At 38.8% G+C, this 72,089-nt stretch overlaps 1 long non-coding RNA gene and 1 pseudogene across 1 annotated transcript; both read left to right on the top strand.

The window, feature by feature from the left end:
* Nucleotides 1-20,162: 20,162 nt before the first annotated feature.
* On the top strand, nucleotides 20,163-70,866 carry LOC139438035 (uncharacterized). Its single transcript, XR_011647901.1, has 2 exons — nucleotides 20,163-20,297; nucleotides 70,620-70,866. It is a non-coding gene; the product is annotated as an uncharacterized lncRNA (long non-coding RNA).
* Nucleotides 27,423-39,142, top strand: LOC101424069 (vesicle-associated membrane protein-associated protein A pseudogene; annotated as a pseudogene).
* Nucleotides 70,867-72,089: the final 1,223 nt, after the last annotated feature.

Here is a 72,089-nt window from a genome sequence, read left to right as displayed (position 1 = left end):
TTACTTTATTTGCTTTATCTAATAGGTGTTGCAGGGAGCACTTCACACTTGCTGTGTTTCCTCATCCTCCATTTCCTCTTTTCTTTGTATATTGATTTTGGCCACCTACACTATCCCCTCTCCCACACATCTTTCTATCCTCCATCATCTACTGTTTCTCTTTCATTCCACCTCCCTTTCTTTAGCCCCCAAATTGTCTGACATTTAATTTCTAATACCTTTTATCTATTTTCTTTTATCCACTCTTGATGTTATTGTCTTTCTTTTCTCTTTCCCTCTCTCATGAAAACACTGGCTTTTTAATTCATATTATATTCTTCCTCATATTCAGTTGACTGTCTCATTATAGGTACTCACATACTGCTATAACACTACACAACTTACATGAGTCAAATATTCATTCTCCCAGATCTCACATTGTTGCTCTGTTAAAATTTATTGCCAGTACTACTTTATACATTTTCTTTTCTTACTCATTATGTTTTCCCTTGCCCTAATATTTTCCTTCAAAGTGATCTTAGCCAGCAACAAGAAATTAGAGTAAGAACAAAGTGACAAAGACAAGACAAACACTTACACATGAACAAAAACGAATTAATCCCCAAGACTAGACAAAGCTGTTAAAGAACTGATTAAACATGTCAAGATAAAATGAAGACCAGACAGCAACAAAAAACTACAAACCAAACCAGTAATCAGGAAAACATGGCTGAATCCAATGAACAAACTAAAAACCAGGAAGGGGAGTGGAACATCGGACAAGTAAATAAAGATCTCAAAACATATATTAGAGACCAACGTAATGAAGTAAAGGAAGAGATTAACAAAATGAAGAAAATAATTGAAGAGGAAGTTGCAGACATACGCAAAAATATAACAGATATTATGGTGATGAATACCACAGTTCAAGAAATCAAAACTACACTCTCAGCAAATAGCAGCAGATTAGAAGAGGCAGAGGAGAGAATTAGTGACGTAGAAGACAGTACATCTGAAATCAAACAGCCAGTAGAAATGATCAATAAAAGGATAGAAAAAATCCATCTGAGACTTAAGGACCTGATTGACAATTCAAAACACACAAACATATGTATTATAGGCATCCCAGAAGGAGAAGAGAAGGGAAACTGGACAGAAGAGGTTTTGGAGGAAATAATGCCTGAAAACTTCACAAAGCTACTGAGAAAGATGGATGTACATGTCAAGTAAGCACAACACACCCCAAACAACATAAATCCTAACAGGCCCACCCAAGATATATACTTGTCAAATTATCCAATGCTCAAGACAAAGAAAAAATTCTAAAAGCAGCGAGAGAAAAGAGAATCATCACATACAAGGGAGGCTCCATAAGATTAAGTGCTGATTTCTCATCTGAAACCATGGAGGCAAGAAGTCAGTGGTATATATAGTCAAGGTACTAAAAGAAAAAAATTTCCAACCAAGAATATTGTACCCAGCTAAACTAGCATTCAAAAATGATGGAGAGTTCAAAATATTCACAGATAAACAGAAACTAAAAGAATATGTCAACAAGAACCCTGCCCTTCAAGAAATACTAAAGGGAGTTCTGCAGGAAGGAAGAAAAAAACAGGAGAGGCAGAGTTGGAGGAGAGTGTAAGAGCAACAAAAAAGACAAAAAGGGAAGGAAAAAAAAAAGCAAAATATGACAAACAGAAGTCCAAACAAAATATGGCTAACATAAATAATTCCTTGAAAGTAATAACACTGAATGTCAATGGATTAAACTCACCTCTCAAAAGATTGAGACTGGGAGATTGGATAAGAAAATATGACCCATCAATATACTATCTACAAGAAACACATCTTAGACCTAAGGGATTCATGAAGGTTGAAAGTGAATAGCTGGAACACAATCTTACAAGCAAACAATAACCAAAAAGGCAGGTGAAGCTATATTAATATCAGACAAAATAGACTTCAAGTATGAAACAATTCTGAGAGACAAAGAAGGATACTACATATTAGTGAAAGGGACAATCTTTCAAGAAGAATGAACAATCATAAATATTTATGCTCCTAACAAGGGCACCAAAAAATACTTGAGGCAAACACTGGAAAAACTAAGTAAAAGAATAGATGCCTCTACAATTATAGTGGGATACTTTAATACACTAATATTAACTTTGAACAGAACATCACAAAATAGAATCAATAAAGAAACAAAAACTTTTAACAATATATTAGAGGAGCTGGATCTAATAGATATATGCAGATCATTATACCTGAATACAGCAGGATATACATTTTTCTCAAGTGCACATGGAACATTCTCCAAGATAGACCATAAGTTAGGTCACAAAAAAGACACAATGAATTCAGAAAGATCTAAATCATATAAAATAATATCTCTGACAACAGTGGGGTGAAGCTGGAAATCAGCAAGGGCCAGAGACCCAGATTTCACACCAAGATATGGAAATAAAACAGCACATTCTTAGAAAACCAGTGGGTCAAAGAGGAAATCTCAAAAGAAATTAATAAGTACCTTAAAACTAATGAAAATGATAATACAACATGCCAAAACTGATAGGATGCAGCAATAGCAGTGCTGAGAGGGAAATTTATAGCCATACATTCATACATCATAAAAGAAGAAAGAGCAAAAATTGAAGAACTAACTGCACATTTGGAGGAATTAAGGAAAAAACAAAAAAATAACCCCACAGGAAGAAGAAAGAAAGAAATATCAAAGAGCAGAACTAAATGAAATAGAAAATAAGAAAGCACTGGAAAAGATAAACAAAACCAAGAACTGGTTCTTTGAGAAGATAAAATGGACAAACCCTTAGCTAGGATAAGAAAGAAAAAATAGTGAAGATACACACAAAATAAGAAATGAAAAATGAGATATCAACACTGACCCCACAGAAATAAAGACTATCAAAAGAATACTTTGAAACAATATATTCCAACAAAAATGAGAAGTCAAAGGAAATGGACAAATTCCTAGAAACACAAAACCAGACCATATTGATGAAAGAAGAAACTGATGATCTCAACAAACCAATGACAAGTTAAGAGATAGAATCAGTCATTAAAAACCTCCTAACTAAGAAGAGCCCAGGGCCAGACGGCTGCACAGGTGAATTCTAGAAAACATTCCGGAAAGAACTAACGCCAATCCTGCTGAAATTCTTCCAAAAAATCGAAACAGAAGAAACATTACATAACTCATTCTATGATGCCAGCTTTACCCTAGTACCAAAGCCAAACAAAGACACCACAAGAAAGGAAAATGACAGACCAATTTCTGTAATGAACCTAGAGACAAAAAACTTCAACAAAATTCTTGCTAACCGTATTCAACAACACATTAAATGAATTATACACAATGACCAAGTGGGATTTATTCTGGGTATGCAAGGATGGTTCAACATAAGAAAATCAACCAAAGTAATACACCATATAAACATATCGAAGGAAAAAAATCACATGATTATATCTATAGATGCAGAAAAAGCATTTGAAAAAATACAGCACACTTTCTTGATAAAAACACTGCAAAAGATCAGAAACAAGGAAATTTTCTGAAAATGACAAAGAGTATTTATGAAAAACTCACAGCCAACTTTGTTTACAATTGTGAATTCATAAAATCCTTCCCTCTAAGATCAGGAACAAGACAAATATGCCCACTATCACCACTTCTATTTAATATTGCCTTAGAAATACTTGCTCGGGCACTAAGGCAAGAACCATATATAAAAGGTATTCAAATTGGAAAGGAAGGAGTCAAAATGTCATTATTTGCAGATGACATGATCCTATACATAGAAAACCCTGACAGGTCTACAACAAAGCTTCTAGAACTCATAAATGAGTTTAGTAAAGTCGCAGGTTATAAGATCAATGCGCAAAAATCAGTAGCATTTCTGTACACCAATAATGAGCAAGCTCAGGAGGAAATTAAGAAACAAATACCATATACAAAGTTAATTAAAAAATCAAATAATTAGGAATAAATTTAACTACAGATGTAAAAAAGTTATACACAGAGAACTACACAAGACTGTTCAAGGAAATCAAAGAAGACATAAATAAATGGAAGAATATTCCCTCTTCATGAATAGCAAGATTAAATATTATTAAGATGTCTATCCTACCAAAATTGATCTACACATTCAATGCAATCCCAATAAAAATTAACACATCCTTCTTTAAGGAACTAGAAAAACTAGATATGAAATTTATTTGGAAAGGAAAGAGGTTCTGAATAGCCAAAGACATATTGAAAAAGAAAAACGGAATTGGAGGAAACACACTACCGGACTTCAAAACATACTACAAAGTTATAGTGGTGAAAAGTGCATGGTATTGGTGCAAGGAGAGACACATAGACCAATGGAACAGAATTGAGAGTTCTGATATAGATTCTTATACATATAGTCATATAATATTTGATAAAGCCATCAAACCCTCTCAACTGGGAGAGAAAGGCCTATTCAACAAATGGTGCCTGGAGAAATGGATATCCATATATAGAAGAATGAAAGAGGATTACCATCTCACACCTTATACAAAGATCAACTCAAGATGGATCAAAGACCTAAATATAAGAGCAAAGACCATAAAGACTTTGAAATGCAGTGTAGGGAAGCATATATTAGACCTTGTAATAGGAAATGGCTTCATGAACTTCACACCAAAAGCACGAGCAGCAAAAGAACTAATAGATAAATGGGACTTCCTCAAAATTAAAGCCTTCTGCCTCTCAAAGGAGTTTGTGAAGAAAGTGAAAAGAGAGCCTACACATTGGGAGAAAATATTTGGTAACCATATATTAGATAGGAGACTTATAACTTGCATATATAAAGAAGTCCTATATCTTGAAAATAAAAAGACAAACAACCCATTTAAAAAATGGTAAAAAGGTTTAAACACACATTTCTCCAAAGAAGAAATACAAATGGCTAAAAAGCACATGAAAAAATGCTCCAAATCTCTAGCTATTAGGGAAATGCAAATCAAAACTACAATGAGATACCATCTTAGTCCCATAAGATTGGCAGCTATGAAAGAAACGGAAGAGTACAAGTGCTGGAGAGGATGTGGACGAATGGGAACACTAATCCACTGCAGATGGGAATGCAGAAGGATCCAGCCATTCTGGAGGACAGTTTGCAGGTTTCTCAAAAAATTAGCAGTAGATTTACCATATGACCCAGCAATTCCACTGCTGGGTATATACCCAGTAGAACTGAAAACAAGGACACAAACCGATATAAGCACAACAATGTTCATAGCAGCATTGTTCACTATTGCCAAAAGTTGGAATCAACCCAAGTGCTCATCAACAGATGAATGGAAAAATAAAGTGAGGTATATACATACAATGGAGTATTACTCAGCTTTAAGAATGAATACACTACAAACACACGTGATAACATGGATGAATCTTGAGAAACTTATGTTGAGTGAAGCAACACAGGCATTGAAGGACAAATACTACATGACCTGAATGATATGAAATAAATAAACCAAGCTGCCTCAGAGAGCTAGAGACCTGCTGATAGGCTTAAAGGAAATTGGGGTTATAGGAAGGACGTAAGCTGACACCTATATGGATGAAATCTATGATAAGCTGGAGGTAAGTTTTTGTACAAGTAGGGGATAAAATGGGGGCGTAGGGTTACCGTTGAGTGGGGCTTGCGGGCTTGAGGGGTGCTAGGGATGGGAGGATGGGTAATATTGCCCAAGAAATTGGGGGGACGGTGGGGAAACATATGAACAGGTATTTTGTTGAGAGTGTAATGCTGAGAAAATTTTTCAAAAATATCATAAGGAAGGTTACCTGTTTAAAATGCTTAAAGGGGATAATCTGACGCAGGACAGGCTCCTAGGGAACATGTGAATGCTCATTTGGCCATAGTGGGTTATATCACTGGATAGAGACCCATATAATGAGAGTGAAGGTATACACACATCCTGGGGAGGACTGATGCCCTCAAATAGAGGGAATTGTATCTCTCAAGAGAAATAGTGGCTCCCAGTGCATTAGGGTGGTTGAGCATGTCAAGCCCTCAACACTGTTGCAAGTATCTCTGAACATGGTCCTTCAAGCAATGAAGATTGACTGTCACTGTAGGCCCTAAGGGGAGGGAAAAGAGATAATGAATTGATGGAACCAATGTAACTGTGTGGGCAATCGAAATGGTCCACAATATTACACTAGGATGGATATAAGACATGTAAAATTACACCAAAAATATATAGGGGCTGATAGGCTAAAATGTAAATCATAACGTAAAACATAAGGTAACTAAAAATTTAGAAAATTGTATAGTCTAAAATATAAACCACAATGTAAACACAAATGTTACCTTGTTTCCAAGCTATTGTCTTAATATCTGTACATCAGTTTCAGTAAATATAGTATGAATATGTAAAAAGATTATTGCTCTCGAAGTGAACAGGTTTTATGTTGGATATATGGGAGTAATGTATATTGCATATTTGAATTACTGTGATCTAAAACTTTTGTGAAAAAAGCTTAATAATTAGAAAAAAGAAAATAATAAGATAGGACATAGACACTGAGGAAAAGACAGAAGAAGTTGCCTTGCCAATTTGCATGAAGGGCAACTCTTATTGCAGTGATGGAAGGCAAAACATTAAAAACGAAGCATTTGCATTTTTTAAATTTTTTGATACCCCAATTTATTTTTACCTTATTTTTAAAAATTAATATGTATACTATGTCTAACATTTAAACTCATCACTATATTCCATTTTACTATTAATGGATCCTGGCAATATATTGGGCTTCATTTTTCAAGAAGTTTTGGATCATAGAGAGGTTCAACAATGGCAGGGGAGGAATACTGGTCTGAGATGATATTGACAGGGGACACATGTTTGGCAGGGAGTTCTCCAAGGCATATATCCAGAGTACATCAAAATACTTGGATGTTTTCATAGCAGTTATAATTAAAAACAACTGAGGGAGTGCTGAGTTCCTAGCCAGGGGAGCTCTATCACAGTCCCTAAAGGAACAGAAACAATCCCCCAAGTGCAATGGCAAGACCAAAAAAGAATGAAGGTCCAAAAAGGAGCCCTTGATACTAATGACTATGATTGTGAGCCTGAGCACCTGAAATAAGAATAAGGCCTAGAGCTGCAGGGTGCCTAAGAGTTACCTCCTGAGAGCCTCTGTGTTGCTCAAAGGAGGCCAGTCATGAAGCCAAACTCAGCATGTAAATGCGTTGCCTTCCCCCCAGTTTTGGACATGACTCCCAGGGATGAGCCTCCCTGGCACAGAGGGATTACTACCAACTACCCGCTGATGATGTAACTAGAAAATTTACCTTGAATAAAAGGGTCAACTCAGACCAGCAGAATATCTCAGCCTACATATAATACCAGAAGTTAAAAATGCTTTTTGACCTGAATAAAAGGGGGCAATGGAAAGGACAAATGACTTTATATGGCTATGAGTCTCCAAAAAGTGCCGGGAGGTTATCAGAGGGGTTGCCCTTATGCACACTTCAGCAGAGTCCCAGTGACAGATAAAGTAGATACAACCCTGGGTATTGGTTCTTCTGAGGGCTACAGAGACCCACAGTTTCTATGATCATGGGCAAATGGAGTTCAGTGCCACGTCAGTTGGCCCTACTTTGGAGTTTGTGTTTCTGTGTGATGGAGCTGGACTCAGATGTGATCTTTGTTCACAAGTCTCTCCTGTTACTTTTATTTGAACTGTAGTTGGTGCCGGTGTGTAATACATACCGAGGGGACCTGAAACTTGGAGACTCAACAGACTTGTAACTCCTACACTCTGGTTTATTGTACTTACCCCACTCAGCTAACATGGAATTGAAGAAGGTCAACAACCACACCAGGGAGGCAAGAGTGCCTACAACTGAAAGCAAGAGGATTGCATCCAGCATCCATGTGGAATCTAAGCCCCCTCTTGATATAGATGTGGAGTGTTCACAACCATTCCAAAGTCCACAGGATGGAAGAATACAGTATGGATTAGAGTGGACTTACTGATATTCTATTCATGAACTATTGTGATTAGTTATTGAAGAAAATGTGGCCATGGTCGCTGCTGGAGGAAGTGCGGAGGAAGTGGCCATGGTCGCTGCTGGAGGTAGGGAATGGGAGGAACAGATGAGATGTGGGGGCATTTTCGGGACTTGGAATTGTCCTGGGTGGTGCTGCAGGGACAGTTACCAGACATTGTATGTCCTCTCATGGCCTACTCGATGGAATGTGGAGAGTGAGGGCTATGATGTGGACCATTGACTATGAGAGGTGCAGCGGTACTCAGTGATGTATTCACCAAATGCAATGAATGTCTCCTGATTATGGAGGAGGTTTTTGTTATGGAGGGAGGAGTGGGGTAAGGGGTGTGGGGGGTATATGGGGACCTCATTTTTTTAAATGTAATATTAAAATAATAAATAAAGACAAAAATTAATGAAAAATTTTTAAAATTTTTATGGCATTCTGCCTTTCATCACTATAAGATCTGTTTTCCTGTACATATAGTGACATTATTTTCTTCCATTTATTCCCCTATTGTCTTACTTTTTTTCATTTTGTCTTCAAAGAAGTTTTAGGTCAAAGTAAAGGCATGCACAGAATATAGGAGACTCCCATATACCCAATATCTTTCCTTCTTTTCCCTTTCCTGTATTAATAACTTTTTATATGTGGATGATGCATTTGTTACAACCTATGTATAAATATTGAAACATAACTACTAACCAGGGTCAATGGTTTATGTTTTGGTTTACACTTTGGACCATACACTTTTATAACTTTTTGATGAAACTTAAGAAGGCCTGTATCCGTCATTGCAAGTTCATGTAGAACACTTCCAACTCCCCCAAAATGCCCCCTTTTCCTTCTGTTCTATTCTTCCCCTCCCCCTCTCTTGGGGCCCAACAGACTTCACTCCTTGAAGGACAGGATTCATAGTTACTTGCAACAACACTGAGGGTTTGACACGCTGGTTTGTCTTCCCGTATTATGCACCACCCATGCTGTCAAGAGATTCCTGCCCTTTCGTTTGAGAACATAGCAGTTTTCCCCAGGATGGGAGTCCAATAACTTCCTGCTCATTATGTGGTTCTTTACTCACTGATATCTCGTACTATGACAAAATGATCACTCCCACACTCCCTAGAAAACTGCCCCAAGCATGTCCCATATGTTCCCCCATTCCAACACCCTATACCAGTAACCCTTTCTTGTCATGTTGCCAAAAGAACATTGCGAATATTGTAGTTTCATCCACATACCCACCAATCACTAGTGTTCACCTGCTTCTTTCCCCAGTCCTCCTCCCAGTTCCATGAACTTTCCAACCCTCCCTCCCCACTCTATCCTCTGTCAGACCTGCACCACCCAACCCAATAGTATCACTACACCCCTGCCATGTCCCTTCATTTTACAGCTATGCACTTCCACCCATTCACTAGATTTTGCCCATATGAGCATTGGCTCACAATCTACCTCTCCCTTTCTTTTTCTTTTTCCAGGCTCTACCTCTCTGAGTTTGCCCAATCTGCTTTATTTATTTCAGTGAATTCATGTACTATTTGACCTTCAATGCCTGGCTTGCTTTGCTCAACATTAGGTCCTCAAGATTCATCCATATTATTCCATGTGTTAATACTGCATTCCCTCTTATAGCTGAATAATATTCCATTGTATGTATTTATGATATTTTGTTTATCTATTCATCTGTTGATGGCATTTGGGTTGATTCCAACTTTTGGCAATAGTGAATAATACTGTTATGAACATTGGTGTGCATGTACCTGTTCATGTCCTTGCTTTCAATTCTTCTGGGTATATACCCTGTGGTGGAATTGCTGGATCATATGGCAGATCTATAGTTAGTTGTTTGAGGAACCACCAGACTGTCCTCAACAATGGCTAGATCATTCTACATTCCCAACAGCAGTTGATGAGGGTTCCCATTCCTCAACATCCTCTCTAACACTTCTTATCCTCTGTTTTTTAAATACCTGCCAGTATAATTGGTGTAAGAGGATATTTTAATTTTTCTTTCATTGCTAGTGCTTTGGATGTGAAGTTCAAAAAATCATTTCCTAAGATAATGTAGATGCTTCCCTACATTATCTTCCAAGGCCTTTATATTCTTGGCTCTTTTATTTAGATATTTCATCCATCTTGAGTTAATTTTTGTATAAGATGTGAGATGGTATTTCTCTCTCATTCTTTTGGATATGGAAATCCAGTTCTCCAAGCACCATTTATTAAAGAGGCCAATCTCTCCAAGTTGAAAGGGCTTGGTGTTCTTGTCAGATAGCAGATGAGTGTATACGCAAGGATCTATACCAAAACTCTCAATTCTGTTCCTTTGTTCAGTATGTCTATCCTTGTGCCGATACCATCCTTTTTTGACCACTATAACTTCGTAGTATGTTTAAAATTCAGGTAGTACGTTTTCTCCGATTTCATTTTTCTTTTTCAATATACCTTTGGCTGTTTGGGGCTTCTTGCCCTTCCAAATAAATTTCATAGTTAGTTTTTCCAATTCAGTAAAAAATGCTGTGATGACTTTTATTGGGATTGCATTAAATCTGTAGATCAATTTGGGTAGACTAGATATCTTAATGATGTTTAGTCTTCCTATACATGAACAGGGAATATTCTTCCATTTTCTTTAACTTTTCCTTGATTTCCTTTGTTAGTGGCCTCATGGCTATTGGAAAGAGAGTCATTAATAGCCTTGAACTCAATTAGAGTAGAGAGTCAATTGCAGATTCTGTTTTTCAAGAACTACCCCACTTCTGGCACCAAGCTTTGTTTGTCACGATTCTCTAGAGAAACAGAATCAGCAGGAGATATCTGTAAATAGTGCAAAACTTCATAAAATTCTCTCAAAAGACTGTGGGGTTGCACAAGTCCAAATTCTGCAAGCAGGCTCCGATGAAGGTTCTTGATCAGTTCCCAGGAGACATTGGCTGTCCAAAATCGAGCTGGAAAATTCTCTCGGAATTCTGAAATCACTTCCCCTTTTAAGGCATTCAACTGATTGGATAAGACATCACTTATTGTTGATAGCAATCTCTTTGGTTGATTGTAGATCTAATCAGGAATCTATGTAATCAACTCACTGATGATTAAAGTCCATAAATTTTCTAGTATTATAATTAGCCTAATGCTTGCTTGATCATACAACTGGGCACAATTACATGGCCAACTTGACAAATTAGCCTAACCATCACACTAGCAATTTGGGAAATGCAAATCAAAGCTACAATGAGGTATCATTTCACACCTAATAGGCTGGTCACTATTGAAAAGTCAGAAAGCTGCTGATGTTGGAGAGGATGTAGAGAGATAAGAACACTTATTCACTTTTGGTGGGAATGTAGAATGCTATAGCCACTGTGGAGTACTGATTGGCAGTTCCTAACAATACCGTTACTCTGCATATACCCAAAACAACTGAGAATAGGGACACGAATAGACATCTGCACACCAATGTTCACAGAGGTTTTATTCACGATTGCCAATAGTTGGAAACAACCCAGGTGTCTACAAACTAATGAATAGACAAAGAAATTGTGATGTATACGCTTTATGAAATATTATGCAGAGGTAAGAGGAAATGAAGTAATGAAGCATATGACATTATGGATGAACCTGTAGGACATTAAGTTGAGTGAAGCAAGCCAGACACAGAATGACAAATACTGTATGATTGCTTTATTATGAACTAAATTTATTATGTAAACTCATGGAAATAATAATTAAAATATAGGTCACCAGAAAATAGAAGAAGGTTAGAGAATGGAAAGCTAAGAGTTCATTAAAAGCTTCTTTAAATGGCTGTTTGTAAATCTTTGGAAATGAATGGAAATGGTGAGAGCACATCATGATGTTTGTGACTAGCAGTGCTATTATATGGGTATGAAAGGGCAAAGTCTAAGGACATGTACATTACTAGAAGGAAAACTAATAAATGTATCATGGGACTGTATAGCTTAGTGAAACCTAATGTTAAATGTGAATAAGGGTGGCATTGCATTACATGACTGCTTTTACAAAATAAAGGTACAAATAAATTAGAGAGAAGGAAACAGAATAGCAGCTATTATGGCAGGGGAAGCATAGAGAGATTGAGGAGTGATGAGTTTTGTTGGTTTATTTTTGTTATTATTATTACTGGAATAATTAATATTCTCTACAAATGATTGAAGTGATGAATGCACAACTATGTGATTATACCGAACACTATTTATTGTATACTTTGAATGGATTTATGCTTTATTAATTGGTATCAATAAAAAACAATAAATAAAATTCTTTTTTAAAAATCAATTGACTTTAGATGTGAAGGCCTGCTTGTGAACCATCAATTTGGTTGAATTTGGATGAAACAGGAACACTCCTTCCCTGTTGGTGGGTGGGAATATAGAATGGTGCAGCCTCTGTGGAAGACAGTTTGGCAGTTTCTCAGGTAGCTTAATATAAAAACTGCCTTATGATCCAGCAATTCTTCTACTAGGAATATACCCAGAAGAACTGAAAACAGTGATGGGAACAGACATTTGCACACCAATGTCCATCCTGGTATTGTTTACAATTGCCAAAAGTGGAAACAAGCTTATTGTCCATTAACTGATGAGTGCATACTCAAAATGTGGTATGTACATAAGACGGAACACTGTGGTATCATAAAAATAAATGAAATTTGGACACATATAATAACATGGATGAAACTTTATGACATTATGCTGTGTGAAATAAGCCATACCCCAAAGGACAAATATTGTATGGTCTTACTAATATGAACTAAACGTGAAGAATAAACACATGGAGTTAAAACCTAGAGTATAGGTTACTAAGAGATAAGATTAAGGCTGAGAAGAGGTACTCTTGCTTAATGTATGTAGAGTTTTCAATTAGCTTGATTGTAAAAGTGTGGAAATGGATAGAGTTGATGGTGTAACTAAAATGGCTTGTTTTATAAATGGAATTGTGGCTGAAAGGGAGTAGTCGAGGGATGTAAATGTCAATGGAAAGAAAGCTGGTGTATAATCTAGGGACTGAATAATATAGTGATCACAGAGGAGGATGAGGATTGTGGGTAATAGTACAAACACAAGAATGCTCTTCTATAAACTAGAACAAATGCACATCACTATTAAAATGCAGTAAGAATATGGTGATATATGGGAAAAATAAAGTGAATGTAACTTATGGAATATAGTTAACAGCAATATTGCCTCAGTGTCAAAGAAGGTACTATAGCAATGCTAAGGATCAATAATATGGGAGTATGGGATTTTTTTCTTCTGGACTAAGAAAAATGTTCAAAATTCACTGAGGTGATAACTGCATAACTCTGTGATGAAAGTGAAAGGCACTGAGTTTCCACTTTGGTTGGATTGTACAAGGCTTGGGACTATTTAACAGAGTGAACCATGTGGTAGGAAGATGGACTGTGGATAACAGTAAACATGAGAGTGTTCTCTTATAAACTATAAAAAATATACAATACATGGTATTTATAATAGGGGGTAAGGAAAAATATACAAAATGTGTTTTATGGACCACAGTGGTAATAGCCTGATGATGTTCTTTCATAATCGGTAACAAAAGTTCCACAACAATGTAAGGTGTTGGTGGAGGGGTGTTGTATGGGTATTTTGCATATTATGAATTATTGTTTTATAAGTTCACAAGTTGTCTAGGAATACATAAATATACACATAAATAAAAAATTTATATGCAAGGACATGGGACGCTGAATAGCCAAGACCATCTTGACAAAGATGAAAAAAGTTGGAAGATTTATACTTTCCATTTTCAAAACTTATTATGCTACAGTAATCAATACAGTCTGGTATTGCTATGAGTACAGGCATATAGACCAATGCAATAGATTTGAGAGCCCAGGAAAAAAAACACACATTTGTGGCCAATTGATATTTTACAAGGGTGTTAAGTGCACCCAATGGTGAAAAAAATAGTCTCCTCAATATATCTTGTTGGGAATACTGGACATTCACATGCCAGAGAATGAAAGAGGTCCCTACATGATATCGTATTAAAAAAAATTAACTCAAATTGAATCAAAGGCATAAGTCTAGGAACTAAAACTTCAAGATCTTGTGTTAAGCAATGGATTCTTAGGCTTTATACCAAAAGCATGGGGAACAAAAAAAAAAGATTGATTGGAGTTCATTAAAATTAAAAACTTTTGTGCATCAAAAGACCTTATCAAGAAAGTGAAAAGACAACCTACACAATGGAAGAAAATATTTGGAATACATATATCTTATAAGGGTTTAATATCCTAGAATATATAATGAAATCTTACAATTCAACAACAAAAAGACAAGCCAGTTTAAAAATGGGCAAAGGACTTAAATAGATAATTCTCCAAAGAAGATATACAAATGACCAATAAGCATATGAAATGATGCACTTACATTAGAAAACCACAATGAAATACCACTTCACAACCACTGGAAAGGTTGTAATTAAAAAAAAAAAGTTGTTTAGGATGTGAAATAAAGCAACCTTTGTACGTTGTTAGTGGGAATATGAAATGGTGCAGCCACTGTGGAAAAAAAAATTGGGCTGTTTCTCAACGGTTTTGAACTTCCATATGACCTGTTAATCCTATTTCTAGGTATATAATTCCAAAGAATTGAAAGCAGGGACTTGAACAGATATTTGCGCATTGATGTTCATAGCATTATTATTCACAATAGCCTAAAGGTGGAAACAAAGTATCCATCAGTATATGAATGGATAAACAAAACATGATATAATACATGCAATAGAATTTTATCCTTAAAAATGAATGACTTTCTGATACATGCTGCTATTTAGATGAACCTCTCAAACTAAGCGAAATGTCAGATACAGATATTGTATGATTCCACTTATATGAAATATTTAGAATTTGCAAATCTATAGAGACAGAAAGTACAGTCCAGGCTAACAGGGGCAGGGTTGGGGGAGAGATTATGTAGGGTTTCTGCTTGGGGTGATGGGGCAATTCTGGTAATGGATGGTATTGATGCTAGGGCATCATTGTGAGTGTGACTAATCCCATTGAATAGCTTAGTGCGAGTGGTTGAGATTGGACAATTTATGTTGAATATGTTTCCACAATTTAACAAAAAGTGATGAAAAAGACAATGGTAAAAAGCAATACAAAATAAAAATCAACCAACCAAACAAACAAAAAGACAAGAGCTATTAAAATACAGTACATGATCCTGGGCTGGATCTAATACTCGAACGGAAAAGACGCCAAAGGACATTATAGAGATGTATGAAAAAAATTGAAATGTAGACTGTAAGATTTATATCAATGTTAAATTTCTTAAATTTGATAACTACTTTAGTTAGTTACATAAGTGAATATCCTTATACTTAGGAAATTTATGTGGAAGTATTAAGAGTTCAAGGAGCATGATGTGTACAGCCTACTCTCAAATGTTTAGAAAATAAAGAGATAAACCAATAGCTAGATGGATGGAGAGATGGATGGTAGAAAGATATGAAAAATGGGCAAAATGTTATAAGTTGGTGGATTGGGTATCTGGATGGAGGTATGATACAGCTCTTTGTATAGTTTTCATATTATTTTTTCAACTCTCCTGTAATTTTGAAATTAGTTCAAATTAATAAATTTAAAAAAACTTTAAATTATGTAAGAATTTCGGAACTATAGATTTTCAAGTCCGGTTCAACAGTTCTTTAACCTAATAGTGCTCTCTTCTGGTTCCATCATTCACATTCAGCTACTTTAATGATGGTAGGGGAAAAAAAGTTTAACTTGGAGATGATGGGAAAATATCCCTTGGAAAGCTGGAAGAAAAGAGTTTTAGTTGTCCTTTCTAGCATATAAAAATTGAAATAAATGAACAAAAACCAATTTGCTGTATAAATAGTCCAGGTTGATAGAACTTTCTAAGTTGGGACGGTTTTTCACCTCAAGTGAAGTATTTATCATAAATCAAACTCACCTGGGTTTGATATAATTTTTATTTCTCATCATTTTAATTAAATAGACATATTTTTTCTTAATTTGCAAAACCTATTGCTATAAAACTTAATTTAAACTTTTACTTTGTAGTTTTTAGCCTTGAAGATTTAGAAACCCATGTAAAAAGTCTGTAAAAATTCATTTGCTTTGAGAAATAATAAAATATTCTTCAGTTTCAAAACAAATAATGACTCCAAGGTTTGACTTAAACAATTGGGTAGAGGGCATTCTATTCAATGAAATGAAGATGACTAGGACAGGACCAAGTTTGGAGTATCAGGGAGAGACAGGTGTTGATTTTACTCCCCTGGTACATTTAGTGATATCTGGAGACATTTTTGGTTGTCATAACTGGTGGGAGTTGCTACTAGCGTATAATGAGTAAAGGCCTGGCTTGGGATACCGTTACATTTCCTACATTGCACAGGACAGAAATCTCAGTAGAGTCAAGGGTAAGAAAGTTTGGTTTAGAGTCATCTCTTACTTTGTCTTCTCTTTTCTCAGTCTCTGCATCAGACGCTTTTTCTTCTAACTGTTCCTAAATATAGATATTTTTCGAGATTCTGTCTTTAGTCTCAAGTTTCTTTTCTCTACATTTTCCCTTGAGGATTTATATCATCTATGCCAATTACTTCAACTATCTTCTGTATGTTGACTTTCCTATCAGTATGTTTAGACCCAGCTGCTCCCTAGCTCTAAAGCATTTTCTCTCTTGATATTCATTCACATCTTTTCGTGAATAGATCTATCTTTAATAGTAGTGTTTCATACAAAACCACAGGGCTGCTTATTTCCCAAATATTTACTGAATACCTAATTGTGTAACTGGTTGTGTTGGATAATTGGAGGAAAGTGGGGATGACAGACAGTCATGGTAATAGGTATTTTAAATGCCTTGTCTCTGAATACGATATCAATTTTTCATGAAGAAATTATTCTCTCCTGTAAACCAAAGTTCCGTGCAGTTATCTACTTCAAGATCACAGAGCTTCTACATAGCAGATTTTATTAAAAGATAGCTCTATTTTGACTTTAAGGATTGAACACTTTCCATTAAAAAACAAAAACCACCAAGGACAATGCTGGAAGACCACCAAACTTCAAAGTTTGATATAGTTTGTCCTTAGCCAAAGAGGGATGAAAGTGCAGGCTATTTGATCTAGGAGGGTCTGAGAAATTCCAGAAGTCCTTTCTTCTAATCCACACCATACCCAGCTCTGGTTACTTACCATATGTCATAGAATATAATACACTAGCAATAATAAGGTCATCATTTTGTGTACCTCTAAGAAAGAAAGCAAAGAAAATCGTTTTCAAAGTACAGCATACCATCAATAATCAGGTTTTAAAGATTTCCTAAATGTTGAAATGTGAAAAAAACTAGTAAGTTTTCAGAGCTTTCAAATTCTTTAAAATATGAAGGAAAAAAGAGATCTTAGATTTTGTGACCTATGATGAATTTATTTTTCACATTCAGTGTCCATGGTACAGTTCTAATGTGCTCTTTTGCACTCCAGTCAGTCGACATGATTGTATATGGTTGTTGTTGTTTTTAATGGTCATAGATTGCTTTCATGGCTGAGTGATGTGCATCTGCAGCTGGATTGCGAACGCTTTGACTCTCAATAATTTATTTGGTTCCCCCACCGCCACCCTGCATCCCATTCGTTTACGTATTCAAAAGCTATGCGGCTGTTACCATTTAGGAACCAACCTGAATTTCTTTCAATCTTAAAATTGCATCACTTGTGTAAAACTTTCCATATATTTAGTTACTCTTGCGGAGAGGGGATTGTAATGGGGAATCATTATATTAAAACAGACATAGTTTAAAAATCCATCCTTGTAGAAACTCTAAAATGGGGCGAGATTGGGAGCGGAGCGGGGGCGGAGAAGGGATATACGTCTCAGGATACAGGAAATACGGTAAGAACGAAACCCGGAGGAAGTCAGCTCTCTGCCTGGAGGGGACCCGCCGCCATCTCTAGTCTCTCGGCCCTGCGAAGGCCCACCGGGTTCTGTAATCCTTATGGGGGACCAACCTTGTGCCTCCGGGAGATCTGCGCTCCCACCTGGAAACACGCGCGATACTAAACCTCCAAAAAAGCGCTGCCTCCTAGCTCCGCGGTGGGATTATCCGGAAGGAACTCCAAACAGAGGTAATACCCCTCTCTCCTCCGCACCACCCGCCGCATCCCCGGGCCTGAAGTCGTACCCGCCTCCTCCGGAGAAGTAGTGGAATATACTTCTCCCACCCCAAATCAGGTCAGAGTCTTTCTTTCAAATCTGGAATATCCAGTTCTCTGAGATTTCTTTATGCATTTTCCCAGATCTACTTCCTCCGATCCCTGTTCTTCATGATTTCAAAACAGGAGAAAGAACGTGCAGGAACTTATCAGCTCTTTCACAAAATTTTTGGATGAAATGATGGTATTTAAAGATATTAAGGAATTATTTTAAATATTTCAGACGCAATAAAAGTATTGTGGCTATAATATTTAAGATAGGATTTATCACATAAATATTCTGAAATATTTAAGAACAGAATGATGTCTTTTGATTTGATTTAAAGTAATTCAGTGGGGCTGAAGGGCGATGGGTGTTGGCATATAAACAAAGTGGCCATGAATTGATAGTTGTTTAAGCTTGGTGGTGTATACCCGGGGATTCATTATATAATTTTCTCTACTTTTGAGTATGTTTGAAATTTTTCCATTTAAAAAATGTCTGGTTCAAAATCAATGACAAAAATGTGTTGAAGTCCATTTAGCCCACGACTGTGCTAAATGTAAGGTGAGCTTTATGCAATGTGTGTGTCTTTCTTTGTAAGTCAAGGTGAGTTTAACAAGCAAAAAAAGTTACAGTATGGTGCACCAAACCCAAGTGCCCTGTTTGCTTGTTCAAGGTATTCAGGAAGCATGGAGGATGGATCCAGTCACTCTGCCTGGTAGTAATCTTGAGCCACCAAAGGGGAAGAAGGATCTTTGGGTGGGTCTTAAAGAGTGAATGACATTTGCCCTGTGGAGGAGTAAGGAAAGCTTTCCAGGCTTAAGGTTTACAGAACAAAGGCCTCAAGGCAGACCTGTTCTGAACATTGTGATTTTAGTTCTGAATCTTTGAGGACTAGGAGGTTAGGATAGAGAGCCTTGAATATCATGCTAAGGAGTGTGCAGTTTTTTCATGCAAGTAATGTTGTTTGTATAGGAGTCCAGTTTTTACTGTTAGAGAAGCAATCTTCTATTTAGATGAGCTTTACAGATTGCAAAAAATAAACCAAATCTGACCCAAGCCTCACAGATGCTTGCAATGCTAAGGAGAGAGGTCATCCCTTATTTCATTCATGCATTATACCTTATGGAACCCTTGCAATGGCTAGACATCATGCTTCGAGGTCTAGGGGATGGATGGTACATTTTAAGAGTGAAACACATATTTGAATAAATAAGTGAATGAATGATAGGATAACTTGGGCAACTGGACTTGGGGCTTGGGAGTTAGTACTTAGAGAAAGAATGAGCTCTGTTTGATTTGAAAGCATCTATATAGAGTTTGGCTTGCATCTCCCTGTCTTTCCATATAGCCTTAATCCCCTCATCTTTATGTCTGTCCAAAGGGGTAATGGGAGGTGGGGTGGGTGTAGAGACAGCAATGGTCAGATAGAAGACAAAGGAGGACAGTAGGGCAAGAAATGCAGGAACTATATAATCCCCTCCCCCAGTGATTTAAATCATTGAAAATTGTACAGCCAGTATTTAAGGAACACTTTTTATGTGCAGAAACTCTTCTAAAGGACTTCACATGTATTAAATTAATTTAATCATTACAACAGCTCTGCTAGGTAGAGTTTTTTAGCTCAGGGAAGAATCTAAAAAACTAAGGCCAAGGGAAGTTTTAGAAGTTGCCTAAAGTTATATGGCAGTAAGTGGCTGAGCTAAGGCTTTGAACCCAGACAGTCAGGATCAGAGGATCTATGCTCTTAATTGCTTATGCCATGCAGCCCTCTTAATAGTTTGTATACAACTGTTTTACAGGAAATTATCATTTAAATGAGGGCAGGGTAGAACATAAGAACTTAAGGAGGCCAGGGAAAGAGGTGGTCAGTAGCAGAAGAAATGATTTCACCTTACTTTGCTATTTTTCAGTCTTTGAGAGATTGCAGTATGACTTCATTTTCTTGGTGGATTTGTAAAATAATTCACCCAGTGAAGACGATGTATATTAGTGACAATACCACCCTGCTTTTTCTGATTTCCTGCACCTGGAAGTTGTGATTTTTAAGGTAATTTCTTTTCCAAAAATTCAGTAAAGAGGAGGAGGTGTAGGAGTTGATGATAACAATTTAAAAAAATAGCCTAAAAAATTATACATGAACACACAAAACTAACATTAAATGATAAATTTGAAGCCATTTTCTACATTATATGAAACCATATAATATATGATCCATAAGATGTTTTGGTAGATTCAGTTTTCATTGCCTTGTAGCTAATGTTGTTACTGTGAAATGTATCTTTTTAATTACATTCTCTAAATGTTGCTGGGGATATGGGGATATGATTAGTATTTTTGTAAATTTTGTATTGGTTGATGTATTTTGTATTTTAAATTCTGCAGCCTTTCTCAATTCTATTTGCTCTAAATATTTGTACATTCTCTTGGATTATCTATGTTATTTTATATCCATGAATAATTGCAATTTCCTCCTTTCCAATACATATAGCTTTTCTTTTTTTTTTTTTTTAACCTTGTCTTACTGTGCCACTGTGCTTATTAGAATCTTCAGTACAGGGAGAAACAGTAGCAGTGGTAGAGGGTTTCCTTATCTTGCTCCTGAATTTACAAAGGAATTCTACAAAATAAGAATCAGGACTCTAAATTTTCTTAAAAGAAATCCACAAATTTTTATATGTTGTATTATTATTCAATTCTTATAAATTCCTATTTTTTTATGATTGCTTCTTTGACATATGAGTTATATTTTTAATTTCCAAACATTTCAAAATCATATTGTGAAATCATTATTCATCTTATTTTCAATCAAAAACTTCATCTTGTGTTCTGCTTTATGATGCTTAATGCTTTTATACCTTTTTATAATAAGAAGTAGAATTATACACAAGCTGCTCATCCCAATAAATTTTATTACTATATAGGTTTCTCCCACCCCATTTACATAGGAAAAGTGTGATTTTGATGGAGTTTGATGTGAGTTTGATGGAGTTAACATAGATTCAATATTTTTATCTAGGTTATTTTCCAGTTTCACCAATTGTCCCGACAATGTCCTTTATAGCCATTTTCTATTCCTAGACAGAGATAGAATCCAAGAATACACAATTCATTTAATTGTCCTGTCTCTCCAGTTTTCTTTAATCTGGAAGAATTCTTCAGCTTTTCTTTGTCATTCGTGGCTGACAATTTTAAAGAATACAGAATAGTTACTTTGTAGGATGTCCCTTACTTCAGGTTTGTCTAACATTTCCTTCATGATTAGATTTAGATTATGCATTTTGGCAGGAATACATCAGAAGTAATATTGTGTTCTTCTCAGGGTATTATCACAGGGGCACATGATGCAGAACTGATGTTAATTTTGATGACTTTGTTAAGACTGTATTTGCTAGATTAACTGGCTAGATTAACTGACTAAATTACCATTTTGCTCTTTGTAGTTAATAAACAATTTTGAGATGGATACTTTGAGTCTGTTTTTCATCTAGCTATCAATCATCCACTAGTTTTAGCCTCCACTGATGATTCTTGACTAAATGAGTTATCACTATGATGACTGCAAAATGATCATTTTCAAACTCCAATGTAATGTCTACATTTATTAGTTTATATTCCTCTTTAAGGAAGAGCTTTCTTTCAATTGTTTATTTGTATTAGTATGGGCATGTAAGTTTTTATTTTAATAAATATCCCATTGCTTTCTTTTATTTCAATGCTCAAATTGTCCCAGATTTAACCAGTGGCAGCCCATTCAAGCTGGCTCCTGTGTCCCTTATAAATGCCCCCACCATTCTTTAATACTTTGACACTTACTTTGACTTGCTTTGACACTCCCTGGCTTCCTTACTTTCAGGCTTGTCTTGTACTTTTCTTGCCCCATTGAACATTTCTCTATGGAGCCCTAGTACCTTTTAGTGGAGTATGATATTTGGAAACCTAGACATGTGTTTATGGGTCTTTTTTAGCTGAACATTGTGTTATTCTTTCCCATTTAATTGTACTGAGATAGAGAATATGGATTATATGATATTGGTTATTAAGTATTTGTTGAAGATTGCTATATGTCCTAGAGAACACGGTCAGTTTTTAAAAATTGTTATAAGCTTTATTTTTAGAGAAGTTTTAGATTACGGAGAAGTTATATCAAAAGCATAGGGGTGGGTAGCAGATGTAACTCATGGGAAGCCTGCTTCCTATGTATGAGGTCCTGGGTACAATCTCTGGTACCTCCTAAAAAAAGTATAGGGGATTCCCATATTACCCCTATCTACATATACATTTTTCCCTATTATTCATATATTACATTAGTGGGGTACATTTATTAAAGTTGATGAACCAAATTGAAGCATTGCTACTAATCACAGTCTGTAGTTCGTGGTTTACACTTTGTGCTGTATAGTTAGTTATATAGGCTTTGACAAACATATAATGTCATGTATCCTTCACTGCAGTATCATACAGAACAATTCCAATGCCCTAAAATCCCCTGTTTTCTACCTATTCATCCCTCCACCTCCCCTCTGAACCTCTGGTAACCACTATCTTTATGAAAATGTTACAAGTTCTTCTGTTACCACATGATAATACCACATGATAATACATTTGTCCATGATTACCCTCCCCCACCTCATGTTTTTTCATTATTCAGTCTTGAGATATTTGGGATGATATCCATTCTGACTGTTTCAGATTGAGAGGGGTCTTAGATGCGGGGCAGATGGAAGGAACTGTTTTGCTTTCAGTTGTAGGTACTCCCTGTTTTTCTTTGAGAGTGAGCTTATCCATCATCATTTTGTTATTTGTCCTGGGCAATTCTGAAGACCTGGAGAAGAGGTTTTGGCAACAACTCTGCTGAGATTCATGGCTCAACTGGCATATGAACAGTCGAAAGATTTCAGTCTCTGAGACGTATATTTAATAAGTTTAATAATCATTATAGGTTCAAGTAAAAGGCATAGAAGAATCATGAGTAGGGAGTTTATAAATGATTCTATCTCTGTTATATTGGGGAAATAGTTTATAATATATTCCCAAATAGGGCCTGCTGAATGGGGTGTTGGTTTTATGTGGCCGTGTGCCTTTCCTATCGTGTCCAGATGTCCCAAGAACTCTTGGGAGCTCTTTTGCTGAGGTTTTGTTTATTGCGGCAGTTAGTGAAATCTTCCTGAGACCTGCATACAGGTAACCTCCGGAATGACCTCCCTACTCAGTTTGAAATCTCTTAGTTATAAAAACTTTATTTACTGCTTACCCCTTTTGGTCAGGGTCTATTTCCATATACATCACTGGTTGGCACTTGGTAATAATCCCTTGGTGCCAGGGAGACTCATCCCCAGGAGTCATGTCCCACATCTGTGGGGAGGGGGTAGGAAGGTAGTGACTTTATTTGTTGAGTTTGGTTTACAGAGAGGCCACATTTGAGTAACAAGGTGGTTTTCAAAAGGTAACTCTTAGGCATTAACTATAATTAGGCTAAGTTTCACTTTTATAGGAATAAGGTTCCTGATCACGGGCATTAAAATTGAGGGCTTGTCATATTGGCTTGTTTTCTTTTATTAGGCACTGCCTATATGTTCCAGAGATTTTTTGCCATTTTCTTTGAGAAAGTTATCAGGACTCCATAGCATGGGAGTTTAATATTCTGTTATCTATTTTGTGGGCCTCTATCTATTGAGAAAACATACCTGTGACAGCATGAAAACATTTATATCACATAGAAGTATGCTTTACATGCATTTTCCACATGTCACCCACTGTAGATACCCAGTACTAGTTATGTATCTTTGTGATAGATATTAAAAGAACATTCTTATCATTGTATTCTCAACCACAGTCCTTAGCCAACCCAGACTTCACTGAGTTGCACTGATAGCTGTTTTATTCTCCACCTTTCTTTCTAGCATCACGTATGGCCCAAAACTTCCCTTTTTAACCCCATTCACATTCACACTTCAGAGCCATTAATTACATTCATATTACTGCTCAACCATCACCTCTGTCCATTACCAAATCATTACTGTCAAATCAACCATGTTATAAAATCTGCCCTGATTAAACATCTGCTCACCAATCTCCACTTCCCTTTTATCTACTGATAAGCTACCTTCCTTAACTCTAACTGTGTATCTGCTCAGTATCCTTAGTTCATATTGGTGAGATCATGCAGTATTTGTCCTTTAGTGAATGGATTAGTTCACTCAACATAAGGTCCTCGAGGTTCATTCATCATTTTGCATGTGTCAGTATTTCATTCCTTATTATAGCTGAATAATATTCCATCATATGGATATACCACATTTTGATAATCCATTAATCTCTTAATGGACACTTGAGTTGGTTACATCTTTTGGCAATTGTGAATAATGGTGCTATGAACTTTGGTGTGTATATATCTGTTCATGTCCTTGCTTTCAGTTCTTCTGGGTATATACCTAGCGGTAGGATTGCTGGGTCATATGGCAATTCTGTACTTAGCTTCCTGAGGAATCACCAAACCATCTTCCATAGTGCATGATAAATTTTAATGTGTTTCATGTGTGCCTGAAAGATTTTGTATTCTCTAATTTTGTATGCAGGGTTCTATATATATCCATTAAACTTGTTAATCTGTTTAAATCTTCTATATCCCAACATATTTTTTATTTCTTTACTGCATCTATTAATTAGTAAGAGGTAGCATAAACCTTTTCCACTGTGATTGTGGATTTATCAAATTCTTCTTGCTGTCACACATTACTTCATATATTTGGGTCTTTGTTGTTATGTGCAACAAAGAATAGATGCATCTTTGATCTTTTTTAAAATTTATCCCCCTCTCCCAGATGGTTCTCTTGTCTGTCTACTCATTGTTTGTTTGCCTTCTCCAGGAGGCACTGGGAACCGAACCTAGGACCTCCCATTTGATACGCTGGCACCCAACTTGTTGAAACATATCAGTGACCCATTTTTATCTTTTTGCATTTAAAATCTGTTTTGTTTGATATTGATGTAGTGATACCAGCTTTCCTTTGGATGTTATTTCTTTCTTCATCTTTTTTCTTATTCACTTAATTTTTCTTTTGTTCAAAGAAATGTTCCACCAAAGAAGTGAATGTGTTGATTTGTTTCTGAAATCAACAGTAGAACTTAAAATTAGCAGTAAGTATAAACTTTATGTCTCCAAATTTATATTTCTTTGCCAAATTTTTATTTTATAAATTTTCAAACTTACAGGAAAGTTAAAAGTTATCCTTCACATAGATTTATCAGTTGTTTACATTTTGCTACATATGGTTTATCTCCTTTTTTCTAAATATATATATATATTTTGCTGAACCATTTAGAAGTAACTTGCAGACATCATGCACTTCAGCTTCAAACATCTCGGCATGTATCTGTTAAGGACAAGGACATTGCTATTATCTTACACAGAAAAATTTGGTCCATACAGTCCATTGATATAATACTGTTATCTAATATACTGTCCATATCAAATTTCCCAGATTGTCTAATAATATAGCAGTTTGTTAGTTTGTTTTGATTCAGGATCCAGTCAAGGTTCATGAAGTGTGTTAGTTGTCACACTTCTTTGGTCTTTTAAAATCTAGAATAGCACCCTTCCCTCTTTTCTTTTAATCTTTCAGGACATTGACATTTCTAATGAGTCTAGACAGTTGTCCTGTAGATGTTCCATAGTCTGAACTTGTCTGAATGTTTCTGCATGATTAGGTTAGATATTTTAAGAAAGAAGCCCATTGTAAGTATGATGTCGTGTCCTTCCTATTGTGTCACATTAAAAGGCACATGATACCAATATTTCCCAATCATTATTGCTAACGCTAAGCTTGTTAAATTATGTTTTGTGGCGGCGGACTTGGCCCAGTGGTTAGGGCGTCCGTCTACCATATGAGAGGTCCGCAGTTCAAACCCCGGGCCTCCTTGACCCATGTGCAGCTGGCCCATGCGCAGTGCTGATGCATGCAAGGAGTGCTGTGCCACGCAGGGGTTTCCCCCGCATACGGGAGCCCCACGTGCAAGGAGTGTACCCTGTAAGGAGAGCCGCCCAGCTCAAAAGAAAGTGCACCCTGCCCAGGAATGGCGCCGCACACACAGAGAGCTGACACAACAAGATGACGCAACATAAAGAAACACAGATTCCTGTGCCGCTGACAACAACAGAAGCGGACAAAGAAGATGCAGCAAATAGACATAGAGAAGAGACAACTGGGGTGGGGGGGGAAGGGGAGAGAAATAAATAAATAAATAAATCTTTTAAAAAATTATGTTTTTTTAAAAAAAATATATATACACACACAAACAAATATATAAATATATATATATATATATATATATATATATATATATATATACACATATACACACACACACACAAAACAGTCATGCACCATGTGCAAAATTCCTATACAACACCCTTCCAGCAACTCATTACATTGTGGAACTTTTGTTACAGATTATGAGGGAACATCCTCAGAATATTACAACTAACTGTGGTCTGTAGGGTGTACATTTGGTATATTTTTTTCACACGCCCCCTATTACTCACATTGACATTGATGCAAGAATATTACAATATTGCTGTTAACTATAGTCCATAAGTTGCATTAATTGTATTTTCCTATGCATCTCTGTATTAGTCTGACAAAGGGCTGCCAATGTGAAGTATTAGGAATCTGTTGGCTTTTATAAAGGGTGTTTATTTGGGGTAAAAGCTTGCAGTTACAAGGCCATAAAAACTCAAGGTTACCTTCTCACCAAAGTCAGTTGTCACGTGTTGAAACAAGATGGTCTCTGCTCTCCCTTCTGTGCTTTCTCTTCCTCTCGAGTCTCTGTGGACCCAGCCTTTTGAGGTTTTGTGCTTAAGTAATCCTGCAGTCATCTCTCTCCTGGAATAGGACTTGTTTCTTTCTGGGCCTCCTATATCAGTCTTGGTCGTTCTGCTTTCTTCCCAATCTAATTTGTAAGCTATCAGACAGAATGTCTCATCTCTTCCCAGAGCTTCAGCTGTTTGAGCCCTCTCTGTCACATGGCGGGATAAAAAAAATGACAAAGCTCTCTCTTCCTGTGTGTCTGTGTCAATGAACATCTGTTTAATTCAGACCTTCCAAGGGGGTGAGGACTCAACATGAGTTATGCCTTACTGACTTAGTTGAATGAAAAAATCCTCAAAGCAGCAATGGCCATTGGAGGTTCTGGGGTTAGGGAGAGGGGAAACAGGTGTAATACGGGGCCATTTTTGGGACTTGGGACCCATCCTGAATGACATGACAATGACAGATACAAGCCATTAAATATTCTGCCATAACCTACAGAGTTGAGTGGGAGTGAGTGTAAACTACAATGTAAACTATAATACATACTTAGTGGCAATGCTCCAAAACGTGTTTATCCATTGCAATGAATGTACCACCATAATGAAAGATGCTGCCAATGTGGGAAAATGTGGGAGGTGTGGGGAATGGAGCATATGGGAATCCCCTATATATTCTATGGAATATTTATGTAATCTTTTTAAAAAAATAAATATTTAAAATAAAAACCTCAAAGCATTATTAACAGGTAATCTAATCAAAATCCCCTTAACTAAATTTAATATAATCAAAGGGAATCACACCCAGAGGAATATATGATTTTAAAAAACATATCCTTTCTCTTTTTGGGATTCATAAATAATCTCAAACTGCCACTATCTCCATATTCATACCACCTAGTAATAGTGATGTACCTTTGTTCTAGTGTATAGCAAAACATTATTGTATTTGTACTATTAACCACAGTCCTCATCCAACTCCTAGTTCACTATGTTTTTCAGTCCCTAGATTATCCACTACTTTTCTTTCAATTGACATGTACATCCCTAGTTTTCTTTCAATTGACATGTGCCCATTTTAGCCACAATCCCATTTGTAAACCAGCTGTGTTAGTAATATTTTCTATAACATGTAACCATCAACTCTATCCATTTCCACACTTTTACAGTCAAGCCAATTAAAAATTCTACGCACATTAATCATCAGTAGTGTTTCTCAGCTCTTATCCTGTCTCCTTAAATGCATGTCTTATCTTCGTATTTAGTTCATATTAGTGAGACTATGCAATATTTGTCCTTTTTTTTTAAAGATTTATTTATTTATTTATTTATTTCCCCTTCCCCTCCCACCCCGGTTGTCTGTTCTCTGTGTGTATTTGCTGCGTCGTCTTTGTCCGCTTCTGTTCATCTTGCTGTGCCAGCTCTCTGTGTGTGCGGTGCCATTCCTGGCAGGCTGCACTTTCTTTCACTCTGGGCGGCTCTCCTTATGGGGCACACTCCTTGCACATGGGGCTCCCCTACGCGGGGGACACCCCTGTGTGGCAGGGCACTCCTTGCGTGCATCAGCACTGCGCATGGGCTAGCTCCACAGGGGTCAGGGAGGCCTGGGGTTTGAACCTTGGACCTCCCATGTGGTAGACGGACGCCCTAACCACTGGGCCAAGTCCGCCGCCTATTTGTCCTTTTGTGTCTGGCTTATTTCATTCAGCATAATTTCTTTAAAATTCATCCATATTATTATGTATCCCAATTTAATTTCTTCTAAGAGCAACTTAGTACTCCACGGTATTTATATACCACATTTTGCTTATCCATTCACCGACTGATGGAAACTTTGTTTTCATCTTTTGGTAATTGTGAATAATGCTGCTCTGAGCATCTGTGTGCAAATATCTGTTTATGCCACTGTCTTTAGTTGTTCTAGATATATTCCTAGCAGACGGATTGCCGGATCATATGGCAGTTCTATATTTAGCTCCCTGAGGAACAGCCAACCTGTCTTCCACAGAGGTTGCATGATTTTACATTCCCACCAACAATGAAGGGGTGTTCCTATTTCTCCACATCCTTTCCACCACTTACTGTTTTCTATTTTTTAAATAATGGCCATTATTGTCACAGTGGGTGGAGAATCACACTATAACTGAAAGATTATAGACTTCCCATCCTGGGGAGCTCTGCCACATACTCTAATGGGACAGCAAGAATACCCCAAGTACAGGGGTAGTGATTAGTGAAGGAAGAAGGGCTGTTAGTAGGCCTTTGATACTGATGAATGTACTTCTGAACCTTTACTTTTGAAATTGAAACTTAGCCTAGTATTATAGCGTGCCTAAGAGTTTACCTCCTGAGAGCCTCCTTGTTACTCAAATGTGGGCTTTCTCTAAGCCCAACTCAGCATATAAATGTATACCTTCCCCACAGCATGGACCATGACTCCTGGGGATGAGCCTCCCTGGCATTAGCACCAACTAGCAATGCAACTGGAAAAAGACATTGACCAAAAGGGGGAAAAGTTAAGACAAATGAGTTTATATGACTAAGAGACTACAAAGTGAGTCAGGAGGCCATTCCAGAGATTACACTTACTCATGTCTCAGCAGGATATCAATGACTGCCAAAGTAAATATTGCCTCAAATAGCGGAGGCATCCAGACCCTCTAGGCAGGACAGATAGCTCAGGAGTTTGGTGCTCAGCCAGTGGGTCCTACTTGGGAACTTATGCTCCCCAATGTGACAGAGTTGGACTCAGTTGTGGTTTCCCTATACATGGTTCTTCTATCCCTTCTATTTGAATGTATAGTTAATGCTAAACTTCATAGCTATATGTCCAAGAGACTTAAATCTTTGGGCTATCAATGTGCCAGCTGAGCTCTGAATCTCAACAGAGTTGCAAAACCTACTCACCGGTTCATTGGACTCCCCCAGGACAACTAAAAAGGAGATGATGGACAACGACCATCTCAAGGAACAGAGAATGTCTGCAACTTCAAGCAAGATAGTCCCATCCATCTGCCCCATCGGATCTAATTAGAGGGGGAGTGGGCATTACCATTCCAGAATTCTCAGGATTGGGGAATGAACAATGGACTAGAGTAGACTTACTGGTATTCTAGTATAGACTCATTGTGATTCTAGCAGTGGAAGAACTTTTATCATTGATGTGGTGATGTGGAGGCAGTGGCCACTGGAGGTTCTGAGGGGAGGTAGAGGGAAAAACAGGTGTAATACTGGGACATTTTTGGGACTTAAGAATTGTTCTGAATGACATTGCAATGACAGATGCAAATCATTGTATATCTTGTCATAACTTACAAAATTATGTGGGAGAGAGTGTAAACTACAATGTAAACTATAATCCACACTTAGTGGCAGTGCTCCAAAATGTGTTCACCAGTTGTAACAAATGTACCACACCAATGAAGGTTGTTAATGTGGGAAAATGTGGTAGGGGTTGGGAGCAAGGCATATAGGGATTCCCTATATTTTTATGTAACATTTATGTAATCTAAATATCTTTTAAAAAATTAAAAAACTATATTTCAAATGAAAAAAATGGCCATTCTGTGAGGTGTGAGATGATATCTCATTAAAGTTTTGATTTGCATTTCCTAATATTGAATGTTTTTTCATGTGCTTTTCCACAATTTCTATTTCCTCTTTGTAGAACTAAGTCTTTTGCAAATTTTTAAATCTTCTTTATTTTTAAATTAGCTTTAGATAGAAAGGTTATATACAAAATATAGGGGATTCTCATATACCTCCCCCTTCCCCCCACATGTTACCCCATTAACAGAAACTTTCATCAGTGTTGAGCATTTGTTAAAATTAAACACATATTAAAGCATTGCTCCTAACCATGGTCTTTAGTTTACATTATAATTTACATTTTGTATCACACAATTTTATAGATTTTGACAAAATGTATAATGGCCCATATCCTTCCTTGCAGTGTCATGCAGGACAATTCCAATGTCACCAAAATGCCCCATGTTACACTTATTCGGCCCTCCTTCCCCTCAGAACCTCTGGTGGCACAGCCTTTATATCAATGATTCAAGTTCTTCCATTGCTAGAATAATCATAAGTTGGCTTTAGTCCATATTTGCATTTCCCCCCCTTATGTTTGGTCATCCCTTAATCTTTTTAGGATTTTAGGATAGTGGTGCCCACTCTGGTTCTGATTGAGAGAGGGCTTACATCCCATGGAGCAGATGGATGGAACTGTCTTTTTTTGTGGTTGTAGATACTCTCTTTTTTATGATAGGTGTTGTCCATCATCCTTTTGTTAGTTGTCCTGGGTGAGTCCAATGAACTGAAGAGTATGTGTTGCAAGTCTGTTGATATTCAGAGCTCAAATGGCACATGAACAGACAAGATTTAAACCTCTGGGACATACATATAATGAGTATAGTGCTAATTGTAATTTCAAATAAGAGGGGCTGAAGAGCCATGTGTAGGGAAATTATAAATGACTCTAATTCTGTTACCTTGGCGAGCATATAGTCTAAAGTGAGGCCAAGTGACAGGGTGCTGAATTCCAGAGATTGTCTGCCCTGCCTGTAGTGTCTAGATGTCTCCAGGGACCTCAGGAGCCCCACTGTTGGAGGCACTGTTTACTGTGGTAGTCTGAGATTCTTCAGAGATGTGCATAAGTGTAACCTCTGGAGTGACCTCCTGACTCACTTTGAAATCTCTCAGCCATAAAAATTCATTTGTATTTGATATTTACCCCTTTTGGTCAAAGTGTTTTTGTAAATGCATCTCTAGATGACTCTTGATAATAATTCCTCATTGCCAGGAAGGCTCATCCCCAGGAGTCATGTCCTATGTCAGAAGGAAGGTAGTGCATTTATGTGCTGAGTTTTGCTTAGAGAGGCCACATTTGACCAACAAGGAGATTTTCAGAAGGTAGTTCTTAGGCAATACATAACACAAGCCTAAGTTTCAATTTCACAAGAAAAGTTTCATAAATACAACCATCAATTTCAATGGCATGGCATAACAATCTGTTCTTCTTTGCTAGGCACTGTCCTTGTACTAGGGGTATTCTGCTGCTCTATTACAGAATTTAACAGGACTTGATGGGAATTCAACGTTCTTTTGGTTATTGTGTGGGTCTCCACGGAGACAATGTTCCATGGCAACTTAAATATTTTCATATGCTAAAGAGGCATGCTCCAGTTGCACCCCTCCCCACACATCACCCCCGTCACTGACTCCTGCAACAGGGATCTTCTCCTGCCAAAGTTAGTACCCTTCCGCGATCCAAAACCTCACCCCAAACAAAGCAAAAAATACAAACTAATAAATTAACAGGAAAGTAAAATAATAGTAATAAGCAAATAAAATACAAAAATAGAAATAAAAATAAATGGATTTCAAAATGAAAATTTAAATATAAAAAAATTATTGTCTTTCATCACCAGAAGATGTTATCTTTTTTATGTACAGGGACAATTTCTTCCATATGTTCCCCTAGTGTCTTACTTTTTTTTTTATTTTCAAAGAAGGCTTAGGTTACAGAAAAGTCACACAGAAATATAGAGGATTCCCATATAACCTACCCCTCCCCCATTCCCACCTCTCCCCTATTAATGACATTTTACATGTGTGTGGTATATTTGTTAAAATTGATGAATAAATATTGAAACATTGCTACTAACCATAGTCAACAGTTTACATTATAGTGTGCATTTTGCCCAACGCAGGGTTTTTTTTTAAATATTGCTTTTTATTGTCATTTTTTAAAAGATACATAGATCACACAAAATGTTACATTAAAGAATATGAAGTTTCCATATACCCCGCTCCCCACCACCCCCCACTCGTCCCACATCAGCGGCCTCTTTCATCAGTGTGGCACATTCATTGCATTTGATGAATTCATTTTGGAGCACTGGTACACAGCATGGATTATAGTTTACATTATAATTTACTCTCTCCAGCAGACCATTCATTGGGTTATGACAGGATATAAAATGTCCTGCATCTGTCCCTGCAATATCATTCAGGACAACTCCAAGTCCTGAAAATGCCCTCATATCACATGTCTTCTTTCCTATCCCTTTCCTGAGCAACTCCCATGGCCACTGTCTCCACATCAATGATACAATTTCTTCCATTGCGAAGAGTCACAATAATTCTTTATTTGACAAAATTTAAAATGGCCTGTATCCATCATTTCAAGATCATGCAGAACAATTCCAATGTGCTAAAACTGCCTTATGTTCCATCTATTCTATTCTTCCCTCCTCTTCCCTTCGGAACCTATGGTAGCCATTAAGTTTTAATCTTTGAAGAATAAGGTTCATAGTTATATGCAATAATATAGAGAGTTTGACATATTGATCTGTTTTCTTTTATTAAGCATTACCTATCTTCTTGAGAGATTCTTGCTCCTGTAACAGAATATAGCAGGACTCCCTAGGATAAGAGTTTAATATTTTCTTGTTTGTTGTGTGGGTCCTCACCCACTGAGATAACAGACTATCACAAGATGAACACTTTTATATTCCCTAGAATGATGCTCCACGTGCATGCACCCTATCCTGCGTATCCCTGCACACCCAGTGCCCTGCACCAGTAACCGTCCCCTGCCATGTTTGCCAAAAGAACATTCCTGTCATTGTAGTTTTAACCACAGACCTGCAAATCCCCAGAGTTCACCTGTTCCTTCTTCCAACCCTCCCCCCAGTTCCGTGGATAGTCCAACTCACCCACTCCTCATATTCCAGCACCATTGAACCCAGTCATATCATGACACCACTATGACTCCCCTCTACTGCCCAATCACCCCCTTCACCTTATCATAGATGTAGCCCATATTGAGAATCCACTCCCCACTCTCTACTCTCCTTCTGTATCCTGATAACGTATCTTCCAGAATTTAGTTAGCTCTGTGAGTGTGCTCAATTTAATTGTCATATCAGAAGAACATATAATATTTTCCTTCATTGACTGGCTTACTTTACACAGCATAAGGTCTTCAAGATTCATCCATTCTGTCCCATGTGTTTCCCATGTGTTAATACTGCATTCCTTCTTACAGCTGAGTAATATTCCATTGTATGTATATATCACAATTTGCTTATTCTTTCGTCTTTAAATAGACACTTGGGTTGCTTCTAACTTTTGGCAATAGTAAGTAATGCCACTATGAACATTGATGAGCATATATCTGTTCATGTCCCTGCTTCAATTTTTCTGGGTATATACCCAGAAGTGGGATTGCTGGATTGTATGGCAGTTCTATAGTTAGCAGCCTAGCATGAGAAACTGCCAAACTGTCCTCCATAATGGCTGCACCATTCTATATTCCCACCAGCGCTGGATGAGTGTTTCCTTCCATCCACAATCTCTCTAACATTTGTAGTTTTTTGTTTGTTTTTTTAATAGCTGCCAGTCTAATAGGTGCAAGATGGTATCTCATTGAAGGTTTGATTTACATTTCCCTAATAGGTAGTGATGTTGAGATCTTTTTTTTAAAAAAAGATTTATTTATTTATTTATTTCTCTCCTCTTCCCCCCACACCCCGGTTGTCTGTCCTCTGTGTCTATTTGCTGCATCTTCTTGGTCCGCTTCTGTTGTTGTCAGCAGCACAGGAATTTGTGTTTCTTTTTTTTGTTGCGTCTTCTTGTTGTGTCAGCTCTCCGTGTGTGCAGCACCATTCCTGGGCAGGCTGCACTTTCTTTCGCGCTGGGCGGCTCTCCTTACGGGGCGCACTCTTTGTGCGTGGGGCTCCCCTATGCGGGGGACACCCCTGCATGGCACAGCACTCCTTGCGCGCATCAGCATGGCACATGGGCCAGCTCCACACGGGTCAAGGAGGCCTGGGGTTTGAACCACGGACCTCCCATGTGGTAGATGGACTCTCTAACCACTGGGCCAAGTCCGCCACCATGTTGAGATCTTTTCACGTGCTTTTTAGCTATTCGTATTTATTCTTTAAATAAGTGTCTATTTAAATCTCTTGCCCACTGTAAATTCTGTTTTTGGAAGAAATTTTAGATTCCATAAATGCTACATGGAAAATGTAGGGGGATTTTCATATACCCCAATCCTCCCCTCTCCCACATTTTCCCTTTAACAACAACTTTCATTAGTATGGTACATTTGTTACAATTGAGGAACACATATAAAAGAATTGCATCTAACCATTGTCTTTAGTTTACTTTATAATTTGCACATTGCACCATGAAATTTAATAGGTTTTGACAGAACATATAATGGCCTTTATCCGTCATTGCTATGTCATATAGGACAATTCCAATGTTCCTAAAATGCCCCATGTTGCACCAATTCTTCCCTCTCCCTCCTCTCAGAACCTCTTTTGGCCACTACCTTTATATCAGTGTTATAAGTTCTTCCATTGCTAGAATAATAATGTTTACTTTAGTCTATAGTTGCACTCCCCCCTAATGTTTGTTCATTCCTCAGTCTTGAAGGATCTTAGGATGGAGATACCCAATATTTTTTGGATTGAGACTCTTGGTCTTTTTTTTGTTGTTTATTTTCTTTCTTATTTTTATTTTATCATTTTTTCTTGCCTATTTTTAAATGGTTTGGTTGTCTTTTTATTTTCAAGATGTGGGATTTCTTTATATATGCTGGTTACTAGGCCTAATCGGATATTTTCTCCCATTTGGTAGGCTGCCTTTTCACTTTCTTGACAAGCTCCTTTGACACACACAAGTTTTTAATTTTGAGGAGGTCCCATTTATCTGTTTTATCTTTTGGAGCTTGTGCTTTGGACTTAAATTTTATGAAATGATTTCCAACTACAAGATCTTGTAGATGCTTCCCTACATTATCTTCTAGGAGCTTTATTGTCATAGCTTTTCTATTTAGGTCTTTGATCCATCTTGAGTTAGTTTTTGCATAGGATGTGAGATTGTGACCCTCTCTCATTTTCTTGGATGTGGATTTCCAGTTCTCTAAGCAGTTTGTTGAAGAGGCCATTTGTCCCAGGTGAGTGTGCTTGGTAGCCTTGTTGAATGTCAGTTGACCATATATGCAAGGATCTATATTTGGACTCTCAACTACTTCCATTGATCAGTATGTCTATCCTGTGCCAAAACCATGCAGTGTTTTTTTTGAAAATTAACATTTTTATTGTCTTTTTTTTAAAGATACATAGATTACACAAAATGTTGCATTAAAAAATATAAGACGTTCCCATATATCCCACTCCCCACCCTCCCACTCCTCCCAGATCAACAATCTCTTTCATCACTGTAACACATTCATTGCATTTGATGAATACTTTTTGGAGCACTGCTACACTGCATGGATTATAGTTTACATTATAGTTTACACTCTCCCCCAGTCCATTCATTGGGTTATGGCAGGATATATAATGTCCGGCATCTGTCCCTGCAGTATCATTCAGGACAACTCCAAGTCGCGAAAATGCCCCCACATCACACCTCTTCTCTCTCCCTGCCCTCAGCAACTCCGTGCAGTTTTGACCACTGTTGCTTTGTAATACATTTTAAATCAGGTAGTGTGATTCCTCCCATTTCATTTTTCTTTTTCAGTATGTCTTGGACTATTTGTGGCCTCTTTCCTTTCCAAATAAATTTCATAATTAGCTTTTCCAATTCAGTAAAAAATACTCTTGTATGTTTATTGAAATTGCATTAAATCTGTAAATCAATTTCGATAGGACAGTCATCTTAATGATGTTTAGTCTTCCAATCCATGAACATGGAGTATTCTTCCATTTATTTAGGTCTTCTTTGATTTCCTTTAGCAATGTTTTGCAGTTTTCTGTGTATATGTATTTGATTCTTTTTTTTTTTTTTTTTTGAGGTACTGGGGCCAGGGATTAAATCCAGCATCTCATATGTGGGAAGCCAGCACTCAACCACTGAACCACATCAGCTCCCTTGAGTTGGTTTTTTAAATTGTTTGCTTCTTTTTTTTTTTTTAGGAGGCACCAGGAATAGAACCTGGGACCTCCCGTGTGGGAAGCAGGCACTCAAATGCTTTAGCCACATCTGCTCCCTGTATTTATTCTTTAAGTTGCTATTGTAAATAGAATTTTTAAATTGATTTTCTCTTCAAATTAATCATTATTGGTGGACAGAAATGCACTGACTTTTTCATGTTGATCTTCTATCCTGAGACTTTACTGAATGCATTTATCAGCGCTAGAAGCTTTGTTGTATATTTCTCAGGGCTCTGTATGTATAGGATCGTATCATCTGAAAATAGTGAAATATATACTTCTTCCTTTCCAATTTGGATGCCTTTTATACATTTTCTTGCCTAAGTGCTTGAGCAAGTACTTCTAATACAATGTTATATAAGAGTGCTGACAGTGGGCATCCTTGTCTTGTTCCAGATCTTAGAAAACATTAGCATTTCATCTTTGAAATTGATGTTACCTGTGGGTTTTTCATATATACCCTTTATCATGTTGATGAAGTTTCCTTCTGTTCCTATCTTTTGAAGTGTTTTTTATGAAGAAAGAATGCTGCATTTTGTCAAATGCTTTTTCTGCATCAATAGAGATGATGCGATTTTTTTCTATTGATCTGTTAATGTGGTGATTACATTGACTGATTTTCTTATGTTGAACCATATTACATACTGAAGATGAAAACTCACTTGATCACAGTGTATAATTCATTTGATGTGTTGAAAATGATTGGCAAGTATTTTGTTGAGGATTTTAGCATTCAGTTTTATTAAGGATGTTGGTCTGTAGTTTTCTTGTGTTATCTTATATAGCTTTGTTATTAGGGTGATGTTAGCATCAGAATGTTTGGCAATGTTCCCTCCACTTCTATTTTTTGGAAGAACTTAAGCAGGATTTGTGTTAGTTCTTTCCACAATCATTGGTTGAATTCACCTGTGAAGCCATTTGGTCCTGGGCTCTTAGTTGGGAGTTTTGGTTTTTTTTTTCCCAATATCAAGTTTATTTTTTTTAAATCACATTTATTTCTGTATTCTCAGTGAATATGGCTTTTAATATTTCTTTTGGCAGTGTGTGCGGCCCCTGCAGCTAGTGTGGGATTGAGTCAATTGCGAGTCCAAAGCTGTTGACCTGTCCAGTGGCCGGCCCTTCATTGCCAGGGCTGCAGGTGGAGGCAAGCCAGGAGCTGGCACCAGGCCTAGCATGAGAGCAATTCTGCGCTTGTGCTCTCCTGGCCCCAGCTGGGAAGCCGCCACCAGAGGCTCGTCCCCACTCGCGCGATATCTCTGATAGAGTCTGCCTCTGGGACTATCGTGAAGCATGAACAGATCCTAATCCTTGACCCGCCCACAGACCTCAAATTCAAAGGCCTCTTCACATATGAAGTCACTACAAATCTTAAGTTGCAAAATCCATCGGATAGAAAAGTATGTTTCAAAGTGAAGACTATAGCACCTCGTTGGTATGATGTGAGGCCCAACAATGGAATTATTGATCCAGGGTCGACTGTGACTATTTCAGTAATGCTGCAGTCTTTTGACTGTGATCCGAATGAGAAGAATAAACACAAGTTCATAGTACAGACAATTTTTGCTCCACCAAACGCTTCAGAGATGGAAGCTGTGTGGAAAGAGGGAAACCTGATGAATTAATGGATTCTAAATTGGGATGTATATTTGAAATGTCCAGTGAAAATGATAAGTTGGATATAACTTCACCAGGGTTTGCCACAACTGTCACTTCTTTGAGCAGCATCAACAACACAGAGGCAACACCTGCCAGTTCTAACATGAAGAATGACCCCAGGTGACTCAGTGTGTTCAAATAGGAGAAGCAGAAGAACTATATGGAACCTAACAGAGCCTTCCACTGAATGCATCTAAACAAGATGGACCCATGCCAAAATCACATAGTGCTTCACTCAGTGATACTGAAATGAGAAAACTAATGGAAGAGTGTAAAAGACTGCAGGGACAAATGAAACTATCAGAAGAAAATCAACACCTGAGAGATGAAGGCGTAAGGCTCAGAAAGCACATTCAGATAAACCTCGATCAACCTCAACTCCATCCTTCAGAGATAATGTCACCAGTCCTCTTCCTTTACTCCTTGTAATTGCAGCCATTTTCATTGGATTCTATCTAGTGAAATTCGTCTTGTAGAGTGAAGCATGCAGGGTGCTATTTTCTAATTTTCCTCTTGACCAGAAAAGGATTTGTTTACCTACCGTTTTCACAGGTGGTTTGGCCCACAGTGACCCTTTCTTTTGTGTGTGTACAGCATCATATAACCTTTGCCTTTAATGATCTCTTATGATTAGAAAAACAATGAAAACAAACTGTTCAGCTAATGGACAAATTGTATATTCCCAGATCACCAAAAGTATATGTCAGTTGCACACTTAGTTCTTTAAGAAATTCATAAATAAAGAATTGTTCTTTCTTTGTGGTTTTAATAAGAGTTGTTCCAGAATTGTTCAGAGTCTTGCAAATGTTATTTTAATAATCCCTTTAAATTTTATCTCTTGAAATCTGATTTATTTAGTTTGCAAATCCCACTCATTCAGGAAATACCAAGAGGTATTCTGTGGGGAAATGGTGCCTCTTACATTGTAAATTTTCTCCTTTTCCTTTGCTAATATCATGGCAAAATTTTCTTATCCCCCGTGAGGCAGTTGTTGACTGAGTTTTTCATCCTTTACAATCATGTCCCATGGAATTTATCAGAAAAAAAAACTGTTAACAGAAAAACAATTTCCTTTTTTTCTTAACAAAACAATCTTATTGATACACTTTAATAAAGCATAAACCCATTCAAAGTGGAGATCAGTGGTATTCGGTGTAATTTATTTGTGCATTCCTCACTTCAGTCATTCTTAGAGCACTTTCATTATTCCAATAATAATAATAATAAACAAAAAACAAGCAACCAAAACTCACACTTTACAATCTCTCTATGCTTCCCCTGCTGTACATAGCTGCTATTCTTTTCCTTCCCACTAGTGTATTTGTATTTTATTTTGTAAAAAACGTATTATATATGCAAAATCTATTGCATATTGTCTTTTTACATAAGGTTTTATTATCTTATAGAGTTCCATTTCAGAGTTTTTAGCTTTCCATCCAGTAACATACATGTCCTTAGAGTTTCCCTTTCAATCATTGTCATACCCATAAATAGTACTGCTAGTTACAAGCATCATGATGTGCTTTAACCATTCGTATTCACTTGCAAAGATTTGCAAACAAATTTTTTTACCAATTCTGCACTGATTAGCCCTTAGCTTTCCATTCTCTACCCTCCTTCTATTTTCTGGTGACCTATATTGTCATTATTATCTTCATGAGTTTGCACAATATATTTAGTTCATAATAGCACAATCATACTGTATTTTTCCTTTTGTATCTGCATTACTTCAAGATAGGATGCTATATTTTGTGAAATGCCTTTTCTCTCTCAGTCGAGATGATCATGTGAATTTTCTTCTTTCATTTACTAATATGGTGTATTACACTGGTTGATTTTCTTGTAGTGAAACGCCTTTGTGTGCCTGAGAAAAAACTCACTAGATCATGATGAATAATTCTTTTAATGTGTTGTTGAATTTAATTAGTGAGGATTTTTGCATTCATATTCATTAGGGAAATGGGTTTGTAATTTTCTTTTATCATAATATCTTTTTTTTAAAGATATATTTTTTAAATTTATTTCTATCCCCTCTCCCCCCTCCCTGTTGTCTGCTATCTGTGCTCTTCTTTGTCTGCTTGCATTCTTGTCAAGTGGCACCGGGAATCTGTGTCTCTTTTTGTTGTGTCATCTTGCTGCATCAGCTCTCCGTGTGCGTGTGTGCAGCGCCACTCCTGAGTGGGCTGTGCTTTTTTCGAGTGGGGCAGCTCTCCTTGTGGGGCACACTCCTTATGTGTGGGCATGCACGGGGGATAACTGCATAGCACGACACTCCTTGTGCATGGCATCACTGCATGTGGGCCAGCTCACCACATGGCCAGGAGGCCCTAGGTATTGAACCCTGGACCTCCTATTTGATAGGCAGGCACTCTATCAGTTAAGCCACATCCACTTCCCTATCATAATATCTTTAACTGGCTTTGATATTGGTGTGATGTTGCCTGTATAGGAGTTTAGCTGCATTCTTTCTTGTTCAAGTTTTTTGAAGAGTTTGCGTAAGATTTGTATTAAATCTTCTTTGAATGTTTTCTCTAATTTACCTGTGAAACCATCTGGTCCTGAGCTTTTCATTTTGGGGAGCTATTTGATGACTGTTTCAATCTCTACTTGTGATTGGTTTGTTGATATCTTCTATTTCTTCTACAGCCAATGTAGGTTGTTTGTATATTCCTAGAATTTTTTTTTTCCTTTTCATCTATATTGTCTAGTTTTTTGGCATACAGATGGTCATACTATCTTCTTATGAAATCTTTTATTTCTTTGGGGTCAGTAGTGATGTCTCCACATTCCTTTTTCATTTTATTTGTTTACATCTTCTCTCTTTTATTCTTTGTCAGTCTGGTGGAAGGTTTTTCAAATTTACTGACCTTCAAGAACCAATTTTTGTGTGTTTTTTTAATTCTCTCTATTTTTTTTGTTGTTCTGAATTTCATCTATTTCTGCTCTGATCTTTGTTATTTCATTCTTTCTGCTTACTTTGGGAATAGTTTGCTGTTCTTTTTCTATTTTCTCCAGCTGCATACTTAAGTCATTGATTTTAGCTTTTTCTTCGTTATTAATGTAAGCATTGAGGCCTATAAATGCCCCTCTCAGCACTGCCTTAACTGCATCCCATAGGTTCTGATATGTTTTGTTCTAGTTTTCATTCGTCTTGAGATGTTGATTTCTCTTGCAATTTCTTCTTTGGCCCACTGATTATTTAAGAGTGTGTTGTTTAATCTCCATTTATTTGCGAATTTTCCCTTTTTTTGCCTGTTGATCTCCAATTTTATTCCACTATGATCAGAGAAAGTGGTTTGCATAATTTCAGTCTTGTTAAACTTATTGAAATCTGCCTTGTGACCCAACATATGGTCTATCCTGGTGTAAGATACATGGTCACTTGAGAATAATGTATATCCTGCTGTTTTGGGATGCAGTGTTCTGTATATCTCTCTTAGGTTTAGTCCTTATATCATATTATTCAAGCTGCCTGTTTATTTATTCATCTTTGGCTAAGATTTTCTAACCAGTTATGAGAATGGTGTACTGAAGTCTCCATATATTATTATAGAGCCATCTATTTCTCCCTTCAGTTTTGCCAGTGTTTGCCTCATGTAATTTGTAGCCTTAGGTTAGGTGCACATACATTTATGGTTGTTAAAGTCTGTTTCATCTGATGTATGTATAGCTCCACTGGCTTTTTTTTTTACTTCATTCGTGGAATATCAGATTGGCTCTCGTTTAACCAATCTGAATTTTTAAGCTCTTTTTCATCTGTTTCTTGCCCTTTCGTCCTTGCTGGTTGCCTATTAGGAGCTGAGGATGCAGTTGGTATTGTAAGTCCTTGTGGCTGAAGCTGCCTATATTGCTCCAGGGACCAATGATGCTTCTCCCACTTTCTCCCATGCCAGTGGTAAGGACAGAGATATAACTGTGTGCAGTAATCCAAGACATGCAGGTTAAGACCCTCTGTAGTTGCATGGAGAGTATGATGCAGATTCATGGCCCTTTTTCCCCTGCCTGAGGCAGGGATAGAGCCACAGTATGCCCGACAATCTAGTCCATTCAGGCTGAAAGCCCCTGCAGTTACTGAGAGAGGCAGTAGAAACACCTTCCTTTCCTTTCTTTTCAGGGTGTAGGGATGGAGCCACGTGTGTCCTATGTCCAACAACCCAGCCCATGATGGCAGAAAATGTCTGTAGTTGCACAGTGATGCTGAGGAAACCGCCCCCATTATCCTTCCAGGGAGTGGGGATGGAATTGCAAGTGTCCAACAATCCAGGCTGTCTGGGACAAACGTGCCTGCAGTTGTCTAGAGAGGTTGAGGACACACAGCTCCTCACCTGTCCTATTTGAGGATGGGGATGGAGCCACAGGTATCTGACTGTCCAGTTCTTGTGAACCGAAAGCAACCCTGATTGCCTGGAGAAGCTGGTACATGTATCCCCAGCTCACTGTCTGCCAGAAGTGCGGCTGGAGCCTAGGCTAGGGCTGCAGTCTGACCTGGATGGTAAGAAGTGGGTCCCTACTGTCACTGATTTTCAATCAACCCCTCTTCCCCTCATGCAGGGGGTGGAGTTAAAATGGAGGCTATCAGCCTCTTTCCAACTGGGACAGGTTCAAACTTTATCTGTTATTAGGATTAGACTTTAGCCAGCTGAATTTACTAATCAGTAGCTGAAGTCAGTGCCAGATTGCCTCTTCCATCTCCATTTTTGGGAAATTTAGTTTCCAACTCTTGCCAGAAAATGGCTCCCAAGCTGGTTTGTGCTGCTAGCGGGGTATGGGCACCAGCCACTGCAGAAGGGCAATGTCTTCCTTCTTTTCTTCCAAGGATGTTGGAGGATGCTCTTCTGATCTCCTGAAGCCCCCAAACAGGTGCCTTTGATAGCTCTGGGTGATTGCTAATTGCACTGTAGGATGAGCTGACTCTTGGAGTTCCTTACTTTACCACCACATTACGTTTGTTAACTTTTTAAACCTGGCTCCATCCTTTTACTTTCAGCCGTTCTGGGTCTTTATATTCTTGTGAACAGTGTGTAGCTGATTTTTGAAAAAACCAATGTGGCAAACTCTTGTTTTAAATGTAAAGTTTAGTACCTTGTATCTCCTTTTTGCTCTATTTGACAAAACAAAGAAGGCACATTTGTCATGCATAATTCAATGACTGTTTAAGTCTTTAAGAATTCCTGGCTATAGAAATAGAGAAGTAAATATCTGAAGAAGTGGTTAACAGATTGAAATTTCTTGTCTTTGGGGAGTTGGATTCTGTGGTGATGGAATGGTTGATGCTGGAGATTGCTGGGATTTTTTATTGTTGCTATAAACCCCGTAGCGTTTTCTGATATCTTGAAATTTATTTATTTATTTGGTAAATATCAACATAAAAATAATGAAAGAATTCCCAGAGAGGCTGTCTACGGCTTAGGGAAAGCAAACTCTAAGCATTTCAGTACCTACTGCCATTGCACGAAAATTTTATTGCTCTTGGTTCTAACCATTTGAGTATATTGTGGGAATCTGATCAGAAAGAGAGGACCAGAAAACTATCCAATGTCTGCACAATGGGAGATCAATATATCTGCACCTTCTTAATATGGTACTTCCAGGATGTACATTACTTGTTTACAAAAGATACCCAGCACTCCCCTACCCACTCCCTTATTTATGAGAGTGGAAAGTGACTCAAGGTCACTAAAATGCAGATTTACTTACAACCTTATATGATGATGCAAGAAAAGCATAGTTGTTTAGTTTTGTTCAAGATGTTCTGACATTTTGGAGTTTGGGAAGATATGTCTGAGTTATTTTATTATTTATTGTATTTGTTTATTTGTAAACATGTCGACTGAAGAGGGAACTGGGGTGCCAAACTGAGACACAAATTCCCTTCACTGCTATTCTAAGACCATGTAGACTCTTTCTTTATAACTCAGTTTTATCCCAGGTGGTACTGTTTTCCATTTGCCTACAACATTATCCATGTAAATGACCAAACTGACATTAAATGGCCTCGATTAACTCTGAGAACATGTTGCAACTTACTCAGATGTGATTACTGAGCTGTATCCAATATAACAATTACCCTCATTCATTTGTCCATTTATCAAATATTTTCTGAATACCACTCTGACAGGTACTTTATCACTTAACTAAATTGACCTAGAGACTCCTCATGGAACTCATGGTGTCTTGCATTTTAATGTTAAGAGATATTTCTTTTACACTGTAGGTTGAGCAAGCTGTCCAACTCACTGCAACAGGTTATTAATCAGACACTATAAAGGAGTTCAGATAGCTCCCAATGCAAATTCAAAAGCTTTCCAAACATCCATCACTTGATTATTTTAAGCCTATTAAATTCAACAGACTACTGGGTATTGCAGTACTCTGGATCCCAATAACTCATGTATCTTTGCTTTTTATTTTTTTCAGTAATATTTAAATTTTAGCATAATTTCAGACTTACAGAAAAATTGCAAGAATTATTGAAACAACTCTCCAATACTCTTCATCTAGATTTGTTAATATTTTGCCACATTTTCTTTAGCATTCTCCCCCTTTCTCACACTCTCTAGATATATTATATAGTTAGATATACATACAAATAAATATGTATACATTTTTCTGAACCATTTGAAAATAAGTTGCCCCATGACCCCTACATACTTAATAGCTGCCATGTCTTGGTTTGCTTTAATCTGAGTTTTGTAGTCTTTCTTTTTCTTTCATGGCCTTGATGTTTTTGAAGATAAGACAGGTATTTTATAGAATGTCTTTCAATTTTGGTTTCCTCATGATTAGATTTAGCTTATGCACTTTTGCACTTTTGGCAGGAATACCAGTGAAATGTTTTGCCCTTCTCAGTGTATTATATAAGGAGGTACATGGTGTCACTTTGTTCTGTAGCTTTACCTTTTTATTTCTTGTCACAGAGTGCTATTCAGGAGATTTCAGAATGTAGGATTTTGATAACTTTTAGTGATTTATTGGCTAGCTAGGCAGGTTCTTTCAAGTAAAAGAACTTAAAATTTCCCTTAGGGAATAATTACATTTTTGAACAGGGGTGGAATTTAGTTTATAATTAGCACCATATTCTCTATCTAGATTACCTGCTCAGGAATTCAGTTCTTATATCTATTCTACCATCATATTCTCCCACCTCAGAGCATATAACAGTGCATATTGCTATGTAGCCTGGCTGATTGTTTTCCATCCATCTCTCCAAAGAATTTTTTCAGCAGCTTCATATCTCCTTAGGCATCTTTCTCTGTGAGCATGGCCACTTGTTTTCCCCCTCGTTATATGAGAACTTATCATAATACATTAGACTGATAAGTTTTAAGAGGAAAATATGATATGACCAAGTTCCTTTCCTGGTAATTTTATTTCCTGGCATGTTATCATTTCATCTAAGACATTTATCTCTTCTGAGAAGTGGGCTAAATTTTTTCTATGGGTTCTGAATTACTTTTCTATTGCTGCTGTAACAATTTTACCACAAACTTAGGTGCTTAAAATAATACACATTTATTATCTTACAGTTCTGTAGATCAGAAGTCTGGTATGGGTCACATCAGACTAAAATCAAGGTGTCAGCAGGATGGCTGTCAGGTGAGGGATGTTTCCAGCTTCTAGAGCAGGGTTTTTTTGTTTTTGTTTTTAGCATATTTTTAAAAAATTGATTGAAATATATCACTCATACATAAACATACATAAACAGTAAAGGTATAATAGTTCTGAACTTACAAACCAAACATATATAACATCAAACAAAATAAATAACATCTCACCCGACCACTAATAACTTGCATTGTTTTTATTTCTTTATTTTTTATTTTTTGACATCTTTTCTTCTTCTCCTTTATTTTCTTTTAAATGTTACATTAAAAAAAATATGAGGTCCCCATATACCCCCCATCCCACCCACCCCACTCCTCCCACATCCTCATCCATCGTTGCGGCACATCTACTGCATCTGGCGAATACATTCTGGAGCTTCATTGCACCACATGGACAGTGGGCCACATTGTAGTCCACACTCACCCCCAGTCCACCCAGTGGGCCATGGCAGGACACAAAACATCCAGCATCCATCCCTGCAGCACCACCCAGGACAACTCCAAATCCTGAAAATGCCCCCACACCATATCTCTTCTTCCATCTCCCTACCATCAGCAGCCACCGTGGCCACTCTTTCCATATCACTATTACAATTTCTTCTCTTACTAATCACAATAGTTCCCCAGCAGAACACCAGTAAGTCCACTCTAATCCACACTCCATTCCCTCTCTACATCAAGAGGGGCCTTAGATTCCACATGGATGATGGATGCAATTCTTCTGCTTGCAGATGTAGACACTTTTGGCTCCCTGGTGTGGTGGTTGACCTTATTCACCTCCCTGTCAGTTGGCCAGGGTAAGTCCAACAGATGAGAGGGTAGGACCTGCAAGTATGCTGAGGCACAGGACCTGTCCGTTACATGGACAGTCCAGAGATTCAGGTCTCCTGAATATACACCAACGCAAACACCAACCACAGGTCCGGTAAAAGTCACAGAAGAGGCATGTGTAGAAAGGTCATATCTGAGTCTAACACCATCACACTCAGGAACACAAACTCCAAAGTAGGGCCAACTGACATGGCCTTGAACTCCAGAGCCATCTGCTATGACCATAGAACCTGTGGGTCTCTGTAGTCCTCAGGAGAACCAACACCTGTGTTTCCATCTACCTTGGCTGTCTCTGGTACCCTGCTGAGGCGTGCATAAGCATCACCCCTCTGATGACCTCCCAATTCTTTTGGAGATTCATAACCATAAAAACTCACTTGTCCTTTCCATTTCCCCCTTTTATCCAAAGTCAAAAAGCAGTTTTTAACACCTGATATTACATGTAGGCTGAAATATTCTGCCAGTCTGAGTTGACCCTTTTATTCAAGGTCTTTTTCTAGTTACATCATCAGCTGATGCTTGGTAGTAATCCCTCAGCCCCAGGGAGGTTCATTCCTGGGATTCATGTCCCACACTGGGGGGAAGGCAATGCATCTACATGCTGAGTTTGGTTTAGAGAGTGACCACATTTGAGCAACATGGAGGCTCTCAGGAGGTAACTCTTAGGCATCCCACAGCTCTAGGCCTAGTTCATGTTTCAGGCACACAGGCTCATAATTGGAGCCATCAGTATCAAGGGCTCATCGTTGGACCATCCATCTTTGTTGGTCTTTGCCATTGTACTTGGTGGATTGTTGTAGAGCAAGGGTTTTTAAAAAGTAGTCCATGGGTGTGAAATGAAATTCAAAAAGACATTATTCTTGTGGGGATATGTTGGTGTGGGTATGATATATTTATTAAATAATATGCAGTATAGTGTGGACTTAGTAAGGGGTCTGTTGTTTTCACCTGACTGGCAAAGGGATCCCTGGAACAAAAAATGTTAGAACATTAGAACCCCTGTACTAGAGGCTAGTGTGTTCCTTGGCTCATGAGCCCCTTTTCTTTATCTTCAAAGCGAGCAATGGCAGGTCAAGTACCTCTCATATTTTGAATATCTATTTTTTTCTTGTTGTTATCACACATGTATTTGACTCAGCTGGGGAAAGTCCCTCTGTTTTTAAGGACTCATGAAATTAGAATGTACCCAACCAGAAAATCCAGAAAAATCTCCCCATCTCAAATTCCTTAACTTAATCACATCTGCAAGATTACATTTGTCATGTAAAGTAATATACTCACAGGTTCTGGGAATTAGAATGAGGACATCTTTGAGGGAAGGAAGCCATTATTTTGCCTACCAATAGGAGCCAACCATAACCTGACACCCAGGTCATGACCCATCCATTTTCATTCAACCGGGAAAAATATATTGAACATTTGTTCAATCCTAGGTATTGTTTTAGATGCCAGGTTTACAAAAACAGATATCTAGCTCACTCAAGAAGTTCATAAACTAATTTTGTAAATTCTGTAGAGGCTGGCACAAAGGAAATATAAGAGGGCATGCAACTTAGAGTAGGATGGCAATAGACAGCCTCCTGTGTGAATCAGTGTCTGAGCTGAGTCTTTAAAAATGAGTGTATGTACTAAGTAAGAATGGGTAAAAGGTCAAATAGAGGGAAGAACTTCAGGCAGTGAGAATAGAAGCTTGAGATAGCCCTTTCTTTTGGGGAGTATAGAGGGAGATAGTAGGTAGAACTACAGTTTATCTGGTTTTCCTGGAGTGGAGAGATGAAGCTACAACAGCAAGTTGAAGCATGAACATGAAGACCTTGTGCACACGGCTGGGCCCCAAGCCTGAGCGGAGTTGCAACACCTACTCTCCAGTTTGTTGGACATGCCCATGTTAGTTAACAGGGAGGTGGGGATGGTCAGCCACCACACCAGGGAACTGAGAGAGTCTTCAACTGCAATCAGGAGAATTCCATCCATCAGTCATGTGGGATCCGGGTTCCTCTCGAGTTAGAGGCAGAGTCAGCATCGCCATCCCAGGATCCTCAGGATGGAGGAATAAAATATGGATTAGAGTAAGCTTACTGATATTCTACTATAGAATTATTGTGACTTTAGCAATGGAAGAAACTATCGTTGATGTGCTGAAAGTGGCCATGGAAGTTGCTGAGGGCAGGGAAAGGGAAGAAGAGATGTGATATGGGGCATTTTCAGGACTTGGAGTTGTCTTGAATGATATTGCAGTGACAGATGCAGGACATCATATATCCTGCCATAGCCCAATGAATAAACTAGGAGAGAGTGTAAACTACAATGTAAACTATAATCCATGCTGGGTAGCAGTGCTCCAAAATGTATTCATCAAGTGTAATGAATGTGCCACACTGATGAAAGAATTTGGTGATATGGGGTGGGGGGGTGGGGAGTTGGGATGTATGGGATTCTCTTATATTTTTTAATGTAGTATTTTGTATGATCTATATATCTTTAAATTTTTTTTAAATCTATAAAAAATAAAATATATACAAATAAACAAAAAGACTTCGTGCACAATGCTAAGAAGGTTCAGGCTAAATCTGTGGGAGATGGAAAGTCATTGGAGATTTTAAAGATGAGTGATATTCATATTTATATTTTATATAGATCATACTGCTGGTCATATGGAAGATGCTATGGAATAAGATTTAGGTAAGAACATCATTTAAGATGCTTTTGTAATATTTCTGGACAAAACAGATGAGGGCCTGAACCCAGCCAATGGTAGCTGGGATAAAACACAGAGGAATGGATTTGAGAAAGGTTTATGAAGAAAAATTAGCTTGACTTGGTTATTGATGGTGTATCATTCAGGGTTCAACAAGTGAAAAAGAACCAATAGGAGGCATATATTAAGAAATATATTATAAGAAATTGGCATATGCAATTTTGGTGGTTGACTCGGAATATTCAAAATCTGTAGAATAGGCCATCAGGAAGGGCAAGATGAAACTCTTGGACATAGGCCAAAGCTGCAGTCCACAAGTCAGAATTTCTTCTTCAGGGAAACCTCACCTTAGCCCTTATGATCTTTTGACTAATTGAATTGGGCCCATCCAGATTAATTAAAATAATCTCCTTTATTTAAAATAAACTGACTATATACTTTAATGATATCTACAAAATGCCTTAACCGTAACACCTAGATCAGTAATTGGTTGAATAATTGGAGACTATAGCCTAGCCAAGTGAACACATCAAAAGTTCATCATGTATGGACCTTCGTAAGTGGTAATAGTATGATCTTGATTTGGCGGCCAAAGGAGACAGAAGAATAGGGGATGATTCTCAAGTTTCTAGCTTGAGCATTAGGTGAAATCACTAAGATAAAGAATACAAGAGGAGGAGCAGGATTTGAACATTTTTGTAAGAAGGCAAGATGGAAATTCCTGGCAGCCAGGTAGATCTGAGATGGCAAGAGAGGATACTGTCAGCATAAAGATGATGGTTGAAACCAGGGGAAAAAATTGGATCATATGGATAGAAATAGCAAGTAATGGGCCAAGGAAGCAATTCTGGGGACCACCAACATTTAAGGATTATCTAGAAAAAAATGAACAAATAAAAGGAGAAATAAGATAAAGCTGATTCTCCCTACCTCCCAGTTTTAAGAACTATGATGTAAGCAGCAGTGTCATATTTAGTAGTGGGTTCAGTAAGTTAAGTACTGGAAAATATCCATTACTTTGTGAATGAATTTAGCATTAATGGTTTCAGTGTTGTTTAAGAGCAGAAGGCAGATTTCAGTGATGTTGAAGAGTGACCAGATACATTTAGATAAGAAGAGAATAAAAATTTTGGAAAATCATGTCACCTACTAAAATGCTGCTCTTTTTAAAAAATATTTATTTATTTATTTCTCCCTTCCCCTTCTCCTGCCCTGCTGTTTTTGCTGTCTGTGTTGCCTTCTCTTCTCATTTTCTCTCCTCTAGGATTCACCGGGATTCAATCCTGGAGGCCTCTTTAGGGAGAGAGGTTCCCTGTCAATTGCAGAACGTCAATTCCTGGTTTCTGATGTGCTTCACCTTGCCTCTCTCCTTGTCTCTCTTTTGATGTGTCATCATCTTGCTGTGTGAGTCACTTGTGCAAGGCACTGACTCACCATGCAGGCACATGTGCAGGCACTCGCTCACCACCTGGAACTTACATGGGCACTCACTTGCTGCGTGGACATGCTTTCTCTTCTTTTTTTTTCATCAAGAGGCTCCAGGAATCAAATCCAGGTCCTCCCATATGGTAGGGGGGAAGCTCTATCACTTGAGCCACATTGCTTCCCTAAAATGCTGCTCTAGATATTTGAGATACCATTAACATCACCTCCGAATCACTCAGCATTTGTAGGTGCCACCTTTACAGACATTTTCTGTATATTTCTCTGCATATTTCACTGTCTTCTAATGTTGATATGTCCCAGTAGTTACATATTGAAATATATTTAATTTCATTAAAAATTACTTTCTTTGTATTTCTCTTTCATAGTACAGATACCAATTTTTTTTTGAAATTTCGATTTTTATTTCAGGATAGTAAATGGGATATTAATGTAGTTAACAAAGAGGGCCAGATAAGAATGAGAAACACTGCCCTAGAGGGAAGAAGATAAGAATGGGTAAGAATGTTGATAACTTTTATGTAGAGATGCAGGAATTTGTCGGGAATGCATTATGCTTTGTAGTAGAGGTTGCCATGGATAGCTCTGATTGGCAAATTCAGAGAATAGTTTACAGTCCTTATCTTGAACTTCCTGTAACATTTAAAATTCTGTCTTCCTTCCCTTTTTTGACACCTTTCTCTTCTAGTTCTCCTTTTACATATCTAGTCATTACCACTCTCTTTTGTTGAATATTTTCCTCCTCTGCCTGGATCCAGTCTTAGCAGTCTCATCCCCTGCCCTGAGTTTAATTAGCATATATATGCTGATGATTCCCAATCTGTATCTCCAACAGAGACCTCTGTGCCAAGATTCAGACTCATAGCCAAATGACTAATTTCTATCTGGATGGTTTATTTGCACCTGAAACGAACATGGTTAAAATTGAACTCTCAATTACCCCAAAATGAACACCACAAACATCTTCCTTATTCTTTTTGGTACTCCCAAGACAAACATTAAGGCATCATGTCATATTTCTCCTCTCTAATTTCTACTGTTCAGTCACCAAGTCATAATGATTATTCTTTCAAAGAATTTCATGGAAAGTCCTTTCTTCTCCATTCTGAAAATTAACATCCCATACCCTGCTTTGGATGCTCACCATTTTTCTCCTAAATGACTATAACAGTTTTATAATTGATCTCTTGCCTCCACTATTGCTTATTGACTCTTGCCATGGCCTCTAGAATAACCTCTCTAAAATAAGTATCTAAACATATAGTTTCCCTCCTTAAAATCCTTTAATGACTTCCTACTATCTATGGTTAAGTCTAAAATCTTAGAAGATTCTAAAAGATTCTCTAAGACCATTTCCTACACAAACTATTTCTATTGCTACTAATTCCTACTCTCCATCGCAGTCTTACACAACACTTTTCCTTGTATTTTATGTTCCAGTAGGGTTCCTCTGAATCCACTGTGTTCCTTGTTTTTTTTTTTTTAAGTTTTATTATCTTGTTTTAAAATACATAGATCACACAAAATGTTACATTAAAAAATATGAGGTTCCTATATATCCCACTCACAACAATGTCCATTCCAACCACATTGACACCTTCTTTAATAAGTGTGATACATTCGTTACATTTGATGAGTACATTTTGGAGCATTGCTACACAGCATGGATTATAATTTCTGTTCGTCCCCCCGGGATGGGCAGCAGCACGTGGGTGAGTGTCCAAATCTCTCTTCCCCTTTAACTGTTTCTCCCTAGTTGGCATAGTGCCCTGTGGAAATCCTGGATACGGTGTTGTCTGGGTTAGGCGTGGGTCCCATGGTAGCAGAGAGGCGGGAGCAAGGCTGGACCTGTTCCCTCATCTTCTGGTGTTGTGGATGAGGTGTTGGTCCCCGTCAGACTCCTCACTCGACCGAGAAGTTGGGTTTTTATATCACACATCGCCACGAATCCATCGCCTTAGAAATATTTCATGGGCTTCCATTCTTTGCAGTTCTTCTGTTCATTCCCCTTCTTACACTGCAAACCTGAGACAGGGAGCACTCTTCCAGTTGTTTCCCACGTCCTCCAGTTCCCATGAACCAAAGGATAGGGTGCACGTGTAAGTGCCGACAGGACATCACACGAGCACCCAGCCGTGCCCTCACGTGCACGCACACAAACTCGGACAAATGGGCAGAGCCTGACACATGCCCAGGCACAGACTCTCAGACCTTGACACTGCACCAGTCGTGTTCCAGGAGCCCCATCGTCCCGCATTTCGCGGGACCCAATTCAAGAATTGAACAGGCAACGGTTCATAGGTAGGCCCGAGCAGCAGGTGTGACTGAAATGTCCTGGACACTCAGGGAAGGATGGTAACCTTGGCCCCAGAGAAACCCATGGTGAGTCTTCTCCGCAGACCTTGTTTGAGGCCATGTGACTCTGAAATGCCTTGTGTCCTTGCCCAGGCCCTGTTTTGAGAGACAGCCAGGTCTGGCTGTCCTGTGCTGGTCTGAACATGGGGGAGTGCTTGGTACACCATCTTGGTGAAGTCCGGTAACCGGACCTCCAGAGGTATTTTGAGCCAACCGTTTCGAGTCACCCTGTTTGGCCTGGCCCGCGGTGACCACAACCTGAGGCCTCGCCCAGGGGACCCCTGAGGACCTTCTGTGGCCAGCGAGGAAGGGGGCCTCCTGACAGCAGCTTTTCCTTCGACAGGGCTGCCCCGGTCCTGCCCGGACAAGGGACAGCAGAGAAAATGCCTCCTCGCCATCTCTGCAGTCCCTCCTGAGCCACTTCCCATAGACACAGCCCAAAATGGCTGACAGTGGAGTCAGGACTCCTTGGCTCCAGGTCCTCGGGCCTGCATGCTTGGTGTTTGGTACCAGGGCCTCTAGGGTCCTGTTTTACTGCCTTTGTCACCTGGCGCAATCGCCTCTGCGTCTGCGTCTGTACCAGTGGCCAGCGGCAGAGCAGGGTGCAGGCACCTAGCAGATCCCAGCTGCCCCGCCCCCTCCACCAAGGCCTTCACCTATGCCCAGACACTGCTGCCCTGGGTTTCAGCTGGCATTTGCCGCTTGATGGCGGTGTGGCTCCAGAAATGCCAATGGCCTCTTTCTCCACCCGCACTGTGCCTTCCCCTCCCTCCTTTCGCTGCCTGAAAAACAACAACAACAACAGCAACAAAAACAAGACACCCAATTCTCCCTGCCATTGGCCCTCCCGTTCTGGGCCACTTGGGATCCACCTGCTTGGGACGCTGGGATTCCCTTTCCTGCTGCTCTGGGTACAACTACGGGTAAGGTTTTCAGTGACAGCAGACCAAACCCACAAAACTCCTGTCTCTGAGGTTGCAAAGGCCCCTAGGGATCTTCAGATTCTTCCACACAGTGTGGCACTCCCGCTGCCATCAGGGCTGAGTCCTTCCTGCACTTCCTACTTTCCCTGGGGAGCAACCTCCCCTGAGCTGCAGGTCCTGTTTCAAAGAGGAGGGAGGCAGAGGTCGCAGGGTCCCGGGGCAAACCAGAAACTGCTGGCCCATGGCACTCCAAGAGCTCTGTGGGAGCCAGGAGGCTCAGGCGGCCATGACCTCCCTTCCTGAAAGTAATCCTGGATCGGGTCCGTGCCGCGCAGTGGGCACGCAGGGATTGGGTTTGCTCCTGGGTCTCCAGGAGGCCAGAGCCGTCTCATGCGGAGTGGCTGTACCCACAGGTGTATACACCTAGTTCGCGGGGGCTGAGTCGAACCGGATTCTTTCTGCCCACGGTCAATTGCCAGCCAGGCAGGCCTGCTTCAGAAGCACACCCAGAGCTTGTCCATCTGTCATCATCCACGTCTCTGCAAGCTCTTCCTTGTACCTTCAATCTTGATTAGGCCCGTGTCTAGGCCCGTGTCGTTTCCAGAAGGCAGGATCAGTGAAAGCTTAAATTTCCGGTCTAAAAGTCACCTGCCAAAACCACCGCCGCCGTGGTCCTGATACATGTGTCACGCAGGGTACTACTCCTTCCGGGGGCTCCCATAAAACAGCCCCTCCCACCCGTGCTTAGAGGAAATAGAAGAGTGAAGGGCTTAGACAAGGACCCGCCAAGGACAGAATACCAGCTCTCAGCTTCTGAGAGACCTGTTGGCAAAATCGGGCTGCCTCCTTCCACCCCTTTGGCTATCTTCCCCAAAGATTCTGTGTGGAACCCTGCACAGGTATGCCGCGGAAAGGGCCTCTGGACTACAGGCAACTTTTCTCGATGAGTGGCTCTCTGGACCAGCCTGTGTCCCTTCCTCTTTCCCTGGGCTCCCTCTCTACCCCTCATTGCTAGTCTCCCCAATGCCCCTGCCTCCCAGCCCCCCAGCCCTTCCCCCCACCCACCCTACCCACATCCAGCTCACCTGCTTCTTTGGATACATAATGTACAGCTTCTGTCCCTCCAATACCATTTAGGACAACTACATGTCCTGAAAATTCCCCTTCACTTCTTTCTTCTTCTTCCGTGCCCACACCATCTTCCATGGCCACAGTCTCCACATCATTGATACATTTTCTTCCATTACTAGTTTCACAATATTTCTAAAGTAGAATACTTTTAAGTCCACTCTAATCCATATTTTATTCCTCCTTCCTGGGATTTTGATGACCACTCCACCTCTACATCGTGAGGGGGTTTAGAACCCACATGGTTGATGGAAGCGGTTGTCCTGCTTGCAGTTGTAGGCATTCTTTGTTCCCTGGTGTTTTGGTTGACCATCTTCCCCTCTCTGTACCTGACCTGTATAAGTCCAATGAACCATCGAGTAGGTGTCTCAACTCTTCTGAGACTCAGGGCCCAGGTGGCATGTAGTCAGTCCATAGATTCAAGTCTCCTGTGTATACACCACCCCCAGCGCCAACCTCAGTTTCAATAAAAGTAACGGAAGAGGCATTTGTTGGGTGGTCATGTCTGAGTCCCACTCCATCACACTCAGGAGCATAAGTTCCAAAGTAGGACTCACTGGCAAGGCACTGAGCTCCAGAGCCATCTGCCATGACCTTAGGACCTGAGTGTCTCTGTACCCCTCCGTAGCACCACTACCTGGGGTTGTATCGACTTTGGCTGTCTCTGGGATCCTGTTGAGACATGCATAATTGTGATAGCTCTGATGTCCTCCCGACCTATTTTAAACTCTCCTAGCCATATAAACTCCTTTGCCTTTACCATTTCCCACTTTTATTCAAAGTATTTTTTTAGTTGCATCACCGGATGGTCCTTGGTAGTAATCCCTCAGTGCCAGGGAGGCACATTCCCCAGAGTCATGGCCCATGCTTGGGGGAAGGTAATGAATTTACATGCTAAGTTTGCCTAGAGGGTGACCACATTTGAGCAACTTGGAGCCTCTCTGGAGGTAACTCTTAGCACCCTGCAGCTCTAGGTCTTGTTGAAAAGTCAAGCACACAGGCTCATAAGCATTGTCATTTGTATCAAGGGCAAATCATTGAACCATCCTTCTTCACTGGTCTCTGCCCTTCCACTTAGGGAATTTTTGCTGCTCCATTGGGGAATGCACAGAGCTCCCCAGGTTGGTAACTAAGCACTCCTTCAGTTCGATGTTCATCTACCCACTATGATACCACCCAAACTACATCCAAACATATCTTATTGCCCTATATGCATACCCTGGAGAAGTACCTCCCATCCATGCTTTCCCCATCAATGACATCCCTCACCAGTGCTCCTCCCCTGCCACAGTTGAACCCCTCTATTTTCCAAAACTTCAAAAATGAAGTCTATCGTATTGCCAATTCAATTAGAAGGAAAATGAAATAGTAACGACAGGCTTAAACAATAATAGAATACATAATTTAGAAAACCTAAAATAAAGTAAAAAATAAATTGTGGTATTAAAAAATGAAAAATACCATAAAAATTTTTTTTGGCATTTTGTCTTTCATCACTCTAATAGGTGTTGCCCTGTATGTACAGAGGCAAAGTAATTTCTTCCATTTCTTCCTCATGGTCTGCATTCTTTTGTTAAAAAAACTTTTTATTATGTCATCAAAAAATGTTTAGGTTACAATAAAGTTACATATAGATTATAGGGGCTTCTTTATACCCAACATCAAACCTTTTTCCCCCATCTCCAACAACGATCTTTTTACATATGGATGTTACATTTGCTACAACTTATGTACAGTTATTGAAATTTGGCTACCAGCCATGTTTCCATTATGGTATATATTGTGGTTTATATTTTAAACTGTACACTTTTATAAATTTTCGGTTACTTTATGGTTTACATTATGGTTTACATTTTAGACTGTACACTTTTACAAATTTTTGGTGAAATTTAATATGGCCCCTATCCATTGTTGCATAGTCTTGCAGAACACTTCCATTGCCCCCCAGTTAGCCCCTCTTTCATTTACTCTATTCCTCCCTCCACCTCCCCTCAGGGCCCACAGCAACCACCAGACTTCACTCCTTGGAGGACAATATTCATAGTTGCAAAACCACTGATGGCTTGACACACTGGTCTGTCCTCCCCTATTAAGTACTGGCCATATTCTAGAGAGACACCCACCCTTCTGTTTGAGAACATATCGGGTATCCCAAGGATGGGAATCCAACTATTTTCTTCTCATTATGTGGATCTGCACCCAATGATACACCACACTATGACAAAATGATCACTCTCACATTCTCTAGAATACTGCCCCAGGTTCACCCTGTCTGGAATGTCCCCCCATCCAACACCCTAAACCAGTAACCCTTCCTTGTCATATTGCCAAAAGAGCTTTCCCAACATTTTAGTTTCTGTTACGTACCCACCAATCCCCGTTGTTCTCCTTCTCCCTCTCCAAACTCTACCACAATTCCATGGACTGTAGACTCTCCACCTTAGTCCCCTGTTAAACTTGCACCACACAACCCAATACTAGCAGTACACCCTTGTTATATCCCCACTGCACAACTACTCACTTCCACCTTATAGATTTCACCCATGTGTACACTGGCACACAACCTGCTTCTCCTTTTCCATTTCCTGAAAAACTATCTTCCAGGCTCTAGGTCTCAGAGCCTGACTGGATTTGGTTAATTCGTCACACTGAGGTCTTGTAATATTTGTTCTTCTATCCCTGGCTTGCCTCATTCAACATAAGGTCCTCAATATTCATCCATGTTATCTCAAACATTAGTACTGTATTCCTTCTTATAGCTGAGTAGTGTTCCATTGTATGTATATACCACATTTTGTTTATCCATTCATCTGTTGATGGGCATTTGGGTTGATTCCAACTTTTGGCAATAGTGAATAGTGCTGCTGTGAAGATTGATGTACATATATCAGTTAGTGCCCTTATTTTCAGTTCTGGGTATATACCCAGCAGTGGAATTGTGGGGTCATATGGAAAATCTATAGCTAGTTTTTGAGGAGCCAACCAACTCATCTCCACAATGGCTGGGCCCTTTTACATTCCCACCAGCAGTGAATACGTGTTCCCATTCCTCCACATCCTCTCCAACATTTGTAGTCCTTTTTTTTTTGTAAATAGGCGCCAGTCTAATGGGTGTAAGATGTTATCTCACTGTAGTTTTGATTTGCATTTCCCTAATACCTAGTGATATTGAGCATCTCCACATGTACTTTTCAGCCATTTGTATTTCTTCTTTGGAGAAGTATCTATTCTAATCTTTTGCCAATTTTTAAAATGAGTTGTTTGTCTTTTTACTTTTGAGATACATGATTTCTTTATATATGCTGGATATTAGGCTCCAATCAGATATATGGTAACCAAATATTTTCTCCCAGTCAGTAGGCTCTTTTCACTTTCTTACTCCTTTGAGGTGCAAAAGGCTTTAATTTTGAGGGGACCCCATTTGTCTTTTTTCTTACACTGCTTATGCTTTGGTGTGAAGTTCATGAAGCCATTTCCATTCCATGGTCTTGTAGATGCTTCCCTACATTGTCTTCCAAGGTCTTTATGGTCTTGGCTCTTATATTTAGATCTTTAATCCATCGAGTTAATTTTTGTATAAGGTGTGAGATGGTATTCCTCTCTCATTCAATAGCATATGGATAACCAGTACTCCAAGCACCATTTGTTGAAGAGATCATTCTCTCCCAGTTGTGTGGACTTGGTGGCCTTGTCGAATATCAGGTAACTAACTGTATATGAGAAATCTCAATTCAATTCTCTTGCTTAATATGTCTATCTTTGTGTCAATAGCATGCCTTTTTTTTTAAGATTTATTTATTTATTTCTCTTCCTCTGCCCTCCCGCCCCGATTGTCTGTTCTCTGTGTCTATTTGCTGCATTGTCTTCTTTGTCTGCTTCTGTTGTTGTCAGCGGCACAGGAATCTGTGTTTCTTTTTTGTTGCGTCATCTTGTTATGTCAGCTCTCCGTGTGTGCAGCACCATTCCTGGGCAGGCTGTGCTTTCTTTCGCGCTGGGCAGCTCTCCTTATGGTGCGCACTCCTTGTGCATGGGGGTCCCCTACGTGGGCGACACCCCTGTGTGGCACGGCACTCCTGGCACACATCAGCACTGAACATGGGCCAGTTCCACATGGGTCAAGGAGGCCCGGGGTTTGAACCGCAGACCTCCCATGTGGTAGAAGGACACCCTAACCACTGAGCCAAATCCACTTCCCTAGCATGCCTTTTTTTTTTCAAATTCTACTCAATTTATTCATTTTAAAAAAAAATATTACATTCAAAAAATATGAGGTCCCCATTCACCCCCACCGCCTCCACCCCACCACTCTCCCCACAGTAACACTCTCCTCCATCATCATGACACATCCATTGCATCTGGTGAGTACATCTCTGGGCATCGTTGCACCCATGGCCTGTGGTCCACACCATAGCCCACACTCTCCCACATTCGATCCAGTGGGCCATGGGAGGACATAAAACGTCCGGCAATTGTCCCTGCAGCACCACCCAGGACAACTCCAAGTCCCGAAAATGCCTCCGCATCTCATCTCTTCCTGCCATTCTACGCACCCAGCAGCCACCATGGCCACTTTTTCCACACCAATGCCACACTTTCTCGATTATTAACCACAATTATTCATGAATAGAATATCATTAAGTCCACTCTAATCCTTACTGTATTCCTCCTTCCTGTGGGCCTTGGCTTGGTTGTGTCCATTCCACATCTATGTCAGGAGGGGGCTTAGATTCCACATGGATACTGGATGCAATCCTCCTGCTTTCAGTTGTAGGCACTCTAGGCTCCATGGTGTGGTGGTTGACATTCTTCAACTCCATGTTAGGTGAGTGGGGTAAGTCCAATAAATCAGAGTGTAGAAGCTGAAGTCTGTTGAGGCTCAGGGCCTGGCTATCATATTGTCGGTCCAGAGATTCAAATCCCCTAGATATATCTTAAACCCCAGCACCAACTACAATTCCAGTAAAGCAGCATGAAAGTCTTGTGAAAAGAGATCCCATCTGAGTCCAGCTCCATCACACAGAAACACCAGCTCCAAAGAAGGGCCAACTGACATGGCAGTGAACTCCATCTGCCATGACCATAGAACCTGTGGGTCTCTTTAGCCCTCAAAAGAACCAATACCTGGGGTTGTATCTACTTTATCTGTCTCTGAGACTCTGCTCAGGTGTGCATAAGGACAATCATTCTGAAAACCTCCAGACTCTTTTTTAGAGACTCATACCCATATAAACTCATTTGTCCTTTCTATTTCCCCCTTACTTTAGGTCAAACAGCATTTTTAACTCCTGTTATTATATGTGGACAAGGATATTCAGCTGGTCCACGTTGAACCCTTAATTCAAGGTCATTTTCTAGTTATGTCATCAGCTGGTACTTGGTAGTGATCCCTCAGTGCCAGGGAGGCTCATCCCCGGGTGTCATGTCCCACGCTGGGGGGAAGGCAGTGCATTTACATGCTGAGTTTGACTTTGAGACTGGCCACATTTGAGTAACATGGAGGTTGTCAGGAGGGAACTCTTAGGCACAGTGCTGCTCTAGGCCTTGTTCTTATTTCAGGTGTATAGGCTCACAAGCATAGTCATTAGTATCAGGGACTCACTTTTGGACCCTCATTCCTTCCTGGTCCTTACCATTGCACTTGGGGGACTGCTGCTGCTCCCCTAGGGACTACGACAGAGCCCCCCCGCCCCGGCCAGGAACCAGTTCCCCCCCAGCTATTGTTTTTAATTGTTTCCACTATGAGTATATCCAAACATTTCCATGCACCCTGGACACATGCCCTGTATAACTCCCTGTCAATCATATGTCCCCTGTCAATAACATCCCACACCAGTATTCCTCCACTGCCATTGTTGAACCACTCTGTGATCTAAAACTTCCTGAAAAGTGAAGCCCAATATAATGTCAGGTTCCCTTACTAGTAAAATGGAATATAGCAATGAGTTTAAAGGTTAGATATATAGAATACATATTGATTTGGAAAAATTCTACATCCTATCTTTTTCTTTTCTTTTTTCCTAATTATTGAGCTTCTCTTCACAAGAGCCTTAGATCACAGTAATTCATCTATACAATATACAGTACTCCTACATATCCATTATAAAACCTTTTCCCTTCCACAGCGATAACCTTTTAACTTATTCATATGATATTTACTGAAACTGATGTACAGATATTGAGACAATAGCTTTCAAACAAGGTAACAATTGTGTTTACATTGTGCTTCATACTTTAGGATATACAGTTTTCTAAATTTTTTAGTTATCCTATATTTTACATTATGGTTTACATTATTAGTCTGTCATCTCTTATATGTTTTTGGTGTAATATTACATGTTTTATATCCATCCTTGTGTACTCTTATGAAACACCTTTTTTGCCCTCGCATTTACTTTGGTTCCATCTATTCAATATCTATTTCCCCTTCCCCTTGGGTCCCACAGTGACAGTCAATCTTCATTTCTTGAGGAGCCATGTTCAGCAATACCTGCAACAGTGTTGAGGGCTTGACTTGCTCAACTGCCCTAATGCCCTGGGAGCCACCACTTCTCTTGAGAGATACAGTTCCCTCTTTGATGGCATTTAGTCCTCCCAAGGTTGTGGGTGTACCTTCACTCTCATTATATGGGTCTCTACCCAATGGTATAACCCACTCTGGTAAAATGAGCATTCAGATATTCCCTAGGAGTCTGTCCTGCATCAGATTATCCCCTTGGGTATCTTAAACAGGTAATTTTCCTAATTATATTTTGAAAAGGTTTTCTCAGCATTATACTCTCAACCAACACCTGACAATCTCCTACGTTCATATGTTGCCCCACCCTCCCCCCAATTTCTTGGGCAATATTACTCATCTGCCCATCTCTAGCCCCCCTGGAACCCCCAAAGCCCCACCCAAAGGTAACCCTATGCACCCATTTTATCCCTTCCTTGTACACATACTTACGTCCAGCTTATCATAGATTTCACCCATGTAGATGTCAGCTCACATCCTTCCTCTACCCCCCGATTTCCTGTAAGCCTATCTTCCAGTCTCTAGCTCTCTGAGGCAGCTTGCTTATTTCATATCATTGAGGTCATGTAGTATTTGTCCTTCAATGCCTGGTTTGCTTCACTCAACATAAGTTCTCAAGATTCATCCATGTTATCACGTGTGTTTGTAGTGTATTCGTTCTTAAAGCTGAGTAGTATTACATTGTATGTATATACCACATTTTTATTTATCCATTCTTCTGTTGATGGGCATTTGGGTTGATTCCAACTTTTGGCAATAGTGAACAATCCTGCTATTAACATTGGTGTCCATATATCGGTTTGTGTCCTTGTTTTCAGTTCTGCTGGGTATATACCCAGCAGTGGGATTGCTGGGTCATATGGCAAATCTATATTTAGTTTTTTGAGAAACTGCCATACTGTCCTCCAGAATGGCTGGATCCTTATGCATTCCCACTAGATCTTAATATATGTTTTTATCTGTTTTACTGCTTTTGTCATTTTAGCTGTACTGTCTTCCATTCCACTGATTCTTTCCTCTGCTTTTTCAGATCTGGTGTTCCTTGGTTCTAGTGTATTTTTGTTTTCTTGCATGGTGCCACTCAGCACCATTATATCCATTATTTTTTATGTATGTTTACAGTTTCTTCAGTATGTTTCCCTGGTGTCTCCTTTATGTCCTTAATCTTTTCCTTCACTTCATTAAGTTGATGTATGATATTCGTTTGTAGATCTTTAGTTTTTCCATGTTCTGCATCTCCTCCTGTTTTTTAGTTTGTGTGTTGGAGTGGGCCATGTCTTTCTCTTTCTTATATAGCGTGTAACTTTTTGTTGGTGTTTGCATCTGTTTATCTTGATAAGCTTATTTGGTTCGTTAGTTTCTCTTTCTACTCTGGGGTTTTATTTTGTTTTCATTTTTGTGCATGTGATTAGGTTTCACTTTGACACTTCATTCTTTGTGTTCTGTTTCCTTGCTGTTGTCTGTGTTCCCTTAAAAAATAATTAGGACCAGAGATAAGGACAGAGATTACTATACAAAAAGAATAATAGTAATATTAATGATAAAATGTTAGAAGAGGCACTATACAGGATCTAGGAAAATAAATCATTAACATGTTAAAAATCATTAGAAGTACAGAATAAGAATAAAAAGTGGAGCAAAAAATGAAATGAGAAAGAAAATAAAGAACCGTATATAGAATGAATTATAAGGCTGGAATAAAGAGAAAAGAGAATAAGAAAAAAGAAAAAGTGAAAAAGAAAGAAAATAGAGAATAGAAATAAAAGCAAAGAATTGAAGACCAAACAAAAAGTTTAATGAATGAAAAACAACAGAAAATAGAAGGTAGAAAAATGAAGAAAATGAAAAAAAGCAATGTAGGCATAAAAAATAGGTAAAAGAAAAAAGATGCAAAGAAAGAGGAAACACAGCAAACAGGAATCAAAACAATAGCAACAGTAACAACAACAACAAAAACAAACAAGGAAAAACAGCTTTCCTTTTTAGGCCCCTAAGCAGCTTCTCAGGCTGCCAATGTTCATCAATCAATCATTTTGCACCCTCCCTTCTGCAGGAGATTTACCAGGTTTTAGTGTGTAAAATAAAGGAAAAAATGGGATCTTTTAAAAAGAAAAAAAAAGTTGCAAAGAAAGTTAAAACAAATAGATTGTCTATATGTCCCTGTCATGAGGTATCAGGTGGATGCTTGATAACCTGGTGGAACACTTTGTGGATCACTTCTCTATGGAGATCGGAGAATTGAACCAGAGACTGTGTATATGCAACGTGGGAATTCCTCCACTGATCTAAACTGTCTCCCTAGGTTAATTAGGCTTCAGAAAGCTATCTGGGGAGTGAAGGTCACTCAAGCCATTGGGCCCCTCCCTCCCACATGGGAGGTCCTGGGTTTGGTTCCTGGTGCCTCCTAAAAAGAAAACGAAGATACAATGAACAGACACAGAGAGAAGGCAGTGAATGCAAAACAACAAAGAGGGGCAGAAATAAATACAATAAAACTTAAAAAAAAAAACTATCTGCCCCCTTTCCCTCAGGCATTTAAGACTTGACAATTTGCTAGAGTCCTGCTGATTAGGCACCTGTCCTATCCCATCTCTAATCTAGTTCCTCTCTCTCTGAGTGGCTGGGCGTGACAGCCTGCCTGAGCAGATCCTCCTTCCCCTTTCCCCGTTGGGTCAGGTTCCCTTCCGAGATTCAAAGGGGGCTCAGCTAGCCAAACTCACTGCAAAGAAACTACTCTCCACCCTCCGCCAGACTCCTCTTCCCCCCAGTCCCTTGGCTGCAACAAGCCAGGGGCATTGAGACTATTTGCCCTGAGGGCAGTTTATATGTGCCATTACCAGCCACAGGGTGAAGTAACTCACATTTTCCTTTGGTTTCTGTATCTTTCCGGTATCCTCCTACATGACTCAGAGCACTTTCCCCTTTCATATACTTCCAAAGCAGTTATTTTACACTGTATTAGTCAGCCAAAAGAGTGCTGATGCAAAATACCAGAAAGCGGTTGGTTTTTATAAAGGGTATTTATTTGGGGTAGGAGCTTATGGATACCAGGCCATAAAGCATAAGTCACTTTCTGCACCAAAGTCTATTTTCACGTGTTGGAGGAATATGGCTGCTGTTTGCAAGGGTTCGGGCTTCTTAGGTTCCTCTCTTCCCAGGTCTTCTCTCTTGGTTTAGGATTCCTCTATTCCCAGGGTTCCAGCTTTAGCATCAAACTACAACAACAAAACTCCAATATTAAAAGCCCCCAAGTCTGTCTTTTGCCATGCCTTTTATCTGCAAGTCTCCACCCACCAAAGAATGGGGACTCAATGCCCTACTGGCATAAGAGGTTTACATGATTACTTAATCAATCAAACCTCTAAATCCAATATAATCTAATATGCCCAGAGGAAAAGATCAGTTTACAAACATAATCCTGTATTTCTTTGTGGAATTCATCAATAATATCAAACTGCTATAAGGTCCCTGCCTTCTCTCCACTTTTTTTTTGTGAGAGGGTCAGACTCTGCATACTACTTTGGTGCCATTTTCCCTAAAAATGTGAGACCGTGTTGATTAGACTACATCAGTGACGCATCATTCAGGTTGAGTCTCCACCCTTTTATTGGAGATTATATAAATGGAGCTACAGAGAAAGAGACACACAGGAGAAAGGAAGTTACCACTTTTTAATCTTGTCATGTAATAGAAAAGAGATGGTAGAGAAAGAAAGACTCCAGATTCACCTATAGCTGCAGAAAGGCAAAGAAGCACCAAGAAGATGAGAGATATCCTGGAGTCCAAAGAGTCATGGAAGAGGCTCCCGAGGGACTGGCCCCATGGAGCAGCTCGAGGCTGAAGAGACAAGCCCTGTCCCTGGTTACACACAGCTGAGCTCCAGAAGAAAGTAGATTCTGGAGGGGATGACAGGGACCTCAGCAGAGATCAGCAGGCATCTTGCTTCACCACACGTCAGGACACTAGGATCACCAGTGGCTGACTTCAGTGAGACAGCATGTGTGATGGTGTCTTGATTTGAACATTTCACGGCTGTACTACAATTTTTCCCTTAATAAAATCCCCATTGCAAACGCCAACCCATTTTTGGTACTTTGCATTGGAAGCCCTCTGAAAAACTCAGACATCATTGTAACAGCTAACCCATTTCTGGTATATTGCACTTGCAGCCTTTAGCAAACTAAAACAGTGTATCTCACCAAATTTTTAAAGCTTTCATGGATCAAAGGACTTTTTCATGAAAATGAAAAGTTAATTTACTTAATGGGAGGAAACATTTGGAATCCACATATTTGATAAGGGCTTAATATCCAGAATATATAAAGAAAATTCTACAACTCAACAATAAAAAGACAAACAACCCAATTAAAACTGGGCAAAAGACTTGAATAACCATTTCTCTAGAGAGGATATGCAAATGACTAAATGCACATAAAAAGATGCTCAACAGAACTACTTTTAGGGGCATGCAAATCAAAACCACAATGAGATATCATTTCACGCCTACTAGATTGGCTTCTCTTCTAAAAATCGAAAATTACAAGTGTTGGAGAGGATGTGGAGAAATGGAAATACTCATTCCTTGCTGGTGGGAATGTAAAATGGTGAGCCACTGTGGAACATAGTTTGGCAGTTCCTTATGAAGCTAAGTACAGAATTATGATATGACCTGGCAATCCTGCTACCAGGTATATACCCAAAAGAATTTAAAGCAGGGCTTGAAGCAGATATTTGCACACCATTGCTCATTTCAGCATTCTTTACAGTTTCTGAAAGAAGGAAGCAACCCAAGTGTCCATCAATGGATGAATGAACAAATGTGGTATATACATACAATGAACTTTATTCAGCCATAAAAGGAATGAATCCTGATCTGTGTGACAATGTGGATGAAATTTGAGGACCTTATGCTGAGTTAAATAATGCAAACACAAAAGGGTGTAATATGCTCTCAGTAATATGCACTAATTATAATAATCAAACTCATAGTTAGAATCTAGAATATGGGTTACCAGGGAATGGGCTGGGGGTAGAGAATGGGGAGTTGATGCTTAATTTTAAAAGAATTTCTATTTAAGTTAATGGTAAAGTTTTAGAAGTGGATGGTGGTAATGGTAGTACTTTGTTGTGAGTGTGATTAGCAGTACTGAATTCTATATGGAATTATGTTTAAAAGGGGAAGTTTTAGGTCTAGTAACATGAATAAAAATTTAAAGATAAACAATAGGACTGGACAACACAGTGAACACTATTGTAGATGATGGACAATACTACAAGTATAAGAATGTAGTATGTGATGTACTTATACTACAAGTATAAGAATGTTCTTTCATGAATTATAGCTGATCTACAATACTAATACATAGTGTTAATAGTAGGGTGGCATATGCATGGGAGGTCCGCGGTTCAAACCCTGGGCCTCCTTGACCCATGTGGAGCTGGCCCATGCACAGTGCTGATGTGCGCAAGAAGTGCCGTGCCACGCAGCAGCAGTGTCCCTCGCATAGGGGAGCTCCACATGCAAGGAGTGTGCCCCGTAAGGAGAGCCGCCCAGCGCGAAAGAAAGTGCAGCCTGCCCAGGAATGGTGCCGCTCACACGGAGAGCTGACACAACAAGATGATGCAACAAAAAGAAACACAGGACGGCGGACTTGGCCCAGTAGTTGGGCATCCATCTACCACATGGGAGGTCTGCGGTTCAAACCCCGGGCCTCTTTGACCCGTGTGGAGCTGGCCCATGCGCAGTGCTGATGTACGCAAGGAGTGCCATGCCATGCAGAGGTGTCCCCCACATAGGGGAGCCCCATGTGCAAGGAGTGCACCCTGTAGGGAGAGCCTCCCAGCGCGAAGTAGAGTGCAGCCTGCCCAGGAGTGGTGCCGCACACGAGGAGAGCTGACACAAGTAGACGCAACAAAGAGAAACACGGATTCCTGTGCCACTGACAACAACAGAAGCGGACAAAAGAAGACACAGCAAACAGACACAGAGAACAGACAACCGGGGTGGGGGGCGGGAAAGGGGAGAGAAATAAAAAAATAAATCTTAAAAAAAAAAGAGAAACAGATTCCCGTGCTGCTGACGACAACATAAGCGGACAAAGAAGAAGACCCAGCAAATAGACACAGAGAACAGACAAGTGGAGTGAGGGGGGAAGGGAAGAGAAATAAATAAATAAATCTTTAAAAAAAATAGTAGGGTGGTGTATAATAAAAATACACCTCTTGTAAACAGTGGACAATAATTAATCATACAATTTTAATATCCTTTCTTTAGATGTAGCAAATGTACCACACTAATGCAATATTTTAACAATAGGTCGTTATATGGGAACAGAGTATTTTTATATGATTTTTCCTGTAAACCTACAAATCCTCTAAAACAATTAAGAAATAATGTTAGTTCTAGCTGGCTATTAACTATGTGATATCATTCAATGAGTAAAACATGAGTATAGTTGTATAGTTAGAGCCCACTTTTGTAACAGCAAATAAAAACCCTGATATATCTATCTTGATTTAGATGTGGAGTTGGCATCACCATCCCAGGGCCATCAGGATGGAGGAATAAAATGTGGATTAGAGAGGACCTACTGGTGTTCTGCTGTAGAATTATTGTGACTCTAGCAATGGAAGAAATTATATCATTGATGTAGAGACAGTGGCCATGGGATTTGTTGAAGGCAGGGAGAGGCAAAAAGAGGTGTGATATTGGGCATTTTTGGAACTTGGAGATGTTCTCAATGATATTGCAGGGACAAATGCAGTACATATATATCCTGCCATAACCCACTGAATGGGCTGGGAGAGTGTAAACTACAACATGAACTATAATCCATGCTGTGTAGCAAGTGTACTCATCAAATGCAATGAATGTACCATGCTAATGAAAGAAGTTGTCTCTGTGGGAGGAGAGGGGGTTGTGTGGAGCAGAGTATTTGGGAACATCTTATATTTTTTTATTGCAATATTTTGTATAATTTATGTATCTTTAAAAAGGATAATATAAAAAATAAATTTTAAAAAAAAACCTGGTATATGTGTAAATGTATATGTCATGTGATTATGGAAAAAAAATTGTGAAGCCTCATACACCGGACTTTTCACATTTGTTAATGTCAGAAGATTGGGAGTGGAGGGGTTGTTGATTATTAGGCTTATCTTTATAAGTTATATATTTTTCACTTGTTTCTTCATATTACTTTGCAAATGAATTTCTTTTTGTAAAATAATTAAAACTTCTTTTTGAAAAAAGCCATCACCTTAGAATACACACCTTGATATACAGAGTGGAAACATGTAAATAATGTGTAATGGATGCCATTAATTTCTATTACTACAAAAGCACAAATACAAAAACAATAAACAACCCAATCAAAACAACCAATGAAATTTCAAAAAATGCAAAATATGAATGGCCAATAATTATAATAAATTTGGTTGACTTCATTATTAATCCTAGAAATTAACTCAGTACAAGGAGATACCATTTACAGTCTTTCATATTGTTAGTGTTAGGATAATGTGGTGAAACATACTGTTCATGGGAGTGTAAATTTTTATAACCTTTTTAGCAATATCAAAATTTTTAAATACATACACTTTGACTCATTCCATTTGGGAACCCATGGGAATACTTCAACGTATGAATAGACAGACTTCATTTTTTTGTAATAAAAATGTTGCAAAGTAAATATCTTTCAATAGAGGATTGATTACACAAATTATGCTTTTATGTGCTTTCACAATGAAAGAGAATGCAACAGTTGCAATACTGTGATCCATTTTGCTGATAAAGAAAAATTTTCATTACATATTATCAAGTGGATAAAATTAAATTGCATAACATGGTGTGATCATATTTACATTAAAAACTCCAAACCTAAAATTTTATGTTACCATAAGCTCTGTCCATATGTACGTTTAAATTCACAGTAAAAGGTCCCAAAAGAACTCAAACTTGTGCTTTCCCCCAGAGATAAGAGCAGGTCTGAGGAAAGGGAGAAGTGTGGTGATAGGGCACCTCTATTTATGTTGTTTGAATTGTATACAGTTTGGTTCCATTTATTCATGTAAATAAATGAATATAAATTTTGTAATGTAAGAATGTGTTGAGGGAGAATGAGGGCAGGGTGTGGCAGGCTGATCAATTATGGAAGCCTACAAAAACAGGAATCACAGAGGCGCAAGTTGATGGAAATATCTGGTCTGCCTGACAGATACAGCTTCATTGCTCAGTGAAATACCTCAGTACCAAACCAAGATGCCAGTAATCATTTGAGTCATATTTTTAATCCTATGCCTTTATTTCATGTTTATCAATACACTATAATTTTACTTCCCCTTATGATCTGCTTAGAGGAAGAATTGGGGATTATCTGCTCAACAGATATATCTGTCATGTATGATAATTGCATTTTTCATTATAAATTAACAGGTTGCCCTTTTTTATATCTTTCAGTCTTATGATATAGTTGGTATAGTTCCACTTACTGAAGTTCGATGAATTCTAAGACATTGGCAAGATCAAGTTGTACCTGTAAGATTGAAGACCACAGCCTGAATCATGGTGAACTCACTAAAGCAAATAGTGCCTGTGAGAAAGTCCTGCAGCAGACAAATGATGCTGTTCTGGTGACACCCATTCTTTACTATATATCTTTAAATTCCTATAACTCCATTAATGTCCCAATAAATTTTGTCTCTCATTGCTGTGTTATATCTATATGACTACTATTTAGTAAAATATTAATTTTTAGTAAATGTTATATAAGAACCCCAAATATAAAATATCCCTAAAGTTGATGTCAAAATATGACTCTCATCCTACAAATGACCACCCTTTCATTCATTACTCTGAAAATATTGGGAAAGGGGAGGAGGGGTTAAAATCAGGAAAAGAATTAAGTTGTCAACACACATTCTCATTTTGCTGTCAATTTTTCTATGGTATCCACAACCTATCATACTAATCTTCATCCCATAGTCTTCTACATCTTAACTCTTTTTCTGGTCAACATGGTTGTTCTTATTTACAATTTTCTACTTTCTTTCTAAAATCCTCTGTATTAAACAAATAAGGTACATTAATTTAAAAATTTTTTAATAATTTTTTATTTATTTCTCTCCCCTTCCCCCACCCCAGTTGTCTGCTCTCTGTGTCCATTCCCTGTGTGTTCTTGTGCAACCGCTTCTATCCTTATCAGCGGCACCAGAAATCTATTTCTTTTTGTTGCGTCATCTTGTTATGTCAGCTCTCCATGTGTGCAGTACCATTCTTGGGCAGGCTGCACTCTCTTTCGCGCTAGGTGGCTCTCCTTATGGGGCTCACTCCTTGCGTGTGGGGTCCCCTATGCAGGGGACAACCCTGCGTGGCACGGCACTCCTTGCACACATCAGCACTGTGTATGGGCCAGCTCCACACAAGTCAAGGAGGCCCAGGGTTTGAACAGTGGACCTCCCATGTGATAGGCAGATGCCCTATCCATTGGGCATCTGCTTCCCTAATTTTAAATATTTATAAATATCATGTGGAAAATGCAGCAAAGATGGGAAAACTTCAATAAGCAATTTTCAGTATTTCACATAGATCATGAAGTATTCAGAAATTAGAGGTGTACATGAAAATTGTACATGTCATATAATAACAGTCTGCCAAGGATGTAGAAAAGAACTTTTATCTTCTGGATTACAATTAAAGGCAAAAAGATTTTCCTGAGGAAACAGTATATCTGAAAATGTGAGATTAACGTGGCCCATCTATGAAAACATGAAGTAATCATAAAATTTGTTCTAATAAATAATTAAAACTGACATTATAAAATAAATATTTAGAGAAGTAGTGAAATATGTGCATTTAGTTTAATCTATTAAAATTAGTCCCTGGCCTCAGAATGAGGGGATATGAAAAAAGAAACCCACAAATGGATGT

The sequence above is a fragment of the Dasypus novemcinctus genome, chromosome X, assembly GCF_030445035.2.
Source record: "Dasypus novemcinctus isolate mDasNov1 chromosome X, mDasNov1.1.hap2, whole genome shotgun sequence".
NCBI classification, from domain to species: Eukaryota; Metazoa; Chordata; class Mammalia; order Cingulata; family Dasypodidae; genus Dasypus; species Dasypus novemcinctus.
This window is presented reverse-complemented; position numbering and strand designations above follow the sequence as displayed.